Raw genomic sequence first — 71,261 nt, 5'->3', positions numbered from 1 at the left:
ACATGTTTTCCTCGTCGTCTTCATCAAGCTCCCCGCCGAGGAGGAGCTCGAGATCTTCACCATCGGTCAGGGGTTCATCATCCTCTGATCAAGTCTGGAAGTCCCACTCCTCTGCATCCCAATGCAGAGGAGCGCAGGCCTCGTAGGTGGCGATAGAGTCATACTCTAGAGTTGCTTCTCGAGTGAACTCAGATTCGAAGGAAATGACGGAGGAAGTAGAAGAAGAAGAAGAAGCCATTGCGAGAGGAGGCAGGTTGTATTAGTGCGGTTGCTAATGGCTGAAGGAGGAAGATGAGTGAAAAAGAAATCTAACAGGAGCAAGCTTATAAAGGCAGGAGTGGCATATGAATCGGCACCGTGACGGATTCCAAGGAGTTAGATGCAGAGTAGTCACATCCCGTGGAAATGGAAGTGGCGCGCGTGTACGGATTTTTGGAAGTCGAATAGGCGAGGCGATGAAAAGGAAAAGAATGGTTTTGGAATCATTATTGCCGAAACCAGGGGCATGTGTTATCGCCATAATTTGGCTAGGCCAAAAGGTGGGCCGCGAGCAACAAGGGCTTGAAGGATAATTGTAATAGGCTTGCGAATCGGCTCCTACGCGGGCGGTTTAAGGCCAAGATTGGCTGTGTATCTAGATAGGTGTGTGCGTTTAAATTAGTTGAGATAGGGATAGCCAGGATTCGTGTCGTAGTCAGTTAGGATTAGTTAGGAGAGGCAAGTCTCCGGACTATAAATATGTATCCTGGGATATTGAAAAAGAAGAACGATGCTGAAGCGTTGTTGATGGCAAGTAAGCGTTTACAGGGTAGCATCGGCTCTTTTATGCTGCATTCATGCATCGTTTGTTACCCGTGAACCTTGTGCTTGATCTCCGGTGCAAGGGCAGCACCTTGCTTGGTTGGTCTTTGAATCGTTTGTGCGAGGGTAGCACCTTGCTTGGTTGGTCTTTGATTAGCTTAATATCCGCATGGTTAGACCCTTCAAACGGGTTGAATGTTCCGAGGGTCACCCGATGAGCCGATCATGCGCACATCGCGCGCCCTTCGCCTGAAGCCCGGCCCGGCGAGGCGAGCGCGCGCGTTTTTCCTTCTTCCTCTCACCCACACTTGCAAGAGCATGGAGACATCCAACTATTTAAGTTGGATTTCCTCCACCTCCACTAGCAAGGTGGGACTAAATTATTGCCATGCACCTTTGCACTAATGGGCTTTGAAATTATTTAGATTTACATAGTGGGCCTTTGCACCTGTGGACCCAAATATTCCAACAATGTCTACCGTCGTGTGGAAGTAGCCATGTCAATCCACACGATAGAAGTGCGTGTACCTAACTGCAACTTGTCAATTGATACGTTATTTGCTTTTTTTGAAACCGAACTGATATGTTATTTGTTTGGTCGAGTTTTTTCAGTTCTGTGGCGGGACCAAGTAGGTAGCAATATCCACAATCTTTATGGTCGTCAGACGAATCAGTAAGAGTTCTTTCAGAAATCTAATTCGCACTGTTGACAGTAAAGACAAAGCTTTTTAGGTGTGTTTGCTTGTCAAGATAAAGAACCGCACTTATCATGCGTCTCTGCAAATAAACTAGTGCGTGCGAAATGAAAACTTCAACTTGCTGTTAAGTTCCAAAGGATTTTGCCGAATAATTAATATGCTGATTCCACCGGCAAATCCGGATCAACCATGGAAACGTTCGAAATCTTTTGGTTTTGCTGCTTTTGCAATTGACGACGCTTGCATCATTTGGACCACTACCTCTAAGGTAACAAATTTCTACATAGAAGAAAGAGGTGATGGGATATATTGGTTCAAACATGAGTTTCAACAGCAGCGCTGCAGCTTCAGCTTCCATTTGGAGAGTGGTACTAACTTTTTTGTGAGTCTTGCCGGAACAGTATTTGTATTGAATCACCATTTATGTCAAGTTTCTGCGTTCGTTCCAAACAGGTCCGAAGCTTTGCAACACCAGACACTGGGACCTTGCTCCTGCTCAATCATTTACTTTAATTATGATGCTCTGATGGAGAGAGCGAGAGCTCATACCGTCTTTCCTTAAAAAAAAAAGAACTCATACCGTCAGCTGCTGCAAAGTCGAGGGTTTTGGTGATGAGCGAGAGCTCCTCGCCATGCATGCTTATTTGTCTCCTCAGTTGTCACTAGAGACACTACTATTAGCTCCACAACTAATAGCGAAGAGGAGAGAGGAAGCTGGGAAGGTAGCCCCCCAGTATGCTACAAATTACGTTTGACCCTGTTATTTTATAAAACTATAGATCTCTTTAATTTGGAGCCATCCGACTAGATAAAATTATGTGACAATGATCTAGCGGCCTGCCTTTTTTCCTTGTATTTGTAGCCCATCTATGCATCCAGCCAACCGCCCTACTTATTTTCACAGTATGTAGCGATCATCTGTGTGGCCGTTCAACCCATAGGGAAACAATAAGCTACACACACAAGACACAACCAAATTAGACGACCAGCACATGTGCAGTTTTGATCTGTGCCTGCCTTAATATAGGCGAACGTTGGCTCCCTTGACTAGTCCACCTTTTGCTTTATTTTCACTAGAGAAAAGACAACTAATTAAATTCTGGTGGCGCTGTTCTCGCTAGAATTTTGAGGAGAGGCATCAGTCAAATGTATCATAGAGAATCTGATTCCTAGCATGTTGCGACGTATGGGGCTATTTTATCCTCTGGCTCCTATTAAAAGACACATCAAATAATTTTAACACCTTACTAGTGTGGGCAAAGTCGTTTATAATCATTCTTTCTTTCTTTGCATTGTTCCTTCTCCTTAGCAACTTCACTCTAAGAAATATTCCCATAAATAATAAATCTAAGTGTAGAACAATTTTCCTCGCAAAAAGAGAAGAGTAGAACGATTAAGTTTCTAAACTTCAAAAGTTTCGATCCAATAGAATTGTTTCAACTCGATCAATGTTTTATCAGTTGTGCGTTTAGGTAAACTGAACTTATATGTCAATCTTTTCAACTAAATTTTGGAATTGCCACCTAGTCTGAGAAAAAAAATTGACAAGATTGAAAACTAATGAATGATTTCTTACGTGGAACCTGCCAATCCGGATTCGAATTCTCGACTTGGCACTATTTTTTCCGTATTTATTTTAAAAATTAATCGGCGCTATTTTTCTGTAGAAAACAACACCATCGATAGAGTCGCGTGCGCATATTTATAAATGTGGATCAATAATCCGTATTAATTATATCCGGCACTTTTGTTGGCTGACATCCAGTAAGCACAGAGGCGCATCAGCAAACGTGAGCAGAGAACAGTGGATGGCGCCTGTTCCTCCGTCGGCACGAACAGAGACTGACACGGACCAGGCCAGGCTTCCAGCTGTAGAATCTTTTCTCGCCGTCGAGATGCGAGCTGCCCGGCGCCGCGGCGACGCCCCGGCCGACACCGATCGCCGCCGTCTCGTCTCGTCTCGGATCCAGCAGGTCGGTCGACGGAATAGAGTAATCGCTGTAGCGCAGAGGCTGCTGGGTACGCGTCCGCTGAGTAATCCCCAAAAAGAGTAATCCTCAAAGAAGTTTTTAAAAAATTAGATTATGTCAGGTCTAGATTCTTTTGGCAAGGGGATGAACACAAAAGAAAATATAAATTAACAAAATTGAATATTGTGTGTAGATCGAGAGATTAAGGGGTCTAGGAACTTTAGATTTAGAAGTGTGGAATAAAAGTCTCTTAAGTAAATAGCTTTTCAAGCTTATTAATAAAGATGAAATCTGGCAATAAACTCTTCAAAGGAAATACGTAGGCTCCAAAACGTTTGCATACGTACAGAAAAAAAATAGGGGATTCATATTTCTGGTCTAGGTTAATGGAGGTCAAAAATAATTTGCTTAGCTGCGGAATATTTAAACTTCAAAATAGGGAGCAAATCATATCATGGGAAGACAATTGGCTAGGAAACACTAGTCTTAAAAACCAATACCCAACACTTTACAATCTAGTAATTAGGAAGCATGATACAGTTAAAAAGGTCATGTCTTCGGCTCCTCTTAATATTTCTTCGAGGAGGGCTCTAAGGGGAAACAATCTTATGAATTGGCATGAGTTGGTAACAAAGGTAGTAGGTGTTCAACTTGTGGATCAACCAGACATGTTCTTATGGTTCCTAAAAAAAATGGAATCTTCTCTATTCAGTCGATGTATAAAGAGATCCTAAAGGAGGAAGTCATTCCAATTAACAAATTTTGTGGAAACTAAAACTCCCCTTAAAAGTAAAAGTCTTTCTATGGTTCCTTCATCAAGAGGTTATTCTAACTAAAGATAATCTAGCTTGACGAAACTGGTATGGGAATGAGAAATATTACTAATGTAGTAATAATAAAACTATACAACATCTTTTTTTAGTGTCACATGGGTAGATTAATTTGGAGAATAATTCATACTACCTTTGGTTTAAAAAACCTAACAATGTCATTCATCATTTGTTTAAGACTTGGTTACAGGGGATTAGATGGAAGGAAAAAAATTTAATACTTACAGACGTTAAGTGATGTTTGTTGGGCCGTGTGGCTAAATAGAAATAACATTGTTTTTGATAAAGTGAACCTATAACTTTATTTGCAGATCTTTTTCAGGGTGACACACTGGATAAGATTTTGGACTTTGCTTTAGAAGGAGGAGGACAGAAATGCAATATCAGAGGCAAAGCAATCCATCCGGACTTTTACGTGGATAATTTATTTTGGCAAGCAAACATAAATTTATGTGCTTTTCATGCCGAAGAATATGCTGATTCCAGACAGGTCCCAAGCTTATTTGCAACATCAGACATCACTTGGACCCGGTATCGAATCTTCTAAAGGAAGGGCTCCTCCTGCTTAATCGTTTATTTCGTGATGGTCAGATGGAGAGGGAGGAATGTTGCAAAGTCAAGGATTTTTTTCCGTGAACGTGACTGAGCAGGTCGATCATCATAAACCTTAATAGGCAGAGGTTATTAGAGCAATTACAGAGCACCATCAAGCAAGTGGCAGACGACCCCAACACCGAACAAGAACAGCAAGAACAATAGGGAGGGAATACACACAAACCGATGAACCTAGACATGGCCACACCTCTACGCCTGCTAAAAGATACAACATAATCAAGGATACAAGAAGTCTATAACACAATAAAGGTGGCAAAGCATCCACCGACCATTACAACCAAGGCGGCCAAGCATCCACCTGAAGCGATCACCAACCAATGCGACGGCGGCGGCAAAGCATTCGCCAGAGCAAGCAAGGAATCGGCGGCAAAGCATCCCCTAGACGACAACCTATGCACCCCGGACCATGGTGGATGAAACAAAGCGAAGGCAGGCGTAGAAGTGAAGAGCAGACGACCACCGCCAGGACAAGCGAGAGAGGCCACAAGCAACAGCATCGACAACCAGCAGACCTTCCAAAACAACGCCTCAAGGGAGGGGCGACACCACAGGCGCTGTCATCGTTCGACCAAAACAATGCCTCAAGCAAGGGGGCGACACCACAAGCGCCATCATCGTTCAACCAACATGGTCAAGGCTTTCACCCGGAAAGCATACCGGAAAGAAGAGAACAAGGGGAAGAATGACGCCTTCAAGAAGGTAAACGGCGCCCGAGGGCGTTGCCATCATTGGCCTGCAAGCGGGTCCAAGACTTTCGCCGTCACCCCGTTCCCTCCCATTAGCCGAAGAAAGGGCCAGTGGCAGGGGCGGCTAGCGGAGGCAGCAGTAGACCGCCCAGGCGCGCCGAAGGCCGGCCACCAAGGCGAAGCCGGCCCCAGCCCCCAACGCACCACCACAGACCGGCGGCGCCCGATGACCTGAGGCGAAGCAGCCTCCAGACCCACCGCAGGGCAAAAGCAACGGCGAACGGCGCGGCATCACACCCACAGGCCCACGATGGGCAAGCAAGGCAGCATGACTACATTCCCGAGGCCGCCCGCGGGGCGAGCGTAGGCATGGCCGCGCCCCGCGCCACCGCAGACCAACAGCCCCTGGTGACCCGAGGCGAAGCAGCCTCCAGCCCCCACCGCGGGGCGAGAGCAACAGCGAACGGCGCAGGCCCGCACCCACGGGCTCACTGCGGGATGAGGGCAACAACAAGGCCGTGGAACGCGGCCACCTACGGGGCGAGCGCCAGCACAGGTCGCAACCACCCGCAACGCGAGCACCGGCATGGCCGCGGCCTCTACAGCCTCCCGCGCCACTGAAGCCCACCCCCGCGACGAGAAGTAGGGCCGACCAGAGAGTGGGGGAGGGTGGGCAGGGCGGCGACACCGGCCGGGGACATCCAGATCCGGCCAGGCGGACCCCGAATCCGGCAAGGAGGAGGCCAGATCCGCCCCAACGGCCAGCGGTGGAGCTTCCGCGACTAGGTAAGAAGGTCGGGGGAGTGGAGGCGTAGGGAGAGAGAAGAGTGGAGGCGTAGGGAGAGAGAAGGGAGGGGAGAAGAGGCGGACAGAGCTAGCTTCACCTCGACCGCAGGTCGCCGCCGCCGCCGCCGGCCACTGGAGATGGTCTGGGGGGCCGGGAGGCGGCGCGACGGACGCCCCCCCCGAGTCGCCAGGAGAATGACAGGGGAGGGGGGAGAGGGGTCTGAGTTGCAAAGTTAAGGATTTTCATACCATGCTAGATTGAATTGGAGGAATACAATTGCTATGACCAATGAGATCATAAAACATGTGCAGGTATATAATGATCTGGACAAGTACAACATGGCTACAAAGTCATACACAAATACGTCTAACAGATTTGTCCAAAAAAAGCACGGATGATGTTACACGCATGCCATTGGTCGTCCTCATCAATATATAAGCCAGCCGATGATGCATGTCCTCACTACCTTGGTCTCATGATCACACTACCCCTCCAACTTACTGTAGCATCATATATCTTTTCCCATACCTGATTGGACTTTTGAAAGAGAGCAATCCACGATCTTGTCAATACAACAATTTCTTAGTTTCTCTCCTAATCCATCACCATATATATCTACACTTGTTTCCTTCTTCACTGCACTAGAGACGTCATTTTGTTAGCTCCACATAATTATTGTTCCCTTCGTTCTAAATTATAGATTATTTTAATTTTTCTACATAGTTATTCCATAAATTTATATAAATTATATTTAGATATATAGCAAAATTTAGAAAAATTAAAATAATCTATAATTTAGAACGGGAGGTAGCAAAGAGAAGGTAAGGAGGGGCAGTAATATGACTTTGTGTGCTGCAAATTACACTTGGTCTATCGATGAAACTATAAATATCTTTGGAGCCATCCGATTAGTAGATAAACATACGTGAAAATGGTCTAGCCTGTCACTTAATTCTATTTGCAGCCTGGTAGCCACCTGTCTGTTTATTTATTTATTTATTTTGCGAAAACTGGAGCACAGTACATCCCCTTTTACAAACAAGACCCCAAAGAAAAGAGAAATTACAGATAGATCCACAGCTCCAACTTGCTGAGCAGAAGCAGCGCCGGCGATGTCCAGAACTCCCGTTCCTCCGCCAGAAGATCCCAAGCCTTGGTTGAGTCGCATAACCCACCACCCCGGAGCTCCATCCAAGATGGATTTCAGTCGCTGAACGAGAATCGACAATCTTACCAACGAAAACGAACGAAGAGGAGTCAAGTCCTCCAGCCACCGCAGACCCGGCCAGCCAGAGCAGGAGCTGGCGCTCTCATTTCCGCCTGGAAACGACAACCCAACAGGAGTTCCACCGCCGACGCCGAAGCCACCGGCCCGGAAAAAGCAGCTCCTGGGGGAGCGCATAAGATCCATCCCCTTCGCACGAGAACAGAACAGAACTCTCATACCTTCGCCGCCGGGGATTGGAGGTCCTCCGAAGCCGCTAGCCACGCCAACGCCGACGAAGAGAGCCCCCGGACCAAAAGAGGCGAAGAAGAGAAGACAAAAACCACTCGCAGCCACCTCACCGAGGGGAACGCCGACGCCATCACCGTCGGAGAGGTCCTGCAGGATCTTTAATCGCCGGGATAGCAACACCACCATCGCCGGAAACCTAAGCTCCGCCGTCATGGCCGACGGCGAACAAACCCTAGACGTAGATACACCCTACCTACCCTATACACAGCCGGACGTCGATTCCGCCAGGCGACCCCCCTCACCGTCGCCGCACCGGCCGCCGAAGAGGAAAGAGCCGGCGGAATCGCGCCGGAGAAAGTCCGTCTCGCAGTCGCCCCCTTTTCGCTCGCGAAGTACTGTAGCAAGGGATAAGGCGAGGGAAGAGATTACCCGTCTATTTATTTTGACAGTATCATCTTACCCTCAATCTATGGCTATTGAGCCCATCGGGAAAGCAGAATAATGCCACAGACACAAAAAAAAAATTGAGTTAGAGTAGTACTGCTGCTAATCCTCTCAAAAAAACAGTTAGACAGCTAGTTTATTTAATTTGCAGGCTCCGCCTCAAGTCTTTGAGTGCTGACTCATTGGGTGTCGGGTGGATCCAGCAGCTAGGGTCACCGGAAAAAAATGGGATGGACCCCGGCCGCAGGGGCGCCTCCGTCCGTCCCCACACCCCATCCTCGCCACCTACCCCATGCCCGCATCCGACGGCCCCTGTGCGCCCGCGCGGCCAGCTCAGCTCCCGCGCGGCTCCAGCGTCCGCTCGGCTCTCAGCTCCGCTCCAATCCCGCGCAAGAGGCCCGCTCGCTCGGCTCGTGTCCTTGCTCCAATCCCACGCGCACCAATGAATCGTCTCCCACATCGTGCATCGCAGCAGGGGTTCGCAGAACAACCAGGGACAGTAGAATTATATTTCAATCTTTACCGCAACATGGCAAGGCAACCGGGGTTAAGTTTACAAATAACAAAGTCAGTATTGTTTAGAAATGACTTCGATGCACGTACCAACAGAAATTTTTATACGACTCAGTAGTAGTAGCATTATTTTAGCCAACAATCATGCAACAAGCAGGTGAACCTATAATACAATGCTGCAAGAAGATTGTGAACATGTTTGATTTCAATCCTTACTGCACTGAACATGTTTAATTTCATAAGGTGCTTTAACAGCAAAAGAGCACAGTTACATAGATTCATGATATTGCACTTCATCAAAATGTAACTTCCTAACAGCAGTTTGCGTTGTAGCATCTTAATCAACTCCTATTAAGAGACTTGTGTATCCTCCTGGTATGTATGGAGCAGCCATTGCAGAAGGATTTGCAAATAAATTGAAGTGTGACATTATAAAATTAGCATATCCACCTTGAACGAAAGGAGCATTCATGGCTGAAGATGGCCCAACATTAAAATCCCGTGTCATAGCACAAAAAAGCGTAATCATGCTTGCAATGGAATAAATCGTGAAAATATCTAAAGTCTTACAATTATTTGGTTTGGCTCAGCATGTTTATCTCTTGTTTCTACATCATTATGTTCTAGATCTCCACCTAAATGCAATATTATAATAATAGATTATTTAAAATAAATTTCACACATAAGCAAAAGGTAGTGGGTAGGTCAGTACCTTTCTTCTGGGCACCCTTCTTCTTCTTCTTTCCTTTGTTCTTTTCAAATTTTGTCCAGATTTATCAACCATCTCCTGTACATATCAATTGCCAATTAAAGGTGTACTATAACAAAAAAATTATACATATTATGTCAAGTTTGTTATTTATATTCTTTTACCTCATTAGGTACTTCATTCTCCACTGATCCAGACGTCTATGAAATAGTGCCGATGGTCTCTACTCCCATGGTAACCGGCACAGTGTTATGTGAATATCGAAACTATATGTCAGAAACCAAACTAGAATGAAACGCAACGATCTAAACAGATTCCCAACCTCTGTTATTTGCTGCTCCTCTTCTCCACGACCACCACCAACACCATCAATTTCTAGTGAACGTGGATCGTCCATGAGAGCAGAATTGCAGTCAAAACTATATCAGTAAGGATCCGGAGCACTGACCAAGGTCACCGCCGCGCTTGGCGGAGATGGCGACGCCGTCGGGGTTGCGCCGGGAGGCCTTGCAGCGGGAGCCCTCGTGCTTGATCAGGATGTGGGAGGCGTGCACCTTCTCCACGGCCGACGCGCAGGCTGGCGAAGGTGAACACGGTGACCGGCGACGCGGCGAGGCGGCGGCACCCGACGCGACGTTGTAGTCGTTCTCAGCACGCTAGGGTTTTCCTTCCTCGGTGCGCGATGTGGGAGACGATTTGTCGGTGCGCGTGGGATTGGAGCGAGGACAGGAGCCGAGCGAGCGAGTGGGCCTCCTGCGCGGGATTGGAGTGGAGCCGAGAGTTGAGCGGGCGCTGGAGCTGCGTGGGAGCCGAGCTAGCCGTGCGGGCGCAGGGGCCGTCGGATGCGGGCGTGGGGCAGGTGGCAAGGATCAGGTGTGGGGGCGCACGGAGGCGCCCCTGGGCCCGGCCGGGAACATGCCAAAATTTTGAAGTTTACGATGAATTATTGGGGGCTAACTGAAAATATGAAGCTTAGTGGTTTGATCACCCAACGCTGGCAGCATCGAATAGAAAATTAAATGTGGTAAAGGTATATGTGCTTACCAAGACAAAGTGATTATTACCATGATTGTGCATGCACTTATTCCCATAGGTTTAACTAAAATTCTAGGACCCATAGTTGTGTAAGTGTAGTCAGTGTGTATACCAAGTGACAAACTTTCTAGATCCACTGCTATTGGGAGCCGAAAAAGGTAGACCATAGGTGTGTGAGTGTGGTGTTGGGTGTGTGTGGGATGTGTATCTATGTATAAGTTCAGCTCTCATAAACGAGGATATCTTAAAACAATAGGAAAAAGTAGCCTAGGCTGGTATTTTTTGATTGAAAATCTGATTGTCTTCTTAAAGAAAAAGATAAAGAAGATAAAAATAAAAAACCAAGCAGATGAGTGCATCAATTGTTCATACCGTAACAATAAACTCTGCTCAGTGATTTTAATCATCTGGTAAGAAATTTTATATTACTACCGTTTTCTTTAGGCTTCATTTAGCAAGCATGGATTACGCTACAGAAGATATGACCCACGGGGGGATTGGGTGAATCCCTTCCACCCAATTCCCTTCCTACTTAGGACATCTAATCTCCTGCTAGTTTGTTATTTGGAGGGGTTTGTATTATATTATATATTGCTCCCACGCTGTTGTTATAGGTGTATGAGTACCATTTTCACAGTAAAAATGAAAAACCAGTAAGATCCTTTTTCTGAAAAAAGCCATAGAAAAATAAAAAGAATATATCAACAAAATTCACAGATAATCAGAAAAATCAGAAACCAACCGTCAAAATATGAAATAAAATCTGAAAAATTTAAATGCTATGCATAGTTGAACAGACGACAATACATGACCTTAGTGCATTTGGTTAATCCTAAAGAAACAATGTGTATGACAAGTAGCTGAAAAGAGAGCTCAGCATCGTCTAAACCTGATAATAAAATTTTCTAAAAAAGATTTGAGTTAAGCACATGTTACATAAAGTTACGAACTATTTCTCTTATAATAAATTATAACTTTCATCTTGTTAGATCATAGAATTTTATGGCACATCGCCCATAAACAAGAGGGGCCCGCGATTTGAAGCGAGCTAGAAAAGCGCCGCTTGGAAATTTGGAGGCAGCTTAAAAGAATATTTAGATCCAAACGTTAATATTCACAAGTGTGCTAAACTTTAACACCAGCTCCTCCAAATAGAAGTACTAATGAGATGAGCTAAATTTTAATTAAGACTCAAAAACTTAGCATAGGATATAAGTGTTAATAGGTGCTAAAATTTAGTATGTAATTTTAGCTCTACAAACAGACCCCAAATCTTATATGTGCTTTTTAACATTTATCCGCAATGGCCGTGTCTCGAGATCCATGACTCGGACGCACGTTCAATAGTTTGCAACCATTGGGATAGAATCTTGCGCACTGATTATACCCGGCACTTCTGCTGGCTGAGCATGCGGTCAGCAGGCCCATCAGCAAACCTGAAGAGGACGGGTGGCGCCCGTGCCTCGGAGACCGGAGGCTCGTCTCACCAGTAAGCACGCACAGGAGCTGACACGAGCCGGACGGCGAGGCTCCCAGAAGCTTCCTGTCGTCGAGATGCGATGCGAGCTGTCCGGCGCCGCGCGGCGACACCCCCCATCGGCCAACACCGATCGTCGTCGTCGTGGTCCCGGCCCGGCCGGACCCAGCCAAGGTCCATGGAGTTCGCGCGCGCCTGGAGGGTGACGGTGACAGCTCGTGGCTGGGTAATGGCGAACAGCTCGGGGTGGGCGGTGAATAGGTGATCCGCATCCCGATGCGCACGGGGGACGGTGGTCGGGCCACGCGACACTGGATCCCCGCATTCCACCGCTGCTTGCTTTTCCTTTCAACTTTGTGCATGGTTGCTGAGGTAGGGATGAGAATGTAAACGTGGATATCTAAAATATCTGATATCCGTATTTATTTAAACATATTATTAATATGATATCTGTATCCGTATTTGAATTTAATATGATATTAAAATGGATACATCCGAATCTAATTTTTATTATTTTTTTATCCAATTCCACATCCGTATTCGACAATATCCGACGCTATTCGTATTCGTTTTCAGTAGAACTATTTAAAAATTATATTTACTTTTTATAATCAATATTATTAATTTTTATAATAAATTATAAGAAGATTAAGTTTACTGTAAATATTCTTGTTTTATCTATTTATGGTGAAATTACTTTTATAATTTTTTATTATATATTAATTAAAAATATTTATATATTTATTGAGAACATATTTTTATTTCTAGTTTTATTTTTTATATATTTATTTATTAAAATATTTATTGATAAATAAGCTATTTTTAACTAAGCTATCTTTGTTATATTGTCATACTTTAGTTTATACATATATAATGATTTTATATTCTAAAATTATTATTAAAAATAGCTAAATGTTATCCTATATATCGAGTAAATATCCGAATCCGAGGTATCCGTTTTGCATTTGTATTCGAGAATATGCGAATTCGTATCGGTATCCGAGTTAAAATATAGTAAAAAGTACTATCCGAATCCAATTCCATATATATCCGATCCGCTTCCATCCTTGTACTCATGTGTGTCGGGGAGAAATCATTCTCGAGACAAATCTGTGCATGGCTGCTCATGTGTGTCCATATTTTTAGACAATCTACATGTTTTTTATTAATAATGAGGCAAATCCATACACGTGAGCACACGTGTAGGACAGGATTAGCGAAAACCGCGAGAGTTCCTGTAGAATGTCGTCTGGCACTCCTCGGTGTGATTATTATCCCTTGGTGAAAAGTGAAAACTCATGGGTGATTCATAATTACCCACAGCAAGGTTTGGAGCAATACTGTATTATCTTAATTCCACGGTCTCCAATACCTTGGCAATAAAACTGCTACCATCTAAGTATTTAAGCCATCTCATTGGCTTCCACTTTGCTCTAAGCGTCCACGTTGCCCCCACTACAAGCCGACTTGTATGTATTAACGAGGTCCTATAGAAGTTTATGCTGGTAAGAAAAGATGATCAACATTCCAACAATATTATGTCATCTAAGTATTTAAGCCATCTCATTGGCTTCCACTTTGCTCTAAGAGTCCACGTTGCTCCCACTACAAGCCGACTTGTATATATTAACGAGGTCCTATAGAAGTTTATGCTGGTAATAAAAGATGATCAACATTCCATTCCAACAATATTATAAGTAGAAATCACTTTCAGTGTGGATTGTGAAGATAAAAAAAGTATACTTCCCTTTTGTGTTACAGAATGAAAGCAAAGGACGGAATTTCAATTTTTGAGATTTCTTCTTCTAAATTGTATTTCCACAATTCATTTTCTGAACCATGTACATGTTGATTTATGGCAACCCTTTGTCACTTTATTTATTCGGCGCTTACGTCCTGTCATTTAGAATAGGAAATTACTTGAGTATCCACACCACTTCAAGACTTAAAATACCCTCCTCACGCATAAATACTACTAGTATTCTTGCCATTTAAAATTTTTCTACAATAGAAGCATTTTTGTAGAAAAAGTTATAATTACCCTCAGCAAAGACTTTAGCAATATTGTATTACTCTAATACCACGGTCTCCAATACCTTAACAATAGAAGTGCTATAATTTGTTTGAGCGATCTCATTGGCTTCCACTCTAGAGTCTAGTCTGAGCGTCCATGTTGCTCCCACTAAGAAAAGATGGTCAACATTCCAATAATATTATAAATAGAAATCATTTTCAGTGTGGATGATGAGAATAAAAAAGTATTTTTCCTTTTGTGTTTTAGAAAGAAAGCAAGGATGGAGTTTCAATTACAGTTTTCTTACTATTCATTTTCTAGACCATATATACGTTGATTATGGCAACCCTTTGTCGACAAAATATATAATTTATTTATTGGGCCCTTATGTCCTGTCATTTTAGAATAGGAAATTATTTGAGTATCCACACCACTTCAAGACTTAAAATACCCTCTTTCTCCATATATAAATGTTACTAGATTTCTTGCCATTTAAAATTTTTCTACAAATAGAAGCATTTTTAGCATTTTACTTCCACATTGTGCATGCCATCAATACGTCCACGTTTTGTCATGCCCTCAATGGGGATTTATTTCTTTTAAATCAGGTTCATATTAATGTTTTAAATTATGGTCTTAATTTGTCCATAAAATCCCAAAAAGTTTCTATTTATAGACGGAGTGAGTATTTCCTAAGGCTTTCTGTGAAATAATTGTGGAAAACTGTAATTATATAGCCAATAAATTATAGGAGTATAATCAAGGAAATTGTCAATCACGTGATAAGAAAATATTCTGAAAGGGTACGTGATAAATTGTTGAGTATTCATAAAAAAATCCTGGAAAACACTAAATAACATTAGCACACTGTGCACAAATCAGTGTGATAAAAAAAAGGAACAGTTTTGATACATGCAACAATAGCAAAGTTTATGTAGAAAATCTAAAGCATGGTCTCTGTCCCAAATGTTGATACCAAGTGGATTAAATTGATGGATAAAACTTCTACATGTCTTCAATTTTTCATACATAAAAAATGTATTTCACTTGTACTTGTTTTTCTCTAACATAAAAAATTTGGTATAAAACATTTTAGAGCATCTCTAACAGTTTGCTAATAACCAACTAATGGGGATGGTGATCGGCCGGCCAGCCCACGCGACACTGGATCCCCGCCGCTGCTTGCTTTTGCTTTGAAGTTTGTAAAACTTTACTCGAGTGCCGGGGAGAAATGATTCTCAAGACAAATCTATATGTGGCTGCTCATGAGTCCATATTTTCAGATAAATCCACATGTTTTTTAAACAATGAGACAAATCAATCTACGTGTGCACACGCCTAGGACAAGAGTCGCAACAACCGCGAGAGTTCCTGTAGAATGTCGTAACTCAAGAGTCCATATTAGAGGAGTTGGTGTAAAAGTAGTGCTTCAGCCAAAACTTGAGTTAGTATGCCAAAAGAGGACAAGATTAGAGAATGGGTATATGTTGGAGATGCTCTTAATAAATTGGAGAAACCCTACTTGAGAAACTGAGGAAAATCATGGGAAACTCCTAGTTATAAAAGTCTGTCCAGTCACAATCATGCTATAGAGGCCGAGAAACTTGTTTGCAATATACTAATTTTCTCATAGTGTATATCTTTCCCCCAATTATATCTGGCAAACAAAAGGTTCTATGGCCTAGTAGTGCCCATTTTCTTGTTACGGCCTAGTAGGAGCAGTACCCTACTACTACTGGTAGTAGAACACTATGCAGCCAGGCAGCGACCAACTTGCAGCCAACGATCACCGCCGCGCGCCGCTGTCACCGTCAGTTTCGTCGGTCCGCATCGAAGATTTCCAGCACCCGATCGATACACGCCAGAGGGGAGAGGGCCGTGACCCTCACCTGACCCTGACCTTCATCCCTGTTCCCCTTCGTGTCAGCTCGCTTGCTGTTGCTCCATTCCAGTGGTGGCATGTCGACGTGGTTGGTAAAAAGTTTTAAATTTTAGTCTAGATAATTTAAGAATTAAATTTTAAAAGAGTGAGACTCTAATTTTATATAATTTTAAGCTAAAAATATATTAAAAGTTAAATTAAACTATGAAGAGAATATTACCGCTCAAGAGCCTGTCGGATAGATACATGTTGCTTCCGATCCATCGCCGGAGCCGACCGTCGCGCGTCACCACCAACGGCTGCGCCCGTCAGAATGAAAAATCCAAGCGCCCGATAGGCACCCACCCGATGCTGACAAAATCCCCACAGGCGAGATCTCCGTCAGACGTAAGCGTGCGCCCTTAAACTTGAATTCATGTCCTAATTGCCCGTCCTGTCCACGAGCTGCTAGCAGCAGGCACAACTGTAAACTACTAGGCCCGTGCTCGCGCGCACGCAACCGTGCTTGAATTTTTGTTTGAATACTGGTAGGTGACGACGCAGCATTTGAAAAAGGAGTTGTGCCGCGGATGGTTCTCGTCGCCAGGAACCGGCGATGCTAGCTAGCTGCTTGGTCAACTCTTGCACAGGCTGTCGGCACTCGGCACTGGCAAGCAAGCAATGGTTCGTTCGTTCCCTACAAGTACTATACGGGCTCGCCGCCGCGTCGTCATCTTGGTTCTTCCCCCCATGCCCGTTGCTCCGGCTGCTGCCACAAAGTTGGAGCTTGGAGGGTACCGGCGCACTTCACATCACACACACTCTCTCTCCCCCTCTTCTTCTCGCGGACCGGCATCACAAGGGCACCGATCCGTCGTCCGTGGTGATTCAATCCGTAGGTGCGTTTCGATTTCACGCCCAGCCCCAACTGCCTCCTGTGTTTGTTGCCTTTTGTTTTTTTCCTCGCGATCGAACTTCCTCATGTGGCTTGTCCTTTTCGCGGTGGCGATGCCAATGCCTTTCTTCTTTTGGAATAGGTGCTTTGGGCGCTTCTTCCTGCGACACACGCCGGGTGTTCACCTCACCTTGAAGAAACCGAGGTTGTGGTTTTCTGGTCTTCGATTCGGAGCTCGTCTGCATGGGGTGTGTGTCCTCCAAGCAGTTCAAACGGGCTAAAGAATATGAGGATCCCAACATCTTGGCTAAGGAGACTACTTGTAAGAATCTGCTCCCCTTTTATGTCCAGCTCAAGAAAGAAGGAAACCATCCTTGCGTTTTCTTGATGTTCATCTGCTCATATATATGTGCTTCTTGCAGTTTCTGTGAATGAAGTGGAGGCCCTCTACCAGCTGTACAAGAAGATAAGCCATTCCATATTCCAAGACGGCCTAATTCACAAGGTACAGTCGGCTTGCAATGTGACCAAACTTCAATTTTCTGAAGATGAGAAATCGGCTGAGTGATTCTGAAGCTTCAGAAATATAATTGCACTCTTCTTTTTTTCAACAGGAGGAGTTCCAGCTTGCTCTCTTCAGGAACAGTAACAAGAAGAACCTTTTCGCCGATCGGGTTAGTTCCTAACTTATGCTGCCCCATGCGGTTCTCTCTTGCTCGGTTTAGTTCTGGAAGTAGTAAAGTTCCAGATGTTGCCCATGGACATTGACCTGTTCACTTTATCATAAGTTGGTTAGCTCCATATGGAAGCTTTTCTAGAAATACCTGGTGCCAGCTAAACTGCAGATTCTGTTCATATTTTGATTCTTTGTTCTACTGTTCTATCATATACACAGATATTTGATCTGTTTGATCTCAAGCGCAATGGGGTGATTGAATTCGGGGAGTTTGTTCGGTCCCTCAACATTTTCCACCCAGATACACCGATGGCAGAAAAGATTGCTTGTAAGCATCCCAAATCCTATTCCAGCTGTCATATTCTGATTATTTTGACCGAGCTACATAATTAGCATTATTTTGTTGTAGTGTTTCAGGATGCAAATCGTGAAAAGTTCAATTAGTAATACTGCAGATTATCTCTCTCTCTCTCTCTCTCTCTCTCTCTCTCTCTCTCTTTTTATCTCAGCAAAAAATGTACAACAAAGCACAGCTACTGACAATTGGGCAGTTTTAGAAGATAGATGCAAATATTAAAGTTAATACCATTTAAAATGAGCAGTAATCTTGAATTTAAGTAGTTGCCAACCTCCTGCACTTATCTGTAGCCAAAGTATCATCTTCTGCTCATATGTTTCTCTATGTCAGACATCTCATGGAATTCCTCCTCGCAGTTGCATTTCGGCTATATGATCTGAGGGGTACCGGATTCATTGAACGTGAAGAGGTGTGTATCTTTAATTATTTGCTTTTAATCATTCAGTAATCAGTATGCTTTTCCATAGTTCTTTCCAAGGATGACACTACTTGTAAAAAGTGCAAATTACCACACTACTGTAGTTTCCATACAAACCTGGAATTCAATATTCAGTACTGCAGTACATTTTTTATCTTCACGCAAGAAATCTACACTTGAACAATGGTAACCTACTAAAAGTGGCATGTAAACTCCCTTACTGCTTTATAACCCTGAAACTGAAAATCCTAGGTTAACTGAAACTTTATTTTTGACCATCCATGCAGTTGAAGGAAATGGTGCTTGCCATTCTGAATGAATCAGAACTGATTCTTTCTGACGATGCTGTCGAACAAATTGTGGATCAGGTACAGTGCATCGAGATAAACCGTTACTTTCAGCTCATCCCACTTGGTCCACGTATGTCCACCACTGAGCTTACAGTGTACCGTGACACATCTGTTTGCTCTCAACAAGTTCGCTTCACACCAGCTGACTTTTTCACTGGCACAGTGAAGCGCCTAGTAGCTTTTAGTCCAATTCCTTCCAAAACTAGCCATAGTATTCATTTTGAATTCAACTCTTGTGGTTCAAGAAGCATCCACATCACAAAGCCGCCAGCCAATACATGGAAATATGGCATGCTAACTCAAGTTTTGGCAGACTTTCAAGCAAGCAGACATGAACGAGGACGGGAAGATAGACTCTGAAGAGTGGAAGGCATTTGCAAGTAAAAACCCGGCTTTGCTGAAGAACATGACGCTTCCATACCTAAAGTAAGTCTACCTAGTACATTCTCATCTTGTACGGATGTTTGGTATTTGTCTGAGAAACTTCATGCTGACACTACCTGATAGCAAAGTAATCACGTTGGATAGACTGCAATAGATGCCTGCGTAGGCAAGGGTACAAAATATATAGGACTGAGATCAGGCAACAAACCTCCCTGACTTATAGCAACAGAATCAGGGAGAGTCCCGATCTTATCCTCACGTGATTAGGGGAAACCCAGCTAAGGCTCAACTGTAGGCTATCTGTATCAACGGAAAGAAACAATCCTTAGTAAGGAAATATTTCTAACACCCCCCCGCAGTCGGAACATCGGAGCTGCAGATGTTCAGACTGGATCGAAACTCAGTGAAAACCGAGGTGGGGAGACCCTTGGTGAAGATATCAGCAAACTGAGACGATGTCGGCACATGAAGAACCCGAATGTCACCAACAGCAACCCGTTCCCGTACGAAGTGAAGGTCAATCTCCACATGTTTCGTGCGCTGATGCTGAACAGGGTTGGTAGAGAGGTAAACTGCACTGACATTGTCGCAATAAACCAGAGTCGACTTGGAAAGCGGATTGTGGAGCTCCTGAAGAAGCTGTCGAAGCCAGGTGGTCTCAGCAACTCCATTGGCGACAGCCCTATACTCAGCCTCTGCACTGGAGCGGGAGACGGTCGTCTGGCGTTTGGACGACCAGGAGATCAAGTTGCCACCCAAGAAAACAGCATATCCAGAAGTTGACTTGCGAGTGTCCGGACATCCAGCCCAATCAGCGTCCGTGTAGACCACAAGCTCAGAGGGGGAAGACGGACGTAAAAGAAGGCCATAGTGCATCGTGCCCCGAAGATACCGCAATATTCGCTTGACAGCCGAGAGATGAGGATCCCGAGGGGCATGCATGTGTAGACAGACCTGCTGGACGGCATATGATATGTCCGGGCGAGTGAAGGTGAGATACTGCAGAGCACCGGTGAGGCTGCGGTAGTGAGTCGCATCACTAACGAGGTCTCCTGCAGTGGCAGACAATTTGGCATGAGTGTCCACAGGTGTGCTGCATGGCTTGCAGTCTGTCATACCAGCACGCTCCAAAACATCCAAGATATACTGCTGCTGGGAGAGGAAAAGACCGTCGGGACGCCGATGAACAGCAATGCCCAAGAAGTGATGCAGGGCGCCGAGATCTTTCATAGAGAACTCCCGTTGCAGAGCTGAGATAGTGCTGCGAAGCAGTGCTGGACTGGAAGCAGTCAAGACGATATCATCAACATACAGAAGCAGGTAAACTGTGTCTGTCCCACGCCGGTAGATGAACAACGAAGTGTCAGACTTAGCCTCAGTAAATCCAAGCGTAAGCAAGTAGGTGGCGAAGCGGCTGTACCAAGCACGAGGGGCCTGCTTCAAGCCATACAGCGACTTGTTGAGCTTACAGATATGTGAAGGAAGGGCAGTGTCGATGAAACCGGCGGGCTGACTGCAGTAGACTGTCTCAGATAGTGTTCCATGGAGAAAGGCATTCTTCACGTCAAGCTGATGAATAGGCCAGTCCTGAGAAAGAGCCAGAGATAAAACAGTGCGAACTGTGGCAGGCTTGACAACAGGACTGAAGGTCTCATCATAATCAACACCAGGACGCTGTGCGAAACCCCGAAGAACCCATCGAGCCTTGTAACGATCCAGAGAGCCATCAGCATGGAACTTGTGACGAAAGATCCACTTGCCGGTCACAATATTCACACCAGGAGGGCGAGGAACGAGAGTCCATGTGTTGTTGGACACAAGAGCGCTGAACTCCTCCTCCATAGCACGACACCAATTGGGATCAGCGAGAGCAGTGCGATAGGTCTTCGGGATCGGTGAGAGTGGCGTGGACGCGTGAAATGCAGTAGGCTGGCGAAAACCATGCTTCCCTCGGGTGACCATCTCGTGCTGATTCACCACTGGCTGGATCGGCACAGCACCTTTGGGAAGGGTAGGAGACGCAGTAGCAGCCGGGCGTGGACGGCGTGTGTACACCTTGGCCGCTGGCGGCACGAGCGGACGTGGGGCGTGCACAGATGCCGGAGCTGGGGCGGGCGTCAAAGTCGTCGTGGCCGCACGTGGCGCGGGTGTTGGCGACGTCGGGGCCGCGCGTGGCGCGGGTGTCGGGGTCGCGGGTGGCGCGGGTGCCGGTGACGTCGGGGCCGTGCGTGGCGCGGGTGCTGGTGACGTCGGGGCCGCGCGTGGCGCGGGAGGCAGGAGCACGGGGACGTGCGGCGTCGACACAGGTGGCATGACCCGGCGCCATCGTCGTGGAGTCCTGCAGGGGGCGCATCAGGGACACCAGAGGGGCGAGGACCGATGGGGAACACCGAGACCTCGTGGTCAGACTGCAAAAAATCAAGCTCATTAGTAGGATGAGGGGTGCCGGAGAGGGGAAACGAAGCCTCATCGAAGACAACATGTCGAGAGATAAGGATCCGATTGGTGGAAAGATCCAGACACCGATATCCTTTGTGGTCAGAAGAATAGCCAAGAAAGACGCAGAGAGTGGAGCGTGGGGAGAGCTTGTGTGGAGCAGTAGCGGAGAGATTGGGGTAGCAGGCGCAACCAAACACTCTAAGGTGGTCATATGAAGGTGGTCTCCCATAGAGCGAAGAGAAAGGTGTCCCAAGGGCAAGGGTTTTAGTGGGGAGACGATTCAACAGATAGGTTGCAGTGTGTAGACCTTCGACCCAGTAGGCGGCAGGAAGCGAGGCTTGGAACAACATAGAGCGAATCATATTGTTCACTGAGCGGATCACACGTTCCGCCTTGCCATTCTGGGATGACGTGTACGGGCAAGACATCCGCAGGAGGGCGCCATGCTGGAGGAAGAAGGATCGTGCTGAGGAGTTGTCGAACTCGCGCCCATTGTCGCTCTGCACGTGCTTGATAGCGCAGCCAAACTGAGTAGTCGCATAAGAGAAAAAGTTGGACAAAGTGGTGAACGTTTCAGACTTGAGGCGAAGTGGAAACGTCCACAGGTAATGAGAGCAATCATCAAGAATGACCAAATAATACTTATAACCAGACACACTCATGACAGGAGAGGTCCATAAATCACAATGTATTAAGTCAAAAACCTTGAGAGCTCGAGAAGATGAAGTAGGAAAAGGTAAACGTATGTGGCGACCCAGTTGGCAAGCATGACAAAGCGAAGCATCCAAGCCTGTAGTACATGATATGGCGGAGGTGCTGGCGAGCTTGGACAAAGGCTCGAGTCCGGGGTGACCAAGGCGACGATGCCAGACAGTGGCCGGAGCGGCGGCAAGAGCACAATGGGAGGACATGGGCGCTGGAAGCTGCAGCGTGTAGAGGGGTCCCGGACTATTGAACCTGGCGATCACGTTCCTGGAACGAAGATCCTTCAAAGAAAGGCCAGAGGGGTCAAACTCAATGGAGCAGTGGTTATCTGTTGTGAACTGGCGTACTGAAAGTAAATTCTTAATAATGGAAGGTGCAACAAGAACATTATTAAGATAGAAGGGGCCAGGTAAAACGGAGTGACCACATGCTGTAACGGGAAGAGTAGACCCGTTGCCAACGACAATGGATGAAGGATACGATGAACATGGTGAACGGAACATGGATATGTTACCGGGATCCGGAGTCATGTGGGTAGAGGCACCAGTGTCGACAACCCAGTCGGTGGAGGCAGGGGGTTCAGCGTCATTGTGCTAAAGCTGTTAGCTAATGACTACTGATCCCAGGAGCCGGACCATGGTGTCCAGGGCGTCTGATGCTGCTGCTGGCCGGGTGCCGCGTGATGCTGCTGCAGGGCGAGCTGCTGCAGGGCGAGCTGCTGCTGCAGGGCCAGCTCATGCTGTTGGGCCAACTGTTGCTGCTGGGCCTGCTGCTGGAAGAGGGCTTGCTGCGGCTGAAGGGCGGCGAGCAAGGCCGGATGGAAGGTGGCCTGCTGCGGCCCATTGCCACGCTGCTGTTGGTGGGCCGCCGGTCCACGTTGCTGCTGTTGGCCCGCGGATGTGCCAGGCCACATCGTGATCTGACCCGTCCAGGGATTGTAGATCGATGGCCAAGGCGCCTACGCCTGCGCCTGCCCTTGCCCCTTGCGCCGCCGTCGCCTGTTGCCGCCGCCGCCTGTTCCTGTGTTGGCCGAGCCGCCGGAGCCACCGCTGGAGGGGGCCGCGGGGCCGCGCGAGGAATCGCCCACGGACGCACCCTTGGTGGTCGAGACGAGGAGGGCGGTGGGTGGAGCAGAGGCCGGCGCATCGACGGAGAGCTCCTCGAGGAGAAGGTCGTTGCGGACGTCGTGGAAGCAGGGGAACGGGTTGGTGCGGCGGAAGTGGACGCGCATGTGCGCGTACCGCTCGTTCAAGCCCCGAAGGACATTGAGAACGAGAGTGCGGTCATGGACCACTTCACCGAGGTCCCCGAGCTGATCTGCCATGGACTTCATCTTGGAGCAGTAGTCGCCGATGGAGAGGTCGCCTTGGGTGAAGATGCGGAACTTGGCATCGAGTTGGAGGGCGCGGAATTCGCGGTTGCCGAGAAATTGCGCCTCGATGCCAAGCCAGGCCGTGCGCGCCGTGCTGCCGCGGGTACGCACGGTCTCCATGAGCTCGGTGGTGACGGCGCCGAAGAGCCACGAGAGGACGACGGCGTCCATGCGACGCCATGCCGGGACGGTGGGGTGCGCAGCATCGCTGAGGACGTGGGAGGAGAGGGCATAGCGCTCGAGGACGAGGAGGACGAGATCGCGCCAGCGATCATAGTGCGTCGAACCGGGGTCGAGGACGAGGGGCACCAACGTCCGGATGTTCTGGACTCCGGCGGCTTGTGCATGAAGATTGGCGATGATGGCGGCTTCATACGCGGCGGCGTCGTGGAAGTCGTCGTCGGCGCCGCCGTCATGGTGGGTGGGCGGGTTGGCCAGCTTGTGGGCGTCGGCCGCCTTGCGCTCAAGGTCAGCAGCGGCGCGGCGCTCGAGTTCAAGAGCCTCGAGAGCGGCGCGGACGCGTTCCTTGGCAGCGGCGGCCTCCTTGGCGGCAGCGGCGGCGGCCGCGGCAAGGGCCAGGCGCTCCTTCTCCTGGTCTGCCGCGCGCTGCTTGGCGTCGGCGGCGTCCTGCGCGCGCTGCGCCTCGGCAGCGGCAGGATCGACGAGGGAAGGGGACTCCGGCGCCATGAGCACGAGGCCGGCGGCAGCGCGCACAGCTAGGGTAGCGGAAGCGAGAGGTCACGGATCGTGACGGTCTCTTGATACCATGATAGCAAAGTAATCACGTTGGATAGACTGCAATAGATGCCTGCGTAGGCAAGGGTACAAAATATATAGGACTGAGATCAGGCAACAAACCTCCCTGACTTATAGCAACAGAATCAGGGAGAGTCCCGATCTTATCCTCACGTGATTAGGGGAAACCCAGCTAAGGCTCAACTGTAGGCTATCTGTATCAACGGAAAGAAACAATCCTTAGTAAGGAAATATTTCTAACACTACCTTTAATATGACTTAATCTACCTAGTATCAAACTCTGACGGTTGCGATGCATTGTGCGTCTCCTATATAGGGACATAACCATGGCGTTTCCCAGCTTTGTTCTGAACTCTGGAGCTAGTGATGAAGAGTTGTAGCACCCTGGCAAGCGCTGCCATGCTCTTCCATATATTTCTCAGTGTGGGCATTGCCAAGCTGTGAGGAAGGACACTGCTAGTTCATGTGACTCAAGTTTCAGACATACAGCTGCAACAACCCCTGAAGGTGCAGGCACAGATCTGTGATTTGAAGGGTGTGATTAGGAGTACCCATGTATGGAAACAAAGAGCCCCGCATCGAAGGACATCACGTAAATTAATGCTGGAACAAACCATAAGGTTGTTGTAACTTGTGAGCAGGTGGTTCACTTGTGGGCATGGTTGCAAGGGACAGAATGATGTCAGGCCTTCCCCTCTTTTGCTTTTGGTCGCTGGGGCTGTAAACTGGTATGTGAATTGGTTGATTATTAACTGATGCTGTAGCACCAGCTTATACCCACCTGTTAGGACTGGACTTCCATGGTAAACTTGTGTTGACTGTAAATGGTTGTATATTTTGGAAGCGCATTTTTTGCAGAATAGTAGGAACTACTGTGGACAGCAGTTTTGACATAATATACTCAGAGACAAGATTTCAGGTAAAACCTCAACTAACTTTATGCCACCGAAATTATTCATCACTCCTTAGTACATATATGTATCAGCATATGTTCTGGACTTGTGGTTTGACCATATAGATCCTCTTTCCTCTACATTGTGCATATGAAAGAAAAAAAACATCATACTTTCATGTAATCTGAGCTATCTAAAACTGGCAAGTTTATCTTTATAGATATCTGTAATTCACAATTCTAAACATTTCAGCGTGTCCCCTCTTTCAGATTCACAATTATAAACATTTCTTTGAAACGAATGTTAGGCTAGTAACTTCAGATTGGTTCTACAGCTTCAACTTTACCATCTGTTGCAAGTCCAAAGGATAGCACATCTTGGTGTGCTGGCCTGACCACACATTATCTGCCAGGATGCGGTTGACAGCATCTGTTGGGTGGAATTCATCCCACCAGACATGGCTTGATGCGTCGCCACACGCCATCTGTGGAAGAACACACATGATCAAGCCTCCATACTTGCCCAGCCCACAGCAAGCATCAGTGGTGGTGACAAAACCTGCACATTGCAGTACCTCAACCAGTTGTGAATGCTTCCCTAAGGACAGCAAGTAATAATACAAACTTAATAATTATTCATGTGCTCACCATAACGCTCACGGTTATTTAATATGTCCACAGAACCCTCGAAAGTATCGCAATAGCTGATCATAGAATCTGGGTGCTGGTTGATGAACTCATTGGACATGTGTCTCAGGGCATAATTGAACTCGATCACGACATTGTTGATATAATCAATGCATTCCCCACTTTGACTGCCATACTCCTCGAGGAAATGAGGTGCACAACCAACAGGAGGTAGGCCCATCAGTATGACCTTGCGAACATTGATGTTGTACAAATTCTGCATAAAACCGTCACTGTCAGAAAAAAGCAAGTCCATTATACAACAAGATTTGCAGATGAAAAACAGAAAAAAAAGAGAATTCCAGTTAATACTGAAGGATTTACGACCTTCAAAAAAAATACTCATGGTGTTATAAATATAAGAAGAAAACCAAACAATCTTCTGCCTCTTGTATCAGTGTACATGTTTCAACTCTTGGGTGTCAGACAATACAATAACTTCAAGCCATGTGCACCTTCAATTAACAAGCACTGTATGTTCTTGTTAGAAATCATCCAGTTGATAAATTAGGCATAAAGAATCAAGGTATTTATGAATTTGAACTTAACCTGCTGTATCATAGTCAGGTCATGAATACAGAAGGATAAGTATGGAAGCTGATCCACAAGTCGAGACTGAAGTAAAAATGGAGTTAACATGGGCTAAAATATGGAGGGCACTATGCAGTACAAAGTACAAATAACTATAGAAATATAAGTGAGCGTATCAATGAATCAAATATATGTTTAGTCCAAGACATAAATCAATATCAATTATTGCTGATTAGTCCCTGGTAAACTCAGAATAATTATTTGAATCAACTGAACTTAGTCCCTTTCCTGGGGTTAGTTTAAACTTCAGAACTGCAACAGATACAAAAAGGCGAATGTAGGCACAGCCCCTCAAAGCATGGGATCATTTATGCTGATTGCAAGTGAAAATAGTTCAGGCATCAAGATCCCTGAGTATAAAGACACCAAGTTGAACAATAGTATCACAACTAGTAATGCTCACATGGCTAGCAACGGATTAAGCGTGACACCTCCAACACACTGATTTGCACAAAAACATAGCTATCAGCCTAGCACACTCCAAACAAGGCAATGCAAGCAATGCTGCACTGAATGAAGTAACCGGAAAACAAGAAGTGCACCTTGATTTCCTGTCTCATTGTACTGACAAGGAGCTGGTTGAACTCCCAAGGGAGGTAACGCATCTGGACACCCGACACATTGCGCAGATAGTAGTGGATGAAGTCGTTGCTCCCGATGGACACGAAGAACACTGACCTCCTGAACAGGTTGGCTGCCGCTGCCTCCCCGAGAGCCAGGGACAGCTGCTCGTATGTGTCCTCCACCTGCTGCACCTGCTGGGTCAGCGACACATGCATTCCCTGCAGCACAACAAAGATTACAATCAGCATCAATGATAAAATGAAGTACCACACGAGTGAAATGAACAAATCACAAATTAAGTAACAACAGAATGCCAGTGGTCTGCGCCCAAATAGATTTGTCAATAAAATCATGAAAATGCAGCCCGCCAAATTTAGCTTAGCTTCAGGTTTGTAGGGGTGATGGGATAGGAGGACACATATACCAGCTCAGAGCCACTGCTGGAGATGATGCCGGCTGCCGCGGACGCGTAGTTGACGCCCTGGATCATCCCATCAACGTTGGAGAGGCCAACACCGCCGGCGCCCGTGCGCATGTTCTGTTCAAGGTAGGGAGGCACGAAGGGGAGGCCCAGCCGCTCCGCTGCACAGAGAGACGCACTCGGCCATTGATCAATCGCGTCAATGTTTCTGAAACTAAAAGGGAGGACGCCGCGGAGCCTGCGGCCCTCATTGGTCATTACCGAGGTAGTCGACGGGGATGCGGCCGTTGGAGAAGCGCCCCGTGGGGCGGTGCGTGTCGAAGTCCCGGCCGTAGGGCTCGCGGTCGGCGCGGGCGAGCGTGCCGAGGTAGTTGTTGGTTCCGACGTCCGCCGTGGAGTCGCCGATGACGAAGAGCGCCGGGACCAGCGGCGCGGGCGGCGGGGGCGGGGGTGGCGGGGGAGGCGAGGCCGCGGCGGCGGTGGTGGCAGTGGTGGCGGAGCAGCGGCGGGGGACGGAGAGGAAAAGAAAGAGGAGTGCGACAAGCGGCGCCATTCCAGGCGCGCGGTGGCGGTGGCGGTGGCGATGGCGAGTTGGCGCGCTCGGGCGGCGGGACGGACGTGGGAGAAGTGGTGGGCTCGGTCCGTCGGCGTAGTGGACTCGGACAAGACGGTGGTGGACTCGACGCTGGTCAGGCTGGGCCGGTTAGCTTGCCGGGCCGGTTGGTTGGGTCTGATCCGAGTTGTTGGTCGGATCTAGTTAGGGCTTCGTTTTATTTTATTTCTTTTATTTGTTTTAATTAAAGAAGATGATCTAGTTAGGGGTTAGAATTACATGGTGTTAGAGGAGAAGCGCAGAAATGGCCAAGATCAAAGGATTATATTTAGGGCATGTCTAGTTCATGCCCACATATCGCAACACCTAGTATAACTTACAGTGTAGACAGAGCCAACAATTTATTCAACACACCTTAGACAAGGTTCAATATTAGATGAGTATTGATGGCCCACGTTATACTAGCACAAGGGTTTATTTGAGTGAATGTGCAAGATCATCAATATAAGGTCAGTGCATTCAGCCTTTACGCAGTTTAGCTAAATCCCTATTATAGTTGCCTTGGAGAGCAATGGGCAAATGGCGTGATGAATTGCACTGAGAAGGATGAAGAAAGTTTAAAGTAAGGTTTCAATGCTTTGCTTCTTCTCATATTCATTTAGGTTGATTAAAATTGAATTGCAAGGGTATCAAGCCCGTGGACTTAATTTCCAACTATATAAAATGTAAGTCATGCAATAAAGACATACTTAGGCCCCGGAACCTTGGAATTGAATTCCATTCTAATAATCATAATTTAGATACAAATCTATTAAGCTAATATGATTATATAGGGAATATATTTGTATACTATTATTGGCCATACGAGGAAGATACTTATATGTTATATTTCTACTGTGGAGGAGTGAGCCAAAAAGCGTGCTATAAGTTATGGAATGGAGACATAGCTTGGTGGTGCATGTGTCGGTATTTTACCGGCTGCTCACCGAGGGGTATACCCAAGGTGGTAAGTTTAGGTGAGGAGACGTCGAGATCAGAAACTCGAAGGTGCAAAGAACACAAGACTCTAGACAGGTTCGGGCCACGAGACGCGTAATACCCTACGTCCTATATGGTGGTTTGTATTCCCTTGGGTGTAGAATGATCTGTTTTGAGGGGGTCCGTGCCCCCCTTATATATCCGGGAGGTCAGGGTTACATGAATCCTAACCAACACTAGCCGGGGAATCGTAACCGAATACAACTCGAGTAGATTCCTTCTATACCGACTAACTTTATCTCCTGCTCAAACGAATAGAAAATAACTTAAATAAGAGATAAGACAGTCTTTATCTCTCAATCCTATTTAAACAACGTTATATACACAGCCCCGTAGCCCTGGGTCTGACAAGCCCCCGAGCTCTTCGTAGCTGAGTACTACAAGCTTCTCGAGTACTTTCAAAGCAGTCTTCGGCTTCTCTTGGAGCTCTGTCTTGAAGTTCTTCTTTGAGTACATTCTTGGCTGCATCGAAGCTATGAGGTGCTCATGCCCCAAATTACCTTTGGTATGTTGTGCAATTGAAAAATCGCACTCCATATGGAGTAGCCCCCGAGCCTTAGGTTGAATCGGAGAATCAGGCTGAGAGTCGCATTAGTCTTAAATCTTCCTTACTTACTCTTCGAATAAATTCGAAAAAATAAGTAGTCAATGCCACGTATCCCGCAGCCCCCGAGCCTTGAATCCAAATCTCTTAGATTTGGAAATAAGGATCCAAAAGTCGTGGCATGCAGTGTAAAAATGTCCCCATAATAAATAACTGGTGTGATGGTACAAATGATGAAAGTTAGATCTAGAATTCGAAAAATCTCTTTTTTCGGGACAATTAACCCTGAAAAAATGATTAATCGAATAATTTATCTAAACAATCCACCAAATGATCCCTCATCTTCCAAATATTCCCAGAAACGACTCTTCAACTTCGAAACAGTAAAACTATATCCAGCCGCTGGTTATTTAACCCCGCGGTAACGCCAAGTTAAAACTGTGCTTCCAATCTACAATCCGCCAAGAACTTCCCAAAACTCCCAAATAGAGCCGCACTCTGCCTTCACTCTCTTGGAGAGCCACAATCCAACCAAAATCTCCCCGCCTCTTTCCCCGCAGCCCCCAAGCAACTCATGGCAAGCGGATCTGAAAATGGCGCCCAAGAGATCGGAGAATGATGGGAAGAAGAAGGAGGCACAGCCGCTGTCTGGGGAGTGGACACACAGTAAGTGCTCCCTCAACGACCTCAATAAGCTTGTTTCCGAGGGATTGCTCCAAGACAAGAGTCTTGTCAACTGGCGCCCCTCTTTTCGCGAACCTTTCCCCATGGAAAATGTAGACAAAATAGTCACATTTTACCATTTTGCCGAATGGGGTCTGGCCCTCCCCTCTTGCTCTTTTTTCCATGGCCTTCTTTATTTCTATGGGCTTGAGCTCCATCATCTCAACCCGAATTCCATTTGCCATATCGAAATCTTAATCCATTTCTGTGAAGCCTTCCTCGAAATTGAACCCCATTGGGATCTTTTCCGCTTCCTTTTTCGGGTAAAACCTCAACCCACAACCAAGACTCTGTCCGTTGTAGGGGGCGCCGGCATCCAACATAGACAGCAAGCCGGTGATAGGTACCTTTCTTATAAATTCCCCTCCAACATTCCTGGATGGAAGAACGACTGGTTCTACATCGAAAACCATGCCTCCCAACTTCCAGCGCATCCGTAATGTTTTCCTTCTTCAAACGCCGAGTCCAGCCAATCCAACAACGCCACACCTTAGGCTTCGAGTACATAGGCGCTGAAGATTGCTCTCGGATGTGCGCAGAAGAACTGACTGATGACGCTGCACTCATCCGGGTTAGGCGAGTGCTGCTGGACGTGGATGCGGTTCCCTACGTCCCGCAGTTGTTTTCTGCGCAAAATCCTCCAAAGCCAGTAAGTATTCGACCACTTTTTGTTGAAAACAAGTTCTGCTGTTCTGCCACTGCTAACTGAAAACCGTCTGCAGGGACACACAGAATTATACCGGAGCTACCCTCCTCGACCAGAACACCTTCTCCCCAGCGCCGCAGCCGAAGTGAAGAGGGCTCGAGTAGCCGAGGCTCTGCGCGGCAGTGAGTCCACTGAAGGCGGGAGCCCCCTGGCGGAGAGGGAAGCCGAGGGGGAGGCGAGAAGGGACAACTCCCTCGGACCATCCGTGGAGTTGACCGAAACTCTGCCTTCAGTCCTGCAGGGTCGTCGGGTTGTGCGCAAACCAAAAGCGCAAGAAGTCGAGTCTTCCAAGTATGAATATGCTGCCTTGTTGAATCATCAAATATCGGTATTGTTGCATGCTAACAGTATCCATTTGCAATCCATCTGCTTCTCCCGAGCCCGAGCTCGAAGAGGTGGGAACGGATCCATCAGCTTTTGCAACAGGAGCGGATCCATCTGCTTCTGCGACAGGAGTGGTAACCATCGCCGTGGTGGGCATCGCGCCACCAGCTGGTGTGACCCCGCCGCCAGCAACGGGTACCGTGGTTGAGATGCCATGGGCTATGAGGGTGAATAAAGCTGTCATGAAGAAGTCTTCGCTGTAAGTTTACGTCTTGTTGCATAATGATCATTCTGTTCTCTTCGACTTGTGTAATGATATAACTAACTCTACTTCATTAGGTCTGTGACTGCCAGGGGGTTTAAACCAAAGCCTGTGTCGGCTACTCCAGCCCCCTCGCCGCCAGCCCCAGAAGGGCCCGCGCCCAAAGGACCAGCCCCCGAGACGGACACGACACTGCCCGACCTGCCACCTCCCGAGCCCCAGCAAGCCGAAGCCATTGCTGGTGGTGAGAAACAAGTCGAGGCCCCTGTAGCCGCTCCTGCAGATGGCATAGGTGAGTGTCTGACTGCCCACGGCTAGCTGCTTAGACCACAGATATTATGTACTGAATGTATCTTGACTCGTAGGCGCCCAGCAACCACCTTCTAAAGAAGCCGCAGGGACCTCAAGGAGTCCTGGAGACTTGCTGATGGCCGGATGCGGATACCAGAACATCATCACCACAGATCTGGTGGATGATCCAATGCTGACGGACCACAACATAAAAACCTTCAAGAAGGCCTACAAGGAGTTGTACGATTTTGCCCCGGTAAGATATGATTACCCTTGTGCCAGTATACGTTGGCGAGTTGCTTGCCTTAATCTCCCCCCTTATGCAGAATGTGATCACGCACTCGCAAAAGAAGACAGAGAAACTGAAAGCAGTCATGAGTGGCCACTAGGAGCCTGCTGCCAAGGAAAAACGCATATCCGAAGAGCAGACGAAGAACTGCTATCTTCAGAGAGAACTTGACAAGCTGAAGCAAGAGCGGACTCGAGAGACGTGGCTCCTCAAGAACGATCAGCGCAATCTCGAGGAACAACTCAAGGAACAAAAGAAGGCGCACCAAGGTAAGCCCTTACTTCTCTCGAGTACTTCCACTTAACAATTTATCTAGGATTCTGAAAATATCTTCACCGCAGAGCTTAGGAAAATCTTAACATATAAAGAAGAGCTGCTTACTGACGTGAAGAATATGCTGTATCGCCATACAGATGACGTCGAGAGGCTGCAGAAGGTCATCGCCGACACCAAAGAACAGTTCGCCGGCAGCCTTTAGCAGATCAAGATGCTGGGCGAAGAGAAGGAGCAACGGCAAAAGAAGCTGCAGGACCTCAGGGGAGCCGCCAAGAAGCTTGTTGACATTGTGGACCCACAAGAAGATGGTGAAGCAGGCGAGCGGCCCTTGCTGGAGCGACTTCTCGGAGTGCCGCAGAAGGTCGTCAAGTTCCTCGCTGAAGCCCCGGTCGCGTGTGTCAGCCACGCTCTTGCCTTTGTGAAATCCTTTTGGCCGGAAGCTCAACTAGAAACGTTCGCGCAGGGAGTGGCTGCGGAGTGCACTGAAGAATAATTCAATGAGTACCTCCAAGAAGCCCAACCTGTAGCAGAACAAATAGTAAAAAGTGTACTGGAGGATTAAGATGTAAGAACAAGTACTTATTTCCTTGTATATATATTTTTATTTGATGTCTCTACTTGTATGTGCCTCAACTGAATTGTCATCCAGATTTAAAGGCTAAGTAGTAGACACTATCCCGGGTGCAGCGACCTTGGAAGTAGCCGTAGCAGCTCTAGGTAGGAACCCATCCAACAAGTTAGATACAACCCGATCGAGCAGGTCTAACCAGTTAGGAAAGAACGCGAGCATCGTCGCGAGACTGCCGTGCTTATGGCAAGAAAAACGAGGCTACCCCAAGTGCAATGACTCTGGGTGTAGTCGAAATCGCTCCTCATGTGAGTGCTTCCAACGAGTTAGGTATAAACCAATCGAACGGATCGAACTCGTTGGGAAAGAATGCGAGCATCATCGCGTGACTGCCGTGCTTATGGCAAGAAATCGAAGCTACCCCGAGTGCAATGACTCTGGGTGTAGTTGAAATCGCTCCTCATGTGAGCGCGTCCAACGAGGTAGGTATAAACCAATCGAACGGATCGAACTCGTTGGGAAAGAATGCGAGCATCATCGCGTGACTGCCGTGCTTATGGCAAGAAGTTGAAACTACCCCTAGTGCAACGACTCTGGGCGTAGTCGAAATAACTCCTCGTGTGAGCCCCTCCCACAAGTTAGGTAGAAACCAATCGAACGGATCGAACTTTTGGGAAAAATACGATCATCGTCGCAAGCGACCATCAAAGGTCACGGTGAAAGTTGATTTACATAAAGCATGAACGTGGCCGAAGCCTCCATCAAAACTTATAACACGAAGTCGAGGAAACATGAACGTGGCCGTAGCCTCCGTCATAACTCATGACAAGAAGTCGATTTATAAAATATGAACGTGGCCAGAGCCTCTGTCTGTTAACAGAAAGATTTACATTCCGAATTTTATGACACGTAGCCTCCAAATTGATTCGGAAGAAAAAGGCCGCCTAGGCGCCCGGAGAGCGGCTATCCCCGCACGCTTGCTCATGGGTAGAACTTGCGCAGGTTCTGGATGTTCCAAGAATTCGGGACAACTTGGCCTTCGGGGTATTGTAGACGATACGACCCCGGTCTTGTAACCTGCTTGATGACGAACGGACCTTCCCACCTTGAGTTGAGCTTGTGTAAGCCGGACTCATCTTGGATGCGGTGTAGGACCAGATCACCTATATTGAACGATCGTTCCCTCACGTTGCGATCGTGATATCACCGGATCCCCTGCAGGTATCGAGCTGACTGAACAAGAGCGGTGCAGCGAGCCTCTTCGATAGAATCGAGCTCTAATTGCCTTGCTTCGTCCGCCTCACCTTTATTATACATTTCAACCCTTAGGGACTTCCACATGATGTCTGCCGGCAAGATAGCTTCAGAGCCGTAGATGAGGAAAAATGGTGTTTGTCCTGTGGCTTTGGACGGCTGAGTCTGGAGCCCCCAGACGACATGCGGCAATTCATGTATCCACTTTCCTCCTTTCTTGCTGTTTTCATCATAGAGTCATTTCTTGAGGCCATCGATTATCATGCCGTTCGCCCTTTCGACTTGACCATTGGCCCTTGGGTGTGCGACAGAGACATATTTGATCTCGATGCACGTATTTTCATAGAACTCCCAAAACTGGTTGGCCATGAAGTTCCATGATGATGGTATTCAAGAAGCCGAAGCGATGCAAGATATCGGAGATGAAATCAACAACTCGATCTGGTGTGAGCTTGGTTATCGGCTTGTACTCGATCCACTTGGTAAACTTGTCGATAGCCACCAATACATGGGTGAAACCGCCTGGCGCCGTTGTGAAGGGTCCAATCATATCAAGGCTCCAGCAAGCGAACAGCCAGGATGGTGGTATGGTGATGAGACTGTGAGCTGGGACGTGAGATTGCTTGCCAAAGAATTGGCAGTTTTGGCATCTCCGCATAAGGTCCTCAGCATCGGACACTGCGGTGGGCCACCAGAAACCAGCTCTGTATGCCTTCCCCACCAGCGTTCTTGAAGCTGTGTGGTTGCCGCAAATTCCCTCATGTATCTCCCGCAGTATATCGTAGCTGTCTTCTTTCGTGACGCACTTCATAAGAACGCCTGAACGTGCGCCACGCCGGTAAAGCTTGCTGTCGACTAGGACGAACCCCTTACTTCTGCGCATGACACGAGCTGCCTCTGCGCTTCTTGCGTCCATCCCTGCTGGTAGTCATTGATCCCGGATGAAATCAATATAAGCCTCTCTCCAATCCTCACCGAGCATCATAACCTCCCAATCAGGTTGTTGAAGGCCCGCATCGGTGGTTACCAGTGGTGAAGACTTGATGGATGGCTGCTTTAACTCCTGGATGAAGACTCCCGCTGGAACCTGTGCACGAGTAGACCCTAACTTGGACAGTATATCTGCACCAACATTATGCTCCCGTACCACATGATGAACCTCCAAGCTAGAAAACTTGTTTTCTAGCTTGCGCACTTCTTGTACATAAGCGTCCATCGTCTCCTTGTTACAGTCCCACTCTTTGTTGACTTGCTGAACGACTAGGAGTGAATCACCATATACAAGAAGTCGCTTGATGCCTAGTGATATCGCCAAACGTAGCCCGTGAAGGAGTACTTCATACTCGGCTTCATTATTGGATACCTCCCAAAGGATCTGGAGGACATACTTTAATTGTTCACCTCTTGGAGAAATAAATAGAACTCCAACACCGCCGCCATCAAGCTTGAGAGACCCATCAAAGTACATGGTCCAGTGCTCTGGCTTGTCGACTGGAGTTGGAATTTGATTCTCCCTCCACTCAGCCATAAAATTGACTAGAGCTTGAGACTTGATTGCAGTGTGTGGCTTGAAGTCGATAGACAAAGCCCCCAGTTCCACTGCCCACTTTGATATACGCCCCTATGGCATATTGATTATGGATAATATCTGCCAACGGAAAATCCGTAATCACAGTGATCTTGTACTCATCGAAATAATGGCGCAACTTTCTTGATGTAATCAGAATTGTATATAAAAGTTTCTGAACTGCCAGTTATCGTACCTTGGATTCGGAGAGTACCTCGCTGACGAAGTACACAGGCCTCTGCACCCCAAATGCATGGCCTTCCTCGCTGCACTCAACTACAATAGCACTGCTGACAACATGAGTTGTTGCCGCAATGTAGAGTAGTAGATCTTCTCCCGACAATGGTGCTGTAAGGATTGGAGGAGACTGAAGGTGATGCTTCAGGTCTTGCAAGGCTCGTTCGGCCTGCTTTGTCCACTATAACTTGTCTTGGCGCTTCAGGAGCTTGAAAAAAGGTAGTCCTCTCTCCCTGAGCCGGGAGATGAACCTGTTCAAGGCTGTCATACAGCCTGTTAGCTTCTTCACATCTTTGATTGTGGCCAGAGCCCCCATATCAGTGATGGCAGAAATCTTCACAGGGTTGGCTTCAGTTCCCCGATTGCTGACGATGAACCCGAGCAATTTCCCCGATTGCTGGATCGACTTGAGGGCCACGTCACCAGTCATCTGGATGTTCAACTTATTGGCCTTTCTCAAAGGGATCTCCAGCCCAGCCTGGGAGAGCTGCTGCGCGGCCGCGAGTACTTCCCCTGAAGCATCTGGCACACGAGTAGTCAAAGCATACTGGATCGCCTCCTGATTGCAATCATATGACTTCTTCAAGTCACCTCAGAAAGTGAGTACTCCACTTTGTGCTGGCATCTTGAGAAGTAGATAAACATAATGTGGCACTGCCATGAATTTGGCGAGTGCCGGACGGCCCAGTATGGCATGATGAGAAGATTCGAAGTTAGCCACCTTGAATTTAATGAACTCGGTGCGGTAGTTCTCCCTCATGCCGAAGATGATTGGAAGATCTACCGTACTAAGTGGGTGTGCCGCATTACCTGAGACGATGCTGTAGAAAGGGGACTTGCTTGGAACCAGCATGTCCGTGAAGTCCAAGCCCATCTTTCTCAGAGTGCTGGCGAAGATGAGGTTGAGACCGCTCTCGCCATCGATGAGCACCTTGGTGAACCTGACTTCAGCCACCACCGGATCCAGGACCAGGGGGAACTTTCCAGGCTCCGAGAAGCTTGTCCACTGGTCGTCGCAGGAAAATGATATGGGGACCTCCGACCAACGGAGTGGTCATGGTGCCACCGGCTCGACGGACATGATCTCCCGGAGAAGCAATTTTTGTTCCCGCTTGGAACCGACGTCTCCATCTCCTCCGAAGATGACGTTGACGGTCTTTGAAGCATCCTGGAACTTCGCGTTGTGCCCTTGGTCCTCTTGGTCATCGTCTTCGGGTTCTTTGTCCATTGGCTTCTTGTTCTTCCTGCCACCACCGGAATTGCTAAATGTCCTCCGGAGGTGGTAACAATCGATTGCCGCGTGATTGGCACGTGGATGCCATGGGCATTTCTTCTGCAGGAGCTTCTCGAACTCCTCCTACGTCGTCGACTTCTTGCCTCGCGAGGGATGATCCACAGCCGCGATGAGATCATCTGGCTTGCGCTTTCGGGATGGACCCGAATAGTCCTGCTGGCTTTTGTCGTTGCGGTTGTCATTTGGACGCCTCAGAGTGCTATCTTGGCACCTCGGGAACCGTTCCCGCATCTTCTCTTCCTGCTCGGACCAGTCGTACATCATGTCGCGAAGCCCCGCAATAGTTTTCGGCCTATTCCGCCCGAAGTCTCTGTAGATGCCTGGGTCGGTGATGCCATTGTAGAAGCAGTTGATGATGTCTTCCTCCAAGATGTTCGCAATGGTGGCGCGGACATCAAAGAAAAGATGTGTGTAGGACCGTAGGAGCTTGTTACGTTCCTGTTTACATTGAGCAAGATCATGACGAGTACCTGCGCGAGCGATTGCCCCCTGCAAGTTGTCGATGAAGACCTTCTTGAGCCGCTCCCAGGAGTCGATCGTGTTGTTGCTGAGGCTCTCCAACCACGTGAGCGGCGCAGGGTCCAAGGCCATCTGGAAGTAGACGACCTTGGTGATGTTGGAGCCCCCTGCGACTTCAATGGCGGTGGAGTAGCAATGTAGCCATTGATGAGGGGCTTGCTTGCCTCATACTTGGTGATGCCGATCGGCTTGAAGCCCTCAGGGTATTTGTAACTGTTGAATCGTGCGGAGAAAGCTGGAAACGGTCGCTGTAGTCAGTACCTTTAGTCTCGACTTCCTCGCGCACTTTGCGCCTAGAATCGATCACGGACCGCGAATCGCGGCCATCATTGATTCACTAGCGCAGGTCTTTTAGAGGAGGCCGATGAATGGCCTATCGCGGGTTAGCCCTGGAGGTGGCTGCTGCCTCCCGCTAGGGGCCTAACTCCCGCGAGCGTTGTCATTGTTGCTTCGCTGAGGTTGAAGACGGCCACCTGCCGTTCGGCTTTGAGCCTGGCTTCGGCTTTCGCCCACGCGCTCCTCCCTGAGGGTAGACGCCGGGTTTTGCTGATCAAGCTGGATCCAGGCCCTCTGTGTGTAACGAAGTGCTTGACGTACGTTTTGATCGTTACTGCGCTCGAGTATGGCCGTGACCCTTGCGATATTGGCCACCGGAGTCCTGAAGCCCCGCTCGCTTACGGCAGCGAATTCAGCGTCAAGCTCGCGATGCATGGATCGCATGCGCTCATTGACCCTCCTTCGGTGAGCTGCGCGAGCCCTGTTCCGGGTCCTCCGTGCCTCACGATCGGTGTCATTCTCGTCGCCTTGGCTGTGGCCTCATCTTCAGAGACCGCATCAAATTCGACGATGGGCAAGTCGCCATCATCCTCGCCTTCTTCCGCCATCAGCACCTAGCGTGAGATGAGCTCCTCAGAGCTCTCGTCGACTAGTTCAGTCGACTCTGCCACGGTGGCTAACAGCCTGCCCTCCTGAAAAGGCAAAGGCTCGAGGTGGGCCACAAGTCGATCCTCAACCTCGAGTAGATCAGAAGGTTTCATGCCCTTCCAATGCACGAAACGCCCCTCCGGGGTGGAGGTGATCATCAGATCGCTGGCACCAAAACAACCCGAAGCCCCCCGACGTGCGGTGGCTTCGGGCCCTCCAAGTTGGAGCAGAGAGTCCAAGTCCTTCTCTAATGCGGAGAGGGTCTCGAGGATGTCGGCCTCCTGGAGATCAGTGGCCAAATTGCATAGACCGAGTTGTGATTGGCTACGCGAGTCCTTAGATTGGAACGAGTCCAACCCTAGGAAAGTTGTTGCAGCGCCGGATGAAGTCGCACCAAAAGCAGACTCCACCTTGGTCCTTGCAGCGGATGCATGGATTGACAAGTCATCGAGATCATCAACGAACTTGTCAAGGTCGCTGCGAGGACCCGCCGCGGGAGTTTTTGGCTTCATGTTGACAAGGAATCGATGGAAACTGCCCGCACCATCTGCGATGCAGACCCACAAGCCAAAAACAAATGTCGTGCCCTGAGAGGGAACTGACCTGGTGAACTGGAAAGATGCCATCGAGTTCGCCGGGGAATCTTCGATGCGCTCCGCTACCTGGCACGCCAGTTGTTGGTATTTTACCGGCTGCCCACCGAGGGGTATACCAAAGGTGGTAAGTTTAGGTGAGGAGACGCCGAGATCAGGAACTCGAAGGCGCAAGAACACAAGACTTTAGACAGGTTCGGGCCGCGAGGCGCGTAATACCCTATGTCCTGTATGGTGGTTTGTATTCCCTTGGGTGTAGAATGATCTGTTTGGAGGGGTCCCTGTCGCCTCTTATATATCTGGGGGTCAGGGTTACATGAATCCTAACCAACACTAGCCGGGGAATCGTAACCGAATACAACTCGAGTAGATTCCTTCTGTACTGATGTTGTCGGTCAAAACCCACCGGCGAGCAGCGACAGGCAACACGAGGAGCCGGGAGGCTTCCGGGACTGCTGGTGGGTCCCGGTCCCTCAGTCAACGGCCTAGAAGTCCGGCACACGCCCTGGCTTGATGAAGTGCTAGGCGTGCCACCTGAGCTATACGTGATCAGAAAGGTGTAGAAGTCGTTCGTCAGCTATTCTCTTCATGCACAGCCATATCAAACATTAGTCCGAGCCGTGGTCGGCTCTTACAACGACCCTGAAATCAGCTAAAGAAGCCGACGGAATCATTGTACTAGATTGGACCTTCGGGTACCTTCCAGAATCGGCTACAAGAAGCGGATTGCCACGTTTAACAGATTGGATCTACTTAACATGAACATTTTGTATGAATCCGGTAGAAAGATAAAAGCATGCTCTGTAATTGCCAAGCTAATCCAATCTGCGACGGTAAAAGCTTTCACCGCATAACCGGAACATCCTACGCGTGGTTAAGCCTACAAACATGGAAGATAACAATACGACAACCCAAAGAGAGGCCTAAAAACCAACTAACAAGTCGATTCCCGGAACAATCCCTCGTTAGGTTACCATAAGGCACCAAACATGCAGCCGGAACATTTAACCCGTTTGAAGGGTCTAATCATACGGATATTAAACCAATTTCTTGTAACATAAAGAACTACCATAACAGATTAAATCTACTAAACAATAACAGAGCAAGGAGCTGCCCTTGCACCTGGGATCACGCACAAGAGCAGCTAAACGATTACGAACAGCAAGCAAAACATGGATTTACTATTCAAAACTAATGGAGCATCATAATCGTTTAAGATAACTAGTGTTACTCGCCTTCAAAAATACTTCATTACGAGAAACAGAAGGATAAACAGAGAAAAGCAACACTGCTTCGACCATGCGGAACATGATCGGAGCAGCATGTCGATTACCTGGAAAAAGCGCTTGGGGAAGGGGTGGCGATGCGCCGAGAGTTTGTTGCGAATGATTGATTGATTATTCCTTTATTGAATCTTACGATACATATTTATAGTCCGCAGACTTGGTTTTTTCTAACTAACCCTAGCTGATTACGATACAATCTCTAACTTACTATATTTAAACTATCCTTAGATACACGGCCATCCTGGCCCTTGACACGTTCGCACAAAAGCCGATTTGCAGACTGTTACCATGCTTTCCTTCAGCCCATGATGCTCTCGGCCCATCCTTTGGCCCAGTCAAATTATGGCGATAACACGTGCCCCCCTGGTTTTGGCAATGATAATTCCGAAACCATTGCTTCTTCGACTTCTCAGACTTGTGCACGCACGTACCGCTCCCAATGCCATTGGACGCAGCCCTTCAACTTCCAAGGCCTGCACATGCACGCTGCCTTCCAATACCACCGGACGCGACCCTTCGACTTCTCCCTCGGGAACCGCGATAACGCCGCTTCGCCTTCCATCTCTGCCTTTATAAACTATCATCGGCGGATTTATTTCTATCCATCTTCTCTCCCCGTGCATTAGTCGCATCAGCACACTTCTGCATCCCCTGACAATGGCTTCCTCTTCCTCTGTTTCTTCCAATTCCCCTTCGTCTTCTTCCATCATCTCCATCACTTCTCCTGACTCCGAAACCTCCAGGGAGGCGACGCCGGAGTTCGATCCAATAGCTTCGTACGAAGCTCTCGCTCCTTTGCATTGGGAGGCAGAGGAGTGGGACTTCAGCACTTGGTCAGAGGACGATGAGCCCCTGACCGACGATGAGGACCTCCAGACTCTCCTTCATGGGGACCTGGATGAAGGCGACATCGAAGATTCCTGGGATGATGATTTCTTCTCTTTCTCAGAAGAAGATGCCAAGGACACTTCCACCGATGATGACTCAGTAGCAGGAGGGTTCCTGCGTGGTGGATCGTTGACTTCAGAAGACACCGGGGACGCCAGCGATGACACCAGCGATGATGGTGGCAACAGCAACAGCACTGGCGGCAATGATGGCAGCAGCGACGATGACACCAGCGCATCCCTCCCGTACAAACGCCGCAAGATCTTAGGGACTTACTGGTGGTAGTTCATAGGGTCTTCCGCCGTTGTGCGCATAGCCGGTAGATTGGCTTCTTTTGCCATAATTTCTTATAAATGAACCCTTTTGTTTCAGCGAGCCAGTGTTAAAGAATCTAATCTACTAAAGTCCGATGGCATCGCATCGGCCTCTTTCCTTGAATTGCCCAATCCAATCTCAAACTTTTCTTTATTCCGGATCAAAAATCCCAAGAGCCCAAGTACCCTTCAAATGATCTTGCTAATAACAAGGGTACTCCGCAGTCGACTTCTTTGCTTGTTGTTAAATCTCGATCCCCAATCAGGTCGAAAAATATGAGTACTCAGGAAACCCCGCAAAGAAGTCGAACCTGTTCTTTTAAAATCAAGAGACACCTGCAACCATCCTCTCTGCTTTTATCGAAACCCAGGATTTGCAAGGCCCAATTATTGCTTCTAAAGTCGATGGCTTAGCATCGGCTGTTCAATCTTCAGCTCTGTGCACGGACCGGCGTTGCTTTTCCTTTACAGATCTGGCTTGCTCATCTCATTCCACCTTACAGCCTGATGCATCGCACCGGCTTCCAAAGTACCCGATAGATACTGTCCTGCAGCCTAGTATACCACGAGGTACCCGATCAGATCAACTCGATGTACCGTAAAGTACTCAATTATATCTTGCAGCCCAACGTGTCACATCGGCTTCCCTCGCAAACACCCTGATTGCATTGGTCCATAGCCTGATGCCTTACATCGGCTTCATTACTCATCTTCCCACATGCTCGAGAAATATTTCTTGAGATGCTGACCATTGACAGCCACCGGAAATTTAACTCCATCCAATTCTTCGAGCATGTATGCATTCCCTGGCAGAGCTTGATCAACTCTATAAGGCCCGTGCCAATTTGGAGACCATTTACCATATGTCGCATCCTTAGTCCCCAATGGTAACACCGCTTCCCACACCAAATCCCCAACTTGGAATTCCTTCGGTTTAACCTTCTTGTTGTACGCGCGGGCTACCTTGGCCTTATTTTCCTTGATCTTTTCCAGCGACCAAAGCCTGAGTTCTGTAATATTTCCACATTGTCGCTCATTAGTGCTGCATATTCTTCAGCAGTCAACTCATTCTGAAACTCTATCCGTCTTGAACCGGCCGTAATTTCCCATGGCAATACGGCCTCCTGCCCATATACCAAATGATATGGTGAAGTTCTTGTTGCCCCATGGCATGAAACACGATAAGCCCATAACGCTTCTGATAATACTTCATGCCAGCGCCGTGGGTATTCATCAACCTTCCTTTTGATCAGCTTGATCAAGCTCTGATTGGACGCTTCGGCTTGTCCGTTTGCTTGAGCATAGTATGGAGATGACCTGATCAATTTAATTCCCATGTCGGCAGCGAATTTTTTGAATTCATCAGATATAAATACCGACCCTCCATCTGTTGTAATGGTATGAGGAATCCCAAACCTATGAATAATGTGTTCTCTGACGAAATTGATGACGTCCCTCGACGTTACTAACTTCATAGGAACAGCCTCTACCCATTTTGTAAAATAATCTATAATGGCCAAAATAAACTGATTGCCTTTACTCGATGGAGGATTAATCTTACCGATCATGTCCATGCCCCAACCCCTGAATGGCCAAGGTTTGATGATAGGGTTCATTGCTGACGCTGGTACTATTTATATCTTTCCAAACCTCTGACAGGCCTGGCATCCTTTGTAATACTTGAAGCAATCTTCCAGCATATCAGGCCAATAATATCCCGAGCGCCTGATCAACCACTTCATCTTGTGGGCTGATTGATGAGTACCACACGTACCTTCATGGACTTAATGTAAAAGCCGATTGGACTCAATCGGCCCTAGGCACTTAAGTAGTAGCCCTTCCAGAGTCCTATAGAACAAGTCGTCCCCTATCAGGACGTGCTTCATGGCTCTATAACGTATCTTCTTAGGTGCCCCCCGAGCCGGATCCAGCAGGTTTATTGGAAAATCAACTCCATCCGTCATGTCCTTATAACCGGAAGCCATCTGGGAAAGATCATTGTCCTCTAAATTTTGTACCCTTGGTATCCAGTAGAAATTTATATATCTGAACTGGACCATTAGCTCCTGGCATTGTCTCCACAAGGGAAATAACAACCCACTCTCACATCGGTATGTCTCCTTGAGCTGAGAGATGACCAGTTTTGAATCCCCAAAAACTTCTACTACTTCTGCTCCAGCTTCGAGAAGTAACTCCATACCTTTGTGCACCGCTTCATACTTGGTTAGATTATTAGTGCAAGGTGTTGGCAATCTGATTGAAAAGGAATATGTTGCCCCCCGAGGCGAGACGAGCAAGATACCTATGCTAGAACCATCTCCACAGACCGAACCATCAAAATACATTGCCCATGCACGGATGGAAAGCGCTGCTATGTCTGAGCTGGTCCTTTCCGCAATGAGGTCAGCCAGCGCCTGCCCTTTGACTGCTTTCGCAGGCTGGTACCCGATATCAAATTCTGATAGAGCGAACATCCATTTACCGAGTCAGCCTTTCAACACCGGGGCCGACAGCATATGCTTGATAACATCTGATTTGCAGATGACAATTGTCTCGGCAGAAAGAAGGATGTGGTGGAGCTTCGTATAGGTAAAGAATAGACAAAGGCATAGTTTCTCAATTTCAGGGTACCTTGTCTCTGCATCTAGCATCCTTCTGCTGAGATAAAAAACAACTCTCTCCTTGCCATCCTGCACTTGTATGATGACCGAAGCAATGGAAGTGTCACCCACTGACAGATAAACATAAAATGGCTTACCCTACTGGGGTGGGACTAACACAGGCGGCTTGGATAAATACTCTTTGATTTCTTCGAACGCGTGTTGTTGCTCCGCCCCCCAGTAGAACTCGTCATTGGCTTTAATTTTCACCAACTCCATGAATGGCTCGATTCTTCCTGACAGATTGGAAATGAATCTCCTAACTAAATTTATCTTACCAATGAGTTGTTGGAGTTCCTTCTTTGTAGTAGGTGGCACCATTGTTTTTACAGCTTCTTGACTTTTTAGGCCAATCTCAATTCCTCGTTCATGAACCAGAAAACCCAGGTACTGACCGGCCGATACACCAAAGGCACACTTCTTAGGATTCATTCTAAGCTCGAACTTCCTAGTTCGTTCCAGAACTCGCCGTAGATCTCCTAAATGTCCCTCAGCCGATGCAGATTTTACCACTACGTCATCAATATGGATTTCCACCAGCTTGCCGATCAAATCGTGAAACATATATTTCATGGCCCGTTGATATGTAGCGCCAGCATTTTTGAGCCCAAAAGTCATGACCATGTACTCAAATAATCCCACTGCACCTGGTACTCTGAATGCAGTCTTATGAATATCTTCTGGAGCCATAAAAATCTGGTTATAACCAGCGTTGCCATCCATGAAACTCAACATCTTGTGACCAGCAGCTGCATTAATCAACGTTTCCGCAACTGGCATCAGGTACTCATCGTTTGGTGTTGCTCTGTTGAGATCTCTGAAGTCTACACAGACTCTCCATCAGCCGTCCTTCTTCTGTACAGGCACAATACTGGAAATCCATTCAGCATACCTGCATGGCCTGATGAAGCCTGCTGCTATCATCTTCTCGACTTCTTTCTTGACTTCTTCTAGGACTTCGGCCTTCATTTGCCGTGCTCGTTGCTGGAACGGCCGAAATCCTGACTTAAGAGGGAGTCGATGCTCAACAATACTTCTATCCAACCCGGGCATCTCTGTGTAATCCCAGGCAAAACAGTCTGTATATTCTTTCAGCAGTACTATTATCGCCTCTCGTAACTCTGGATTTAACTTTTTGCTGATAAATGTTGGCCGTGGCTTATCCCCAGGACCAATATCGACTTCTTCCAACTCGTCAGCAGATGTAAACCCGTATCCTAGCTTCCCTTCATCCATCAAGTCGATACTGTAAATAAACAAAGAATATGAAGCAGAAGGATTTGGCCGATCGCAGGGATCGGCCGACTTGTTCTTTGCATTAATGTGTATTATTTTACAATCACATGGCCAGCTGCTCGAGCAGACCTCTTTGCGATCATTATAACAATGTAACATGGATGACAAAAATAACTCGATTCTATTTTTTGGGGGCCGATCGCAGGGATCGGCCTGTCCTGTTACTTTCCCATCTACTCCATAAGGCCAGTGGATAAGACCAGCCTCACCCCGTTTTTTGTAGCTTCCACGCGGTCGCAGCTCTCCAAGCTAATCCCTGAGATCGGTTCCTGGTCCTCCACGTCCCAAACACTCATGGCAGCATGTGAAACTTCAACAGAGTCGTCCGTGTGGACTACATCTACTTCATCTCCGTCCCATTGAATCAGACACTGGTGCATTGTAGAAGGGATACAGCAATTGGTATGGATCCAATCTCTCCCAAGCAAAACAGTGTATGAGCCCTTACTGTTGACCACAAGAAACAATGTAGGGACGGTTTTACCTCCTACCGTCAGATCCACGCTGAGGACTCCTTGCGCCTCTGAAGTTTGTCCGTTGAAGTCACTTAGCGTGATGTTGGTTTTGATCAAGTCCCCAACAGAATGCCCCAACTTGCGTAGCACTGAATACAACATTATATTAATCGCTGCTCCTGTATCGACTAGCATCCTGCTGACAGGCTGGCCGTTTATGTACCCCTTGAGATATAGCGCCTTCAGGTGCCTGTAATTCTTTTCTCGGGGCTTCTCGAAAATGACTGGTCGTGGCCCCAAGTCAAGCTGAGCCACTGGCACCTCCTCATGTCTTGGTGCATGAAACTCTGCAGGAAGAACAAATACCATATGTGCATCAGCTGATGTCTTCACATCGGCTTTCGACTTCTTGGGCCGCCATACCTTCTTGGAAGAACTCTCTGCTTTTCGAGGGTTGTGGACCTTTTCTGCCAAATCTGGCCGCGCCTTCCTTAATGTTTCTAAGTATTGGGCCTCTGCTTCCTCTAGGCTGCGCAGCCGCTGTACCCTCCGCTTCTGGGACCGGTTGAGCCCATCAGGACACCAACGTGGTCGGTGATATTTGTCCTCCTCATCTTCTGAATTTCCCGCTGTATGTGTCGACTTGTCTTGTTCATGGCGGGGTTGCCCTGGTCCCAAATGCTAAAAAACTGAGGTGCTTCTTGTATCTTGCTTCTGAGAATTGCATTCTGGGCAATCCTCAAGGGTAGGTAGTCTTTTCATACCAGAATCCCAGCAATATTTTAAGAACGGGCAATGCCAATGATCTCGTGTATCCTCTCGCTTCCTGAGGCGTTTCCCAGTGAGTCGCTCGTACTTTTCTTCTTCAGTCTCACGTTGGAGACGCTGTTGATACTGATACTAGTATTTTTCTCAGAAGATGAGAGGAAACCGGTCGTTGATTCCTGACATGCATGACCTGTTCTTTGGTGATATAGTCTCTTTCTTCTTTTTGGGGCCGATCGTGGGAATCGGCCTCTTGCCTCACTGTATGTTGACGTGATATATGTCCTGCCATGTTGATACCGAGCGTACAATCCAGCTGTCGACGCGTTGATCGGTCGTACCCCTCCACCATATTTACGTTCAGGAACGGTTGGGTGTCGACCTTCATGGCGTACTGCCCCAAGATTAATCGGCCTTGCTCATTGGCCGATTGTATTTGTCGCTGGAGTTCCTTGCAGTCATTGGTACCGTGAGTGAAAGAGTTATGCCACTTGCAGTATGAACTTCCCTGGAGCTCCTGAGCTGTTGGGATCTTGAAACCTTCAGGGAACTTCAGCTGCTTTTCCTTCAAGAGTATGTCGAATATCTGCTCGACTTTACTTACATCAAAATCTAAACCTTTCAGAGGGCCCTGTTGTTTCACCCACTTGCAGGGCACGGGCTTTGCCCCCCGTGCCCACTCCACAACTGCGATCTCCTGGTCATCCTCAGATTCTTCAGAGTCTTCAGCGTCAACCATTACTACTTGACGTTTGAACTTGTCCTGGTATAATTCTGGGTGACGCTGCTCGTAGACTGTCATCTTTTGTACCAGATGAGCCAAAGAGTTGAGCTCCAGCTGGAAAACCAGATCTCTGATCGGCTTTACCAATCCCAAAGTTGCCAATTCAATTGGCTCCTTCTCTGAAACTCGAATCGAGTAGCATTGATTCTTGACTTCCCTGAAACATTGGATGTACTCCGCCACTGTTTCTCCTCGCTTTTGGCAGACCTATGCCAAATCAGCAATCCCAGCTTCTGAATGATATTGTATATGGAATTGTTCTGCTAGCTGCTTCCAGGTGCGAATAGAATCAGGGCCCAATGATGTGTACCATCCAAAAGCCGGCCCTGTGAGAGACTGCGAGAAGAACCTTACTCGCAATGGATCTGACACCGAAATCATCCCCAACTGCGCTAGATATCGGCTTACGTGTTCTATGGAGTTGGATCCTTCTGCTCCGCTGAATTTGGTGAACTCAGGTAGCCGATACTTGGGCGGTAGAGGAATCAGGTCGTAGTCGCTTGGATACGTCTTGATGTAGCCGATCGCTCGCCTTCTTGGGAGAATGCGAAATTGATCTCTCAAAATGGCACTAATTTGATCCACTGTATGAATTCTTGGGGCCGAGTGCGTACCTTCATGACTCGGCCCTGTTGCATAAGTAGCTAGCCATACCTGTTTGTCGGCATCGACTGCAGATGTTCCTCCAGTTGCTCTCTGCGTGGGTTGCACCGGGTTACCACCATCTGGTATATACGCACAAACATATCCATGCGGTACCTCCTTGGGTGGTTCACTGAAGAATTGGTGATCATCAGGGTCACCTCCCACCTTGTATATGACATATGCTGGAGAATTCTGTTGCTCTGGGGCGGCAAATGCGTAAGGCACTGGTGGTCTGGATTGAGAAGGCAACTCCCCTCTGTGACTCCCTAAAGTAGGTCCTGTTGGAGAGTACTGGTGTTTCATAATTTCCTGCACCACGCGCACCGCAACACGCTCGAGGGTGTTCACCAAACTCTCAGAATATCGATGTAATGAGTGAGCCACCATGTAGTTGACCTCCTGGCGGAGAGCTCGCGTACGTTCTTCCGTAGGAGTAGACAGATCCACTTCGTCGAGTGCTCCTTCAGATGAAAATCCCTTCCATCTGATGCCGTGGTGACGAGTTCTTTCAAACGAGCCGATGAGATCGGCTTCAAAAGCAGCTTTTATCTCATTGTACCTCTGCTTGTGCTCATCGGAAAACTCCTCAAAAGTAATCGGGTTCTCGTCCGGCATCTTGACAACGGAAGTCGGTGAAGCCGAAGATGATGATGCAGCCGATGGTAGTCGATGTAGTCGAAGTAGTCACTGGAGTAGTCGATGTAGTCGACGCAGTAGTCGATGTAATCAGTGAAGTCAATGAAGTAGTCGATGAGGTCCCACTGGGTGTGCCAGAATGTGTTGTCGGTCAAAACCCACCGGCGAGCAGCGACAGGCAACACGAGGAGCCGGGAGGCTTCCGGGACTGCTGGTGGGTCCCGGTCCCTCAGTCAACGGCCTAGAAGTCCGGCACACGCCCTGGCTTGATGAAGTGCTAGGCGTGCCACCTGAGCTATACGTGATCAGAAAGGTGTAGAAGTCGTTCGTCAGCTATTCTCTTCATGCACAGCCATATCAAACATTAGTCCGAGCCGTGGTCGGCTCTTACAACGACCCTGAAATCAGCTAAAGAAGCCGACGGAATCATTGTACTAGATTGGACCTTCGGGTACCTTCCAGAATCGGCTACAAGAAGCGGATTGCCACGTTTAACAGATTGGATCTACTTAACATGAACATTTTGTATGAATCCGGTAGAAAGATAAAAGCATGCTCTGTAATTGCCAAGCTAATCCAATCTGCGACGGTAAAAGCTTTCACCGCATAACCGGAACATCCTACGCGTGGTTAAGCCTACAAACATGGAAGATAACAATACGACAACCCAAAGAGAGGCCTAAAAACCAACTAACAAGTCGATTCCCGGAACAATCCCTCGTTAGGTTACCATAAGGCACCAAACATGCAGCCGGAACATTTAACCCGTTTGAAGGGTCTAATCATACGGATATTAAACCAATTTCTTGTAACATAAAGAACTACCATAACAGATTAAATCTACTAAACAATAACAGAGCAAGGAGCTGCCCTTGCACCTGGGATCACGCACAAGAGCAGCTAAACGATTACGAACAGCAAGCAAAACATGGATTTACTATTCAAAACTAATGGAGCATCATAATCGTTTAAGATAACTAGTGTTACTCGCCTTCAAAAATACTTCAATATGAGAAACAGAAGGATAAATAGAGAAAAGCAACACTGCTTCGACCATGCGAAACATGATCGGAGCAGCATGTCGATTACCTGGAAAAAGCGCTTGGGGAAGGGGTGGCGATGCGCCGAGAGTTTGTTGCGAATGATTGATTGATTATTCCTTTATTGAATCTTACGATACATATTTATAGTCCGCAGACTTGGTCTTTTCTAACTAACCCTAACTGATTACGATACAATCTCTAACTTACTATATTTAAACTATCCTTAGATACACGGCCATCCTAGCCCTTGACACGTTCGCACAAAAGCCGATTTGCAGACTGTTACCATGCTTTCCTTCAGCCCATGATGCTCTCGGCCCATCCTTTGGCCCAGTCAAATTATGACGATAACAACCGACTAGCTTTATCTCCTGCTCAAACGAGTAGAAAATAACTTAAATAAGAGATAAGACAAGCTTTATCTTTCAATCCTGTTTAAACTACGTTATGTACACAGCCCTGTAGCCCCGGGTCTGACAGTATGGAATTAATTTCCATCTCCCATCCAATGAATTTAGGATAGACTTATATCTAAACTTTGAAAAGTGGTTGAAAAGTGGTGGGATATTAAATTCTAAGGCAAATAGTCTAGTTTATTAAGTAGATTTTAATTTCTTCAAAATAAGAAAATCCAAACGGCCCCTAAGAAAATTTCATTTGCGAAACGGAATGTGGCAGGATTTGTTGATCGTGTTCAAATTAGTCATGCTATTTGAATTTGAAATTTGATATTCCAACAAACATAAACAACAAACAAGGGAATAAAGGAAGACTTAGGACCTTTTGATATATAAATGCCTAGAGAATTTCTGAGGAGAGGATACACACGTACTCATGCAATACTCCCTAACGGTAAGATAGATTATGGAGAAAATTTCCTATTTGACACCACTAAAATAAACGCTTTCTTTCTTGGCTCTCTTTTTTTGAAAGTTCCTTATTTGACACCAAAACTTACATTCATCCCTAAATTGATACTTCCGTCACCTCCTACCGTGAAATCCCTACGCAAACTTGTCCGATTATTTGCGAACAGACCAAAATGCCCCTGGCCAAAGGATAGGGTTGAACCAGACATGCATCTCTTGCTCTTTTCTCCCCTACCCCACTCAATTCCTTCAAACCCTACCATACCTCACAGTGGCAGCCCATGGATCCAGCGGAACCAGGTGGAGGCGCGGGGCCCGGCAGCGGGGCCAGTTTGCGGGCTAGCAGGAGCGCTGCAGCAGGATCCGGCACCCCTACGGCCGCAGGCGCTCCTCCTATCAGGCCTGCTGCAGAGCGCGGGGGGCCCAGCGGCCGGGCTGGCGCAGCCTGCGGTGCCCCTAGCGCAGCGGGTTCCGGCTCCCCTGCCGCTGCGGCTGCGAGCACCCCTCCCGCTAGGCCTGCTGCATGGAGCGGGGGCACGGGCCCCAACGGCGAGGCTGGCATGACCTGTGGCGCCCCTAGCACAGCGGCCTCAAACGCTGCTCCCGCCGGCCGTGCTGCTGCAGTATAGCTTGAATAGCTAAGACCAGAAGAGTAAATTTTTCTTTAGCACGGTGTTCTTGCTTACCATAGGAGTAGGAGTAGGGATAGGCTAATGCCAGCAGGAGATTTCTACCCGTAGCCATGCTCATGCATTACATTGTTGGTTTTATTTTTAGAATGGATCCAAAGTCATGTTACTTGCTACAAATAAAACTGATTGGGAATTAAAAAAGGCCAGAAAGGATGCCAAATGTTTCAGTTTTGAGAAGATTATTGATTCAGATTTGACAAATTATAAAGATTTAGTTGAAGAAATTGTGGAGAAGTATCCGTCGGGTTATTTAGAAGTTGCACATGTTCAGTACTATGATGCTAATCTAGAAACCTATCAAGAAGTGAAGCCTGACCAAGATTTGATGGCTATGTTTGAGAAACACTATTGCCAAGGTTGTGCATATGTTTGTTGTATACTGTGATCCCTTTGAACCATATGAACCAATAAGTGAATGGGATGGTGATGTGCAAAGGCAAGCTAACATCAACATAAAACAAGATAAAGATAACTACCTTTGCAACCCGTTGCTAGAGAATGAGCATGTAGATGTTGATGCGGAGATCATGTACCTAGAGGATGCACTTGTCCGTGTGCTTACTTGCTGCGATAAAGAGAAGGATAAGGACTACTGTTGTGATGATGAGAGTGAGGATGCACCTGTTCAATTTGGAAGTATGTGTGAACTGAAATGTATGTGTGAACCTTGTCTATTTGGGATCCTAATGTATTTATCATGATGTACCACTAAACCTTTTGTATGCATTTGTGATATTAATGTGCTATTAGCTTTTGGTCTTAATAATTTGCTCATGCATGTATCTGTGACATGTATTGATGATACCCATGAATCTTTGTATAATCAGCTCAATTGTCATGCATAATTTTTCCAAAAAAATGAGGGGTAAAAAATATTATAAATAATGCAAAAATAGTCCACAACAACATGTATAGATACTTTTTTTCAAAATATTCAGAAACGTGTACCAATAACAATTTGGTTAGATTAATATATGAGGGGTAAAATGGTCTTTTCAGGTGGTTGTCAACATTGTTGCAGCTCAAAAGTGACGCAAGTGTCAATTTAGGGATGAATGTAAGTTTTGGTGTCAAAATAAGGAACTTTGAAAAAAAGAGGACCAAGCAAGGAAGCGTTCATTTTAGTGGTGTCAAATAGAGAATTTTCTCTAGATTATATTGTTTGAAGAAACATTCCTATTACGTGTTTATGTAATTATTACCTTGGCCAAATGTTGTTTGGAGTTTGTAGGTTGAGACCGCACGTGTGAACGCTTCTCAATTGTAAAATGAAACCAGTATAACACCCTATGTTTAAAAAATATCCTATTTTATGAATGATGTGGGGATGGTTTTCAAAAACTATAACGGATTTTTTTATTTCTATCAAGGTAAAGAGAAAATAAGCAATTTTTTATTTATTTTAAAATTCAGAATTCTATATTTTTTTTGTTTATTCAAAGTCTTTATTACCTTACGCGTAGAAATTGCACTGTTCGCCTTCACGACCATTTAGTCTGTGTACACGCCGTGTAAACGCTACATAGTGGGCAGCCGTGTCCGTTTGATCAGCTGTTTGTCCCGTTTAATAACCGGGTAATCCGTTTAAATGGCCGTTTGGTTTGAATAAATATCTAAATGGTAGGCGACCGACTATTTAGCCTTTATCGTTTAGGCTAACACTGAGAAATTGTAACAGGCTAATAACAATTACTAGGAGGTTTTTCTATCCCCTCCCAACTCTTCATTCAAGGAGGGGCCGGGGGGGGGGGGGGGGGGGGGGTTGTTCACTGTCACCATCCACCTACTCATATCCTCATGGCATCCTCCACCCATGTCCACCTCATTTCTCTTGGGAAGGTTCTCCACCTCAAGGACTAGTAGATCATCATTTTTTGCTGGCTCGTCCTTTGCTTTCACCCTCGTCGAAAAAGTATTATTTGATCCCAATGTATTACAACAAGACTACTTTACCCTCTAAACTATAGAATCGGGATTTAACCCTCTCAACTTTGCAAAACCATTCACTTATCCCATTTTTGGTTTTGCACGATGGTTTTAGGCAGGTGATGTGTTGAGGTGGACGGAGATGCAGGCCCCATTTATATAAGTGGGCAGGTTCTCCTTGCTTTCTCTCCCATCTGAGGCAACCAGCGCTGCTGGCCAAATTCATCACCCCAGTCAACAATTCGCACCAAGCACTAGTAAAACTGGCATCCTCTTCTTTCAATTTATGGCAATTTATGGTTGCTGATGTACGTAGGTTGTGTCATGCCACAAGCCGGATGTCGAGTGGACGAAGAACAACGAGAGAACAAGTGGCTTCACACGCTTCTCTTGGTCCCGGTCATGGCCGCCGGCAGCATGCTGGCGCCGTAGAGGTCGTTGAATTGGAACTGCAGTGCTCCCCATCAGCATAGGCAACTTGAACCTCGCGCCAATAGACCGCCGACGAGTCCTTGTAGGCCAAATCAAAGTTGGAGCAGCCATTGATGGGATCTCGCAAAGGCTGAGGGAGCTGCGGCTGAGGAATGCTCCATGGATGAGGGGCCCGCAAAGGAAACCTCCATGGCTGAGGGAGCTATGTGGTGAAGGTGGAGGGGGCAACGTTGTCGACCTCCATAATAGACCACGTAGGACGCCGCAGTCATGGGAAGGCAAATCGGAGGTGATGATGCAGATGTATGCGTGTGGGGGTGGGGTGGGGGGCACATATTGAGGCACAATTGGGCACAATAGAGGGAGGAGGCAGTGGTGGAGGTAGAACGCAAGTCAAGAGGTACCATACTAATATGTGTGCTTATCTTCTTAATTTTAAAGCAACAATTACTAGCTACTTCATGGATTTTGCAATTAGTAAAGAGAGGGTATGGTCTCCTTTGGTCTACATGTAGCTCCATCCGTCGGAGAAGAGATGAGCAGTCTGGAGCAATTAGAAGTTGCAGAGAGAGAAAGAAGTTGCAGAGAGAGAAGGATGGAGATTGGGAGGAATGGGGGAGCGAAAAAGCTCCACAACGGCAGCGATGTTAGCATTTCTTATCTTATACGAATTTATCCGCAAGCGCACGATTACCCATGTAGCGATTACCCATGTAGCTTTCACCAGAGAGTTTACCTGGGATATCAAATTCAAGGAACGATAAGCGCAACCAGACCTAGAACTATTCAACTGGACCCACTAGGGAAGAAGAGGTAGGAGGATAGAGGGCCTAACTTCAGATAGCCAACTCGTTACCCAGATAACTTGCTACTCACTAACTTGATCTGCTTCAGCGGCCGGAAGAGGAAGGACTTTAGAAAGGGATGAGAGGGAAGTCCAACAAAAATCCGCTACTACTGCTATGAAAACACCCGAACGTGGTGGACTACGAGGGACGGATATGGCTGTCACCACCTACCGACTACCACACTATTCTGTGGGGTGGAACACAACCCAAGGTAACTAACCAAGCCTAGGCACCACGGCTATAACTATTGAGTTACTTACTCCTACCGTGTACTTAGGCAGAGAGCAAACTCAAATAGTTAGAACTTGCTACCTATGCAGATAGGGATCTCAGATCAACAAAAGTAACTAAATGAAAGTTAAGAGGAGAACTAGCTAGATACTGAAGATGGACGAGGAACTTACTTTATTCCTCCAAGGTGTCTACAAAATTGGAGTAGGATCGAGGGAACCTGGCTCATCTCCTAGCTTGGCTCTCAACCAAGCTCTCACCTCACACTCTTCCTATTCTACACTAAGGTAGAGCAACAAAACTAAGAACTCTTCTTCTCTCCAAGGATGGTGTGTTAAGAGTGGAGGTAATGGCAGCTATTTATAGCTCTTCAAGGTCGATTCTCGGACATGTGTTTAGCTTGGACGCTGCCTTGACAGTTGATGTAACTTCCACGCAAAGGAGGACACGTGGCGCTTCAGTGGGAAGCCAACCGGCCTAGGAATGTTGTCACCTGTCACCGCCTTTCGCCCTGGATGCTTCTGATCTCTTCCTAAAGTTAGTAACGGTAGCATCTGTTTGAGGCTGAAAAGTTAAGAGGCCGACCGGCCTAGGAGAGGCCGGTCGGCCTAGCTCTGGTTCTTCTTAGCCCTCCGTGCACCGAATCGTCTATCAACGCATGAATATACTCCAAGAAGGCGGTTTTGAGCCTGAAGACCAAGTAGACGCTGCATGTGGGTTCGTCAATCCGTGGATCAAGCCTTTCGACTGTAGGATCTGTTCTTTTGTGATGTGCCAATTAGGGTGGCTTGGACTTGTGTTTGTGAGCATGTAGGTGAAGATTGGGTCTAAGCCGGCTGGCTTGGGATTTCTCCCATTTCGGCCAAATTTTGTATATTGATCTCCTAAGATCAAATAAACACCAAAACTAGTGGAACTCATCAGGGTAAATGATTTTAGCATGATTATGGCCTTCTAAGTATGAAATCCGGAGAAATATTGGTGGTAAAAATTATGGAAATTGACCACCAACACACCCCCACACCTAGACTTTGCTCGTCCCGAGCAAAAGGATTAAGTTAGATCAAGAGGATCAAGCAAAGTCCAGGGTCATGAAACCAAAGCATGCATAAGAGCTATTTATAAGCTTTCCCTCATACCTTGGATTCCGAGTGGCTAACACCTTCACTTTCACCTATTGATCCTCAGAACAAATCAATGGAGAGCATGATTCCTCTTATTCCTAGTACTTTTGCATAATTTTCAAGATTTTGGAGGCATACTCTCATTCTCTCAAGCCACTTGGTTGCTCAAGGTGTTTGATCCTCACAAAAGCTTTTTATGAAGCCTCACCTACTTCTAGAAAGACCGTATGTGGAGCTTAGGGTAGGGATAGAAAATTGCATATCTTTTCCATCTATATCGCAAGATCAAATAACTTGTCTTTGAGAGATCATGTCAGGAATAGAAATGATAGCTATGTTGGTTCAAAACTATATCATGTATATGTATCGCTCTGGATAGGACTTGGTAAGGTGAGCATGAATGAGAGTTGCCTCACGTTTTCATTTCAAAATAAAATTCTCCAAGACTTTGAATCAGTTAAAAGCATGTTCCTCATGTCATTATATCATGAAGGACAATAAGCAAAAGATCAAGTGATCCTACTATAGAGTTCCAAAGGCACAAAGTACTTGCATAAGAAATAAAACTTAGGCACCTTTGTTAATCACGTAAAGATTTCATCTCTTTCTAGGTGTCTCATTCAAATTTTAATTTCGTTACTTCAGGTGCGAGTTTGAATGAAAACTAGGAAAGGATAAGTCAAAGGGGTCCCAAACCTCCGTGTCGAGTTGGGGTGCAGCAGGTGGTTGCCAGGTGGGGCCGTCCGGCCTGCGTCTGTGGCAAGAACTTCAGGTTCAGGTGCCACATGAACAGGCTCAGTTCCAGGGTCCTGATGCAAGCTGCAATTGATCGTTTTGGCACGGGTGGAGGCCAGTCGGCCTGATAGAGGCCGCCCGGCTCAGGTTCACTTCTATTTGTGTTCGTTTTTGTCCAGGGACTTGTTGACATGTCGCTTATTTCAGTTCTCTGCACACTCAATGTAGAATTAGAATAGAGGTATGGTTGGCACACAAGTGTGCACCAACCACTAGTGACAAGGCATGAAACAAAATAACTTTTTTTATTCAAATTCAAATGGAGGTGCAGCTGGAATACAAAAGATTGGAAACAAAATTTGAAAGGGAAAATTCAGCACCTAAACCTAAACTAATCTAGCCTACCACCCATCTAATCCCTCGGGCCCGGCCCTGTAAAGGTCCTCATTCCCGATCGCCTTCGCAAGGCACTTGATCTTTGAACAAACAGCCTTGCGAAGGGTGTCGACGTTGTCATCAAGGTCCATCCTTTTGATCTTAGACTCCTCCACGCGCTCATCCATATTATTAAGATTCAACTTGAGCATGGCGAGCTGCTCCCTTAGCTCCTTGATGTCGGCGTTCTCCTCCTCCTCCTCCTCCTCATCACTATCAGTGTATGCCCAAATCTCCGAAGGGCCGCGGATCGGTGGTGGCGAACGGGTGCGTCGCACCGAACCGGGGTTGGAGTCTATGGACTCCCTCTACCCTTGATCTAGGGGAGGCTAGAAAACCTTCCCAATCCCAACCTTTTATCCATGCACGTGAGGGCATGGTGGACTTGGGCTGCCAGGAGTGTACTCCGGTGATACAGGTGGCACCATCTGCAGGGCGGCGACGTGCGCGACTCACCCTCCCGAAGAGGATGTCACGGGGTGCTTGTCGATCACCTTCCTTGTGGAAAGAATCCCCGTGGTCGGCCGTGTCGACGTGCGCCCGCCAGTGCACGCGTTGGCCCCCGCCCTTGGACTCCTGGTAGGGGACCTACTGTGAGATGGCGATGATTGGGCCGAAGGTGAGGCCGGCCGGCCTCTCCCAGGCCAACCTGCCTAAGGCTATCGCCTCTGGCCAGCAGGCGGCGAGGAGAAGGCCTCGGCCATCGCCAATGGCTCGATGATACGACACTGCTTGAAGATGCACGGCATTGGTTGGATTTTGAGGGTGCCGAAACGGAAGTGTTGGCCATGGTGACCGATTTTGGAGTCGTGGGGATGGATTGCGCGGCCATGGTCAAGGATCTCGGGATTGCACAGAAGCTTTGAAGTTGGAGAAGGCGAGAGGTTTTTGGAGGAAGAAGAGGCCGAGGCCTTTCAATTTAAAACGAGGCTTCTCTCCTCAATTCTTTCAGAGTCTCGAAAAGGAGATCGGATGGACTTCATTCAAACTTAAACTTTTGAAATCTGGCTCGGGGCAGGAGGCCGGCCGGCCCCACCTTGTCAGGTGTGGGTCCCGATCTTCTGGAACGTTCTCCTTCTTGCTTCTACTTCTGGTATTTGGGTGCACAACAAGCTAGAAAGGGGAAGAAAAGAAAGGGAAGGAAAAAGAAAGGAAATCTAGCCTAAGATACGGCACATTTAAAGTCCGACGATAACCATAGACGGGGGCTGTAGCTCGGATAACTCGTAGACGTCTATTTCTTCGAGTTCCGGTATTTCGGGCTTGAGGAAGATTTTCAATCATTGGCCATTAGCCTTGAAAATATTCCCATCAACGTCCTAGAGGGTTATAGCGCCATGATCGGCAATGTTAATTACTAAGTAAGGCCCTTTCAACTTACTTCTAAGCTTACCATGACCAAATAAATGAATGCGAGAGTTAAAGAGTAGTACCTTATCTCCCGACTTGAAGTGTTTGGTCTTGATACGCTTGTCGTGCCATCTTTTCATCCGCTTCTTGTAGAGCTTGGAGTTGTGGTAAGCCTTCTCCCTTCATTCATTTAATTCAGCCAATTGAATTTGCCTTTTAACTCCAGTTGATTGGAGATCCATGTTCCACCTCTTGATTGCCCAGTGGGATTTGAACTCAAGTTCAACCAGAAAATTGCAAATTTTGCCATAGATCAGTTGGTACGGTGTCATTCCTATAGCCGTCTTGAAAGTTGTTCGATAAGCCTAGAGTGCCTCGGGTAACTTGCTCTTCCATCCTTCCCCATGGCATTCATTGTTTTCTGCAGAATGTTCTTGATTTGTTTGTTTGACGTTTCTGCTTGGCCACTCGTCTAGGGATGGTATGGAGTTGCAATCTGGTGGTCTACTCCCAACTCGCTGAGACACTTCCTGAATATCTTATCAATGAAGTGTGAGCCTTCATCACTAATCACGATTCTAGGAACTCCAAAGCGAGGAAATATGATTTCCTGTAACATTTTTTTTGAGTTCTTTGAGTCAACCGCAACACAAGGAAGTGCTTCAACCTATTTGGTCACGTAGTCCACTGCCACCAAGATGTACTCACACTGCTCTAATATAGGGAAAGGACCCATGAAGTCTATCCCCCATACGCCGAAGATTTTCACTTGAAGGTTGCTCTTAAGTGGCATAGCATTTCGAGAATTGATATTCCCATGTTTCTGACATCTTGGGCATCGCTGCACAAACTCCTTAGTGTCTCCATACATGTTTGGCCAGAAGAATCCACTCTGCCAAACTTTAGCATGGGTCCGGAATGCTCCGTAGTGCCCTCCATATGGCGAGGAGTGGCAACGCTCAAGAATCTTTCAGGTCTCACGTAGCGGGATGCAGCGGCGGAGTAAACATCAGCACAGACTTTGAATAGATAGGAATCATCCCAAAGGTGATATCTGTTGAGGTGAATCAACTTCTTTTTTGTCTTCCCCTGGAGGTATATATCCAGTCACCATGAAATTCACTAAGTTTGCATACCATTGACTGGATGTAGTGACCTTTAGGAGAGTATCATCTCTCAAGTAGTCATCAATTGGTAAATCCAATCCTTTGACTTGCATCCTTGAGAGATGATCAGCCACACAATTGTCTGCTCCTTTCTTATCTCTGATTTCCAGATCAAACTCTTGTAGGAGCAGAATCCAATGGATGAGTCGTGGTTTGGCATCCTTCTTAGTCAAGAGGTACTTCAGTGCAGCATGATCCGTGTATACTATCACCTTAGCACCAACCAAGTAGGATATGAACTTGTCAATGGCAAATACCACTCCTAGAAGTTCCTTCTCCGTTGTTGCGTAGTTCAACTGGGGTCCGATCAATGTCTTACTGGCATAGGATATGGCATAATGCTGCTTATCTCTGCATTGACCCAGAACTGCACTGATGGCGTAGTCACTTGCATCGCACATGATCTCGAAAGGAAGTTTCCAATCAGGAGATTGTATGACAGGTGCAAAAATGAGTGCCTTCTTGAGGGTGTAGAAGGCAATGAGGCAATCTTCATCAAAGTTGAAAGGATTCTCTTTGGCAAGAAGACTTGTCAAAGGCCTAGCTATATGGGAGAAATCCTTGATGAATTTCCTATAAAAGCCAGCGTGCCCTAGAAAACTTCGAACTCCCATGACATTCGTCGGGGGTGGCAACTGTTCAATCACCTCAGTCTTTACCGGATCTACTTCTATCCCTCTTTCTAACACTCTATGTCCGAGGAAAATCCCGTCTCTAACCATGATGTGACACTTTTTCCAATTAAGGACTAAGTGCGTTTCTTGGTATCTCTTGAGAACTTTATCCAAATTCTCAAGGTATTACTCAAAATCCTTACCATAGACTGAGAAATCATGCACGAATACCTCCATGATGTTCTCGATCTGATCAGAGAAGATTGCCATCATCACCTTTGAAATGAAGCAGGTGCATTGCAAAGACCAAACGACATTCACTTGTAGGCGAACGTGCCGTAGGGACAGGTGAAGGTAGTCTTACTTTGGTCATCTGGAAGAATAGGAATTTGATGATAACCGGAGTATGCATCGAGGTAGCAGCAGAATGAGTGCTTCGCCAACCGTTCAAGCATCTCATCAATGAAGGGAGAGAGGGAAGTGATCTTTTCGGGTAGCCTTGTTGAGCATCTAGTAGTCGATGCACATCCGCCATCCAATTACTGTCCTTTGAGGTATGAGCTCATTTCTCTCATTCTGGACAACTGTCATGCCTCCCTTCTTTGGAACAACGTGAACTGGGCTGACCCACTCACTGTCTTGCACGAGGTAGATGATGCCCGCGTGCAGTAGCTTTAGAACTTCTTTCTTTACTACCTCCCTCGTCGCATCATTAAGCCGCCGCTGATACTCTCTTGATGGCATATGGTCCATTTCCATTGGAATGTGATGGGTGCATAAGTTGGGGCTGAACCCCTTCAAGTCTTGTAGAGAATACCCAATGACGGATCGGTACTTCTCCAAAACTGCAACGTGCCGCCGAGTTTCACTCTCTGTCAGTTTATCACTGATGACAACTGGCGTGCTTCTGTTGTTGTGGAGGAAAGCATACTTCAAACTAGGAGGCAACAGCTTCAACTCGGGAAGAGGAGGTTGCAGTTTGAGTTTACTTCTGCCGTTCGGATATGTTTCCTGGGTGAAATGAAGGTCATCTTTAATATTGAGCTGAGTTAACCCTTTTTGAACAATGCTCATCGTTTCTTCCACTGGGTCTAGCTTCTACAATGATATTGCACTAGCTTTTGTCCATTGATACTTTACTAAATTTTAAGTAAACTGAATAATTACATGTATCGCGGTATGCTATTGTCTTTCAAGGATTGCTCCAGTTGCATATCCCACTATATTATGCCTCACCAAAGAAATTAGCAATTACTCTCTTCGTCCAAAAGAAAATTATTCTATGATACAAAATTTATTATACAACTTTTGTCATTGCGACCAATTTAGTATGTGCATCTGTATGCGACAATTAATGAACCCTAATTCGGCTAATAAATAAGATCAAGTAAGATCATTTTACCTTCTTATTAATCTATTCTAAAATTTCTAGAGTGATTTATTTTTTAAATGGAGTGAATACAACATATTTCAAATAATTCAAATTGAACACGGGTTAGACAGGCAATAGATATCGCCAATGCCACGTTGTTAAAACATTATGGACAATTGACTAGATGACATCAAAGTTATGACAGACATCAGATAACTACTAGATAGAACCATACAAAACATAGCGATTAGCTTGTTAGGGTAAGCCTTTATGTTTATAGTTAAGTTGAACCGGCAAAAAGACTACTAAATTTGAATCCTCCCACAAATTGAAAACCTTGATAAATGTAGTAAGTCAAACCTCCCAAACTTTCCTAAAAGTTAAAATTTTATTAGAGAAAAGGGTACTAACTTGAACATTTGCATTTGTTAGATTTATTTTGAATTTATTAAAATACCCTTTGCATTTAAATTTATGAAAAAAAGAAATAAAGCCTCCAAGTGGCCCCGATGGAATTTGGATGCAGTTTGCAAAGAAATTTCCAAACACTTGTATCTGATGCAACTATCAGTATCGATATCTTGCTCCTTTTGCACCCATAGTCACATGTAATTCAACATCCTAACCAGCGTTTGATCAAATCTCTCTACTGGTAGGATAATATTAATTGAGATATATGTAAACTTTATGAATTTTAGAAATCTTGAACATGCCCCCACGACATGTTATGATAAGAAAAATAAACAAAGAATGAACGATGACTCTTGCAAGCACGATTCATGCACCGAATTTCATATATCGACGAATCGTGGAGCCCTTATCCGAGCCGGAGAAAACAAAAATTTCTCTCGCTATTATCCCAGCCGAAGCAGATAGGATCGGAGTCGGGGACGGACGGAGTCAACCACCCAACGGCAACAAAAACTAATCCACCGATTGCGAGAAAAATACCATGAAAAATCCTCTGAAAAAGCGAGCAAAATAATCGCAACAAACTTCCAAATCCCTCCTTGGAACATTCAACAACCAAACCCCAACGCAAACCCACTCACCCATCCCCTTCCAGAGCGGCGGCCCCCGATCTCTTCTCTTCCCTTCCGCATCCGCCGGCCGTTCCGGACCCCTCCCCCGCCGGAAAGATCCCGGCTTTCTTGGGTTTCCGGCGAGGGTCAGGCTCCAAGAAGCAGGAGTGCCTCCCCCGGCGGCGGCCCCGCGGTCGATGCGATCGGTCGACGCGGAGGGGGCGGTGAGGTCGTCGGATCAGCACAACCGCAAGAAGCCGCGACTGGAGACCGGGGCCGAGATGCCGCTCGCGGACGCCCTGGCGGCCGGCGGCAGCGGCGTGGAGGCGGCGGCGGGCGCTGACTTCACTGGCATGGCGGTGGAGGAGATCGTGCAGCACCCGCTGCCGGGCTACGGGGCGCCCGTGGCGCTCAGCTTCTGCCCCGACGACCGCCGGGTGGCCTACCTCTACAGCCCCGACGGCACGCTCCACCGCAAGGTGTACACCTTCGACACCGCGCAGCGCCGCCAGGAGCTGCTCTTCGGGCCCCCCGACGGCGGCGGGCTCGAGGAGGGGAACCTCTCCGCCGAGGAGAGGCTGCGGCGCGAGCGCGCGCGGGAGCGCGGCCTCGGGGTCACGCGCTACGAGTGGCGCGCCCGCCACTCTGGGGGCCACTCTTCTCGCGCTGGCATTGTGGTGCCGCTGCCGTCCGGGGTAAGTGAATTCTTCAGAAGCTCCTGGTGTTAGTTCTTCCTTGTGTGAATGTCTTCTCAGGTTCAACTCAATTTCAGAACAAATGAATTGGATCGAACGCAATAGCTTTTCTTTAGAGTTCTAGGGAAAAAGCACCCCGGCCAGTTACATAGTACGAAATGAATGCAATGGGTTCATTTTGTGCATTTGACTAGAGCTGGTTGACATTTGGTTCCAAAAGGAAATTGCATTTGATCGCTCATTAAATCAAGCAGATCGAGATTGTACAGTTTTAGTTCAATGGATGGGATTATGATGTGATAAATTGCTTTTGAAGATCATAGTTGAATTATCATTACAAATCATACTTGTTGGGCTAATAGACTTAGGTATATAGCCCTTTCTTTGGTGTGGAGGTGGATTTAATGGAAAAGTTGCAATGTTTTAGTTGAGCAGGTTTAGGTGGCCTTATGGTGTCTAGGACTGCCAATTTACCCATAGGGTCGAGTGTGTTGTGTATTGCCCTTATTTTCTGGACGTGGGTTTGGACGTGGGTTTAACTGGGCAGGGATGAAATTGCAGATCTTGTTATCTTTTAAAGGATACTGTAAAACAAAAGTCCAAGTCATTTGAATATTTATATGGCATTCTAGACTTGAATTTAGAATTGAATCAAAATTGTACAGTACACCTTGAGGTAAAGTATGTCTAACTGTTTATCGCATGCATGTCACAACACTGAACACTAACTTGAGTACTTGATAGCTTCGCACACCTAATATCATTAAATATAAAGAAAATACTTGTACATTGGTCTGGTTTGTTGTATTACACTATTACCAAATGTAGTTTGTTGTTGGATCGATCGATTACTAATTCAGTTCTATGAATAACTTACATTGATAGTTGTCGGTACCAGTCTTGTCAGCTGATAGTAATGATAATTTATATTCTGAATTTAAGAGAATCAAATTTGGAATCTGCTCTACTTATTTATTTTTTATGTGGTTAATTAGTGCAAACGTTCTTGTTTTGAGGATATTATTGTATTTGAAATAGTGTTAATTATTTCTGAAAAATGTCTGTACATCTTCAGTTACACTTTAGTGCATCAGAGATATATTTGACTGTACTTCCTCCTGTTTCAATAGGTTTACTTTCAGGATTTGTCTGGCTCGGAACCAGTCCTGAAGCTGCAAAGTTCTCCCACATCCCCAATAATTGACCCTCTTCTATCTCCAAATGGGAGCATGATTGCATATGTTAAGGATGATGAGCTGCATACCTTGGGTTTCTCTAATGGAGAAACTAAGCAATTAACTTTCGGTGCAAGAGAAAGTAGGAAGGTATCTCCTTTACAAATTTGTATATTCTTAATAGAACAATATTATTTGAGTGTTAGCCAGCATTTTGCTAAAAGGAAAAGCTTATCATGTTGACTTATCAGAAGCTTTTGAATGCTTCATTTTTTGCATGTCCAATGTTACTATATTTCAAATTGCAAGTTTATTTTGACATTTAGCATAACATATTATGCATTCTAGTTCAAATGCATTGGGACAATCTCTGGGTATTATTTTTTTAATTAAACCATCAAACCACTGTAGCACCGTTACTGAGTACCAATGGCCTATTTGGCACTTGTTTAATCTTTAGTTAGCCACCAATAAGCTTTTTCTGAGCCAGAGAGCTGGATTGTAGTGGTTGATCTTGTCTGTAAGCTTTAACTTTCCTTCCAAAGGTATTCTACTACAGTTAAAACAACTGCTAGTTGTTCTTTTACTTATTTGTCATGTTTGAAAAAAGCTCATGTTTTGTATTCTCGTTCGTGCTACTTTAGAACCTGACATTTGTGTTTATTTTATCTTTTCAGATCCATGGACTTGCCGAGTACATTGCACAGGTGCTCAACTGCTCATGACAATCCATCTGCATTGGTATGAAACTGCTTCGACTGGTGCAAGCTAATATTTTCATTTTGATATTTCAGGAAGAGATGGAAAGGAAGATGGGATTCTGGTGGTCTCCTGATAGCAAACACCTTGCATTTACTGAAGTGGATTCAACTGAGATTCCACTGTATAGAATTATGCATCAGGGTAAAAGATATGTTGGTCCAGATGCTCAAGAAGATCATGCATACCCCTTTGCAGGAGCAGCTAATGTTAAAGTGCGACTTGGTGTTGTTCCTTCCCATGGAGGAGAAGTAACTTGGATGGATCTGCTTTGTGGAGATCCACATGGTTCCCACGGTGACGAAGAATATCTAGCTAGAGTCAACTGGATGCATAATAATGCTCTTGCTGTTCAAGTTCTTAACAGATCTCACACAAAACTTAAATTGCTTAAGTTTGATATTACTACGGGTAAAAGGGAAGTCTTACTAGAAGAACAACATGATACATGGGTCACATTGCATGATTGTTTCACTCCGCTAGACAAAGGAGTGAATAGTAAATATCCAGGTGGTTTTATTTGGGCCAGTGAAAAGACAGGATTCAGACACTTGTATGTTCATGACAAGAATGGTGTATGCTTAGGGCCCCTTACACAAGGTGAATGGATGGTTGAACAAATTGCTGCTGTCAATGAGAGTAATGGGCTTATATATTTCTGTGGCACACTGGATGGACCATTGGAGACAAATCTGTACCAAACCAATCTCTTTCCAGATTGGAGCCTTCCCTTGCAACCCCCTAAAAGGCTGACTCATGGAACTGGCCGGCATTCAGTAATTCTTGATCATCAGTTGCTGAGATTTATTGATGTGTACGACTCAATAAAATCTCCACCTGTGTTCTTATTGTGCTCTTTACTTGATGGAAGTCTAATTATGCCCCTGTTTGAGCAGCCATTGACAGTTCCGTCACTTAAAAAATTCCAGCAGCTGTCTCCGGAGATAGTTGAAATTACAGCCAAGGATGGGACCACTTTATATGGCACTCTCTACCTTCCTGATGAGAGAAAATATGGGCCACCTCCCTACAAAACATTGGTTAGTGTTTATGGTGGCCCTGGTGTCCAGCTTGTTAGTGACACATGGATGAGTACAGTTGACATGAGAGCTCAATACCTACGAAGTAAGGGTATATTAGTTTGGAAGGTAAATGTTCTTTATTGCTTCTTTTGGAGGTTGAGTCATTTTTCTTTGGGAGGTAGTGTGTTATTAATTTAGAAGCTCTTCTATGAGAATTGCATGACACATCACTTAGAGAGTAAGATGTTTATGGACCTTAGTAACAGAAGGGGTTAAATTTTTTTGCTCTAGAGCCAAGTGACATTCCAAAGCAAATTGCCGGCTATCAATTGAGGAGTTGATAAATGCCATCAATCTTGACTCATGAATGTGACTTCCACTGTATTGATAAAATTTTAATTTATGATACACAATCCTGACCCAACCACCCACACTGAAGAAAAACAATAGAAAATTTAACATGTGAACTACATTTCGTGATGCACCATTTCCACATTGTACACGAAAGTGTAGGCTAGAAGTTCATTGTTGTATATTTTAATTCATGTGTGGATAAACAATATTTGCATTAAATCCTTGCAGGCACCTTTATATTAAGAAATATTCTCAGCTGGCTAGCAGCTGGGTATCAAACAAATGGAAACCGAGTCGTTTCCTTTACAGAAACCTGTACACTGGAAAACTTTGCCAGTGCTGCTGTTTTAAACAAAATAAGTGTTCACAGCTGTAGTGCAAGCGTAGTCACTTGTATCATGCAAACCCTTGGTACATGTAGCATGGATTCTGTCATTTATTTGGATTAATGCTGAGTTCGTGACAATAAATTTATTTAACATTTAATGACTGACACTGTTTTTCTTGCAGATGGATAATCGTGGATCCGCAAGGAGAGGACTGCATTTTGAGGGACAACTGAAGTACAACATTGGTCGTGTTGATGCTGAAGATCAATTAGAAGGGGCCGAGTGGTTAATAAAGAAAGGCCTTGCAAAACCTGGCCATATTGGTATTTATGGCTGGAGCTATGGTGGGTTTCTGTCAGCAATGTGCCTTGCAAGGTTTCCGGATACATTCTGTTGTGCGGTGTCCGGTGCTCCAGTGACGGCATGGGATGGTTATGATACCTTTTACACTGAGAAGTTCATGGGTCTCCCCTCGGAGCATCCTGATGCTTATGAGTACGGGTCGATCATGCATCACACAAAGAACCTGAAAGGGAAACTGCTCCTCATCCACGGGATGATTGACGAGAACGTGCATTTCAGGCACACAGCGAGGCTCATCAACTCGCTGATGGCGGAGGGCAAGCCTTATGAGATCCTCCTCTTCCCTGACGAGAGGCACATGCCACGCCGGCTCGGTGACCGGATCTACATGGAGGAGAGGATCTGGGATTTTGTAGAGAGGAGCCTTTGAAAGGACGCTTGTATAAATTTAATTGCCCGCTGTGGGCTGGGATTGGGATGTTTTTGGCACATGCATTGGAGTTCTTTTTTCATTCCCACCTGTAATTTATTCACAAGCTCAGTTATTTTGATTCTTTTATCTGCCTTGGATGGTTGGCAGCTGCTTGGGTGCGTTTATACAGGGTTCAAAATAATCAGACCTTCCTGTGTTGTGGTATCCTTGGTGAAGTTTATTTAGTCTGGTATAGTTTTTCGTTGCTAAAAGGAAGAAAATCTGTGATCTCCATCTCCCATCTATTTTAAATGTTTCATCTAGTACCAACTTCTGTTTCTAAATATTTTACATGTTTGATCATTTTATTTGTATCTGAATACCTGGCACTTTACACTTCCGAGCACACTTTAACATTTTATCCAAAACTATATGAATTTTCTATAAGCTAAATATGTGTTTCCAATTTAGAAGCATTTAAAGAGAACTTTATAAAGGGTGTCGTTATTATTTCATACATAAAAAGTTGTGGATAATTGGCCATGTATTTGGAAATAGAGTCTGTAAATGATTTACTAATTGATCTGATTAGATCACCGCCGTCTCTCTTGTGATTTGCCACCGTATAATTTTTCTTTTCTAAGAAAAAAAACTAAATTTAGAGTTGTTCGAAAAATTCTGAAATTTAATAAAAGCGCATACACAACTAAATTATTAGGAAGTAGCTCTTTTAATCACCCAAATTAACTGTGCATGACTCAAGAGACTCGTCGTGATTAAATTTTTTTTACGCCAAGCAGAGTATGGAGTGGAGTGACTCACCTTGGAGTCGCACCAAATCGATATAGAATGTCGTGATCTAGTTGGAGATACAAGCCAAACTGATTTGTGTGACCAAAGGAGCTACATGTTGATAGTTTATTTTCTGCATATATATTTCTTCAAATTATATATTATAAAAAGCTTAAATAAAAAAATTCCCCTTAATACTGCCACCTGATATTGCGCTCCTCCATGTTTGCAACCATCCTGCATCCACAATACAATATGGTCCAGTCATCATCGCCCGTACCGACATTGCGCACTGCTAGAATTCTTAGCATAGGTACCGGAAACTCCCAATTAGTACCACTTTCCCGTCCGGTACAGTCCGGACGGTACTAACCTGGTATGAATTTAGCATGATATATTTAATACCGGCTGGAAATAATAGCCAATACTAAATTGCTCGCCACACAAGGCGTCTGGAGCGGAAGATTAGTAGCGGCTGGTATACTAAATACTTTATTTTTTATATGTTTATTTTTTTCTTTTCTTTTCTTTTCCTTTTTAGTTTGAATTTGAATTCGTATTCAAATCCGTTTGTGCATAGCTAGCATTCATATCCGTATTTAATTTGTATTCGTATCTAGCATAGCAAAGACAACTACATATATATATATATTATATATAATTTATATACACTTTAATATTACAAGTAGTCACACAAGTTGTTTCCTTACACGTACTTCAAATATTATTAGTCTTCATCGTCATCGTCGGCCCTGTTTAGATCAAGTTAACCCACGCTTATTCTATGATCTGCATAAAATTCTCTCTTGAGATTTATGACCTCATCGAGCAAGAATCCACAGAGTGCTTCTTGAACTGCCCTGATCTTTCCGGTTCGACGAGGTCATCTTTCATTCGCAAGATCTGCCATGTGCAAACATCATTTTTTTTAAATTAATACATATGGAATTAAATGAAAGAAATTGTTCTTAATTTTTTACGTACATCGAATTCTTTTTGCGTCATTTTCTTTGGACCGTAAAATGTATGGATGAATTCACATACGTAATACCCGTATAAGTTATTTCCTTCCGCATGTCTCAAACTCTCTTTCTCTCTCTCTCTATATATATATATGATGAGTTTTATCTACGCTCGCGTGCAGCTACTCTCACTATCAGTATACCACTGTACGTGCATCCGTATACTCATTTATCACTTTGAATATGTTTATATGCTAATTCTAATTCTAAGATACTTCAAAAGGATATATGCAAAAAATTTCGAAAGTACCCCTATTTTTTAAATATATTAATTATAACTTAGTACTAGTATATAAAAATTAGTATGTCCATATACTGTATGTATGGTCATATACCCAAATATATACCATCATAGATGTTCTCGTACGATCACATACTTTACGTACATACTCTTCATTAGGTCAGATACTTTCTACGTCATGAGATACACATGTGGGAGTAGCTACAAGTGCGTGTAGAATGGATTTTTTTTATATATATACATAGGTTTTGAAATATTAATGGTGTTTAAAGAAATGAAACTAGATGTGCAAATTGTATCCATACCGGAAAATCTGTTTTGATATAAAGCGCATCCGGGTCCTCTGTGACTCCTATGTGCTTTTTGAGAAAGCGAGATCATACTTTTTGGAGGATGTTTACGAGATTTTGATATTCTTCTATTTATTTTTTCTTAGGGTTAAACACCACAATGCGCGTGATTAGATGGACCTCTACTCAGCTTGCTATACGAGCTTTTGTTATGTCTGTGGAGTGGGCCACAAGTCCTTAGATCAATGTCTATGCTCCTTCCGCTCCAAAAAATAAATCATTCTAGAATTTAAAATTTATCATTTAAAATTTATCATAGAAAATAAGTTATTTTACCATATAGAAAGTGCGCGTGATGCAAGATTCAATTAGTGCTAAATATGGATAATATATATGAGCAAATATGATCATTTTGTTTTCTTATTAATTTGTAATAAAATTTTTAGAATAACTTGTATTTTGAGATGGAGTAAGTCGGTAAGAAGTATTTTTTAAGGAGGTACTAAGCATTTTCTAAACATGCTAGAAGCTCACAAGCTTTCACATGAAAAGCTAAGTCACGATATTAATCGTGACTTACTTTCAACAGTTAACTATTAGCTATAACTTGGAAGCGTGGGACGAGATTCCTATGTAGTTATTATAAGAGAACTCGTGCCATAGTAAGTCACATAGACCGGTTCGGAGGGACCGTTTCCGAAATTGCCTGTCTATAACGGCTTGCGATAGGGAAGACAGCGGGTCGGGTAAGGTGGGGATAGAGTAAATATCTATCCGCAATAATACCTGAAAGTTCAAGTTTTGTTTGTACTCGCAAAAATTATCAGGTAAAATTTTATACCCGTACCTGTACCCGTCAGTACCTAACGGGTTTCTGGTAACCATCGGATCTAGACATAATAGCACAAATAAA

General features: G+C 46.2%; 3 protein-coding genes and 1 long non-coding RNA gene across 5 annotated transcripts; 3 read left to right on the top strand and 1 right to left on the bottom strand.

Moving 5' to 3' along the window:
- The first annotated feature begins 16,636 nt into the window (after positions 1-16,636).
- Positions 16,637-25,962, top strand: LOC112874587 (calcineurin B-like protein 7). 2 transcript variants are annotated; one of them, XM_025937989.1, is made up of 10 exons: positions 16,637-16,795; positions 16,934-17,113; positions 17,214-17,296; positions 17,406-17,465; positions 17,687-17,795; positions 18,182-18,234; positions 18,531-18,611; positions 18,907-19,019; positions 24,566-25,168; positions 25,555-25,962. In XM_025937989.1, the coding sequence occupies exons 2-9, from the start codon at positions 17,035-17,037 to the stop codon at positions 24,627-24,629; spliced, it is 642 nt and encodes a 213-aa protein (XP_025793774.1). In that variant the 5' UTR covers positions 16,637-16,795; positions 16,934-17,034; the 3' UTR covers positions 24,630-25,168; positions 25,555-25,962. The 2 variants fall into 2 exon arrangements, with proteins under 2 accessions (XP_025793774.1, XP_025793781.1); XM_025937996.1 differs by having other exon boundaries at positions 25,477-25,962.
- On the bottom strand, positions 25,311-27,957 carry LOC112874582 (GDSL esterase/lipase 7). Its single transcript, XM_025937976.1, has 5 exons — positions 27,666-27,957; positions 27,408-27,565; positions 26,962-27,201; positions 25,790-26,045; positions 25,311-25,700 (listed from the first exon to the last, which is right to left on the bottom strand). The coding sequence occupies exons 1-5, from the start codon at positions 27,955-27,957 to the stop codon at positions 25,471-25,473; spliced, it is 1,176 nt and encodes a 391-aa protein (XP_025793761.1). The 3' UTR covers positions 25,311-25,470.
- A 4,007-nt stretch (positions 27,958-31,964) lies between these two features.
- On the top strand, positions 31,965-32,621 carry LOC112879888. Its single transcript, XR_003226211.1, has 3 exons — positions 31,965-32,101; positions 32,172-32,403; positions 32,548-32,621. It is a non-coding gene; the product is annotated as an uncharacterized LOC112879888 (long non-coding RNA).
- A 30,240-nt stretch (positions 32,622-62,861) lies between these two features.
- On the top strand, positions 62,862-68,269 carry LOC112887350 (dipeptidyl aminopeptidase 4). Its single transcript, XM_025953496.1, has 5 exons — positions 62,862-63,649; positions 64,780-64,974; positions 65,502-65,531; positions 65,619-66,731; positions 67,470-68,269. The coding sequence occupies exons 1-5, from the start codon at positions 63,152-63,154 to the stop codon at positions 68,019-68,021; spliced, it is 2,388 nt and encodes a 795-aa protein (XP_025809281.1). The 5' UTR covers positions 62,862-63,151; the 3' UTR covers positions 68,022-68,269.
- The last annotated feature ends 2,992 nt before the right edge of the window (positions 68,270-71,261 follow it).

This window comes from Panicum hallii, chromosome 1, assembly GCF_002211085.1.
Source record: "Panicum hallii strain FIL2 chromosome 1, PHallii_v3.1, whole genome shotgun sequence".
Classification (NCBI taxonomy): domain Eukaryota; kingdom Viridiplantae; phylum Streptophyta; class Magnoliopsida; order Poales; family Poaceae; genus Panicum; species Panicum hallii.
Note: the sequence above shows the minus strand (reverse complement) of the source record. Positions and strands in the feature narration are given on the sequence as shown.

Bases quoted from the DNA above. Each gene is read 5' to 3' on its own strand.
- LOC112874587 (XM_025937989.1), top strand. From the start codon at position 17,035: ATGGGGTGTGTGTCCTCCAAGCAGTTCAAACGGGCTAAAGAATATGAG. The intron at 17,796-18,181 runs GTAAGCATCCCA...TCCTCCTCGCAG, and splicing joins GATGGCAGAAAAGATTGCTT to TTGCATTTCGGCTATATGAT. The intron at 19,020-24,565 runs GTAAGTCTACCT...TCTCCTATATAG, and splicing joins ATGACGCTTCCATACCTAAA to GGACATAACCATGGCGTTTC.
- LOC112874582 (XM_025937976.1), bottom strand. From the start codon at position 27,957: ATGGCGCCGCTTGTCGCACTCCTCTTTCTTTTCCTCTCCGTCCCCCGC. The intron at 26,046-26,961 runs GTGCACTTCTTG...GGTTTTATGCAG, and splicing joins CAATGAGACAGGAAATCAAG to AATTTGTACAACATCAATGT. The intron at 25,701-25,789 runs GTGAGCACATGA...TGCAATGTGCAG, and splicing joins AAATAACCGTGAGCGTTATG to GTTTTGTCACCACCACTGAT.
- LOC112887350 (XM_025953496.1), top strand. From the start codon at position 63,152: ATGCGATCGGTCGACGCGGAGGGGGCGGTGAGGTCGTCGGATCAGCAC. The intron at 63,650-64,779 runs GTAAGTGAATTC...CTGTTTCAATAG, and splicing joins TGGTGCCGCTGCCGTCCGGG to GTTTACTTTCAGGATTTGTC. The intron at 65,532-65,618 runs GTGCTCAACTGC...TTGATATTTCAG, and splicing joins TTGCCGAGTACATTGCACAG to GAAGAGATGGAAAGGAAGAT.